At 43.3% G+C, this 50718-nt stretch overlaps 2 protein-coding genes across 3 annotated transcripts; one reads left to right on the plus strand and one right to left on the minus strand.

Moving 5' to 3' along the window:
- The first annotated feature begins 19256 nt into the window (after positions 1-19256).
- Positions 19257-40607, plus strand: ccdc80 (coiled-coil domain containing 80). 2 transcript variants are annotated; one of them, XM_020632016.3, is made up of 10 exons: positions 19257-20924; positions 21343-21540; positions 22382-22857; positions 23338-23679; positions 25409-25565; positions 29940-30076; positions 31413-31564; positions 32680-32783; positions 36468-36551; positions 37195-40607. In XM_020632016.3, exons 1-10 carry the CDS (start codon positions 20237-20239, stop codon positions 37515-37517), a joined length of 2661 nt encoding a protein of 886 aa, XP_020487672.2. In that variant the 5' UTR covers positions 19257-20236; the 3' UTR covers positions 37518-40607. The 2 variants fall into 2 exon arrangements, with proteins under 2 accessions (XP_020487672.2, XP_020487671.2); XM_020632015.3 differs by having other exon boundaries at positions 19259-20924; positions 22379-22857.
- A 477-nt stretch (positions 40608-41084) lies between these two features.
- Positions 41085-47809, minus strand: slc35a5 (solute carrier family 35 member A5). Its single transcript, XM_020631920.3, has 10 exons — positions 47672-47809; positions 46165-46321; positions 45946-46044; positions 45728-45861; positions 45310-45377; positions 44647-44835; positions 44364-44564; positions 44150-44277; positions 43728-43996; positions 41085-42261 (listed from the first exon to the last, which is right to left on the minus strand). The coding sequence occupies exons 2-10, from the start codon at positions 46289-46291 to the stop codon at positions 42193-42195; spliced, it is 1284 nt and encodes a 427-aa protein (XP_020487576.1). The 5' UTR covers positions 46292-46321; positions 47672-47809; the 3' UTR covers positions 41085-42192.
- Between the last annotated feature and the right edge of the window lie 2909 nt (positions 47810-50718).

The raw sequence follows: 50718 nt of genomic DNA on the forward strand, positions 1-50718 counted from the left end.
GCCCCTTGGGGCAGGTTTTCAAGTTTGATTGATCCTGATGTATGTAGGCCTATGTGCTCTAGGGGGGTGGGGGGAAGAAAAGGGGAAACCATTTGTAATATATGAGGTAATTTCTTTGTACATTTCTAAGTTGGCCGTCTCTCAATAGGAAGTCGGAGGGTTCGTTCCCCAGTTCCTGCAGCAACATGTCCAATGTGTTATCGTGCAAGACACTTAACCCCAAATTGCTCCCGCTGCTTCATCAGCGGCGTATGAATGCGTATGAGTGGGATTACATACTTTTGATGGTCTCTTTACACAGCAGCCTCTCCCATCAGTGTGTGAATGTGTAGGTGTGACATGCGGTGTAAAAGCACTTTGAGTGGTCAGAAGACTTGAAAATAAATATACAAGCTCAAGTCCCTTTACCGTTTATATCTCCACTGCTAGATTAAAAGGTTGACTTGACGAGAAAGTGTTGATAGTTGTATTGTATGTTGTATATCATATGAAAAACCTTTAAGTAATGAGATACGTTACATCATCATGTAAATATTAATGGACGAAGCCTGAGTGACGTCAGCCATCTGTTCCTGCAGGGGGGTCTGGAGGCTCATCGGCAGCTGCCACAGCCATGCTGGTCATGCTGTCTCGGCCTAACATTCAGTCCGTGTCCCGAACAGCACACAAGCTCAAGTCGCATTGCGCATGATCGCCCACTGCTAACCACACTGAATACATTAAATAAATCATTCTTTGCTCTGTGAATTTCAGTTCCCCCTTTCAAACAGTAGCCTATCTAGTGCTTTTGTATTGACGTTGGACAAACTGATGTGTGGTGATTTGTTAAACAAACTAACAAGATCTGTTGAGTGTTGAGAAAGGTGAGTGACAGTGCTGTATAAAGCCCCCTTCTTCCTCGTTCTTCGTCTGTCCACGCCAGTGACAGAGAGGAAAATAGAAAAGGGGCGTCGGGATAAAAACGGCGTGCCTCGAAGTGCTGCGGCAGTTAGGACACTCCAATCATCAACTTCAAACAAGCAATATATTAAGGCCGGTTATGATGCCGACGCTAGCTAGCGTTGCATGTTGTCAGGACAGGCTGTTATAAGTAGGAGTTATATGGAGTATAGTGTTTGTGACATTTTTATTGTTCTTAAACGTTTGTGTTTCTTGTGTGGACCTGTAGAATAAACCAGTAAACTACGATTAACTTATTCAACTTGATAAAATAGAAGTAGGACAAAACATTGTATAATTATATCTCAGCCTATTGTAAATCAGTAAAGGGTCATATTGAATGAATATGCTGGGGCAGCCATTTTGTTTACGTTCGAATAGAAGAAAATAATTTGACTGATGCCGTGATGTCGTGTTAATAGAATGTTGGGGAAAAAATTAAATCAAAGGCATTCCGAACTCTGGATCATCAAAGCCATTTAGAATCTTCATTCTACTATAAGTAAACACAAGGACTGACCTACTCAGTACTTAACTGGTCAAGTCTGAGACAACCACAGTTCACAGATCCAATCTGAGATTCAACATTGTTAGAAGACACTTCAGTAAGAACACAAACAGTTTACCAGCTAAGTCACTGTTTCATCTAAGAACAGTAATGGAGTACTACAGATCCCAGAGAAGGGCAGACACGATGGAGATGGGGGCTCATGAGTTTAGAAACTCAATGCCAGGAGCCAACAGCAGGGGCCACCAACAGAGCCACAACAGGCAGCATCCTGCTCAGCCAAAAGCTCAAACTTTCCACCAAAGGAGGGAGGGAGCTTCTTTGCAGCACCAGTGGCCCAAACAGGATGGACCCCATCGCCCATCGCATCAAGGACACCCACCCCAACGGCAGGTGGTTGCAGACCTCAAGAATGAAGTACAGGGACTGAACTTTCTTATCAAACAGGAGAAGGAGCTGAACAAACCAGGGTCCGACAGAGATATGCTCAGCAAGGACATCGTCCAGGAGTCGGAGGAAAGATTGAAGATAGAGCATGATGGGAGACTGGAGAGCAAAAAGGAGATCAGGATTCTCAAAGATGAACTTAAGCACATGAATTCCTCATTTTCAATACAACAGGACATGTCAAATTACTCCACCAAAACCAAGGAGGAGCTCATAGGTGTTATTGCAGCACTTAACCAAAAGCTCCAGGACACAGCCTCAAGTGACCCAAAGCTGGACCAAGACCTTAGAGCTGAAAAAGAAGCCTTGGTGAAAAGGCTTAACGACATGCAGCAAGAAACCTTTAGCAGAGACATTAAAACTGCTAACCAGACTCGGGCCTTGAAGAACCAGCTGGAGGAAATGACGAGTAGATGTCATAAGCTGTCCTTCAAACTGACTGCAAAGGAGGAGGAAAATCAGAACCTACAGAAGAAGGTGCAGGACCTCCAGAAGGAAATGGAAGAAGTCACACATCAGCATCTGGAGATAGTCGCGAGTAAGGTGATGCTGGTTGACCACCTGACTGAAGAGAATAAATCCCTGGAGCATGAGATGGAGGCCATGAAGAAAGAGGTCTTCAATAATGAAATGTTGAAAGCAGAGCAGCTGGAGAGTTTGAAGAGCAGCTGTCTTGAGCTGTCCTCCAAACTTACAGCTCAAGAGGAGACCAATCAGGCACTGCAGAACATTGTAGAGGACCTCCAAATGCAAGAGGAGGACCAAAGGATGAGGGCTGTTTGCCTTGAAAAAGAACTAGAGGACACCAGGTTTCTTCTTGTGGATACAGCAAAAAAGGGTCTGTTGAAAATTGAGGGTCTCAAAGAGGAGAAATCATCCCTGAAGCAGGACATGAAGGCCATGAAGAAAGAGGCCATGCTTAAAGGAAAGCAGTTACAAGGCTTACAGAATCAGCTGCAAGAACAGACCAGCAGGTGTCTTGGGCTGTCCTCCAACCTTACAGCACAGGAGGAAACAAACCAGACACTGCAGGAGAAGGTGGAGGACCTCAAATTACAAGAGGAGCACCAAAGGTTGAGGGCTGATGGCCTTGAGAATGAACTGGAGGTGGTCAGGCTTCAGCATGTGGAGTCAGCCAACAAAGATTTGCTGTTCTCACAGGCTCTCAAAGAGGAGAAATCATCCCTGGAGCAGGACATGAAGGCCATGCAGATAGAGGCCATGCTTAAAGGAAAGCAGTTACAGGGCTTACAGAATCAGCTGCAAGAACAGACCAGCAGGTGTCTCGAGCTGTCCTCAAAATTGACAGCAGAGGAGGAAGCCAATCAGGTGCTGGAGGAGAAAGTGGAGGTGCTTCAAAATGAAATGAGGCAACAACCGAGCGAGCAGGAAGAGATCTCTCTGTGGAGGAAGCTCAAGAAGTCCTTCACTCCAGCATCCCGCCGCAAATTCAAGCAGCAGAATAAGCAGATGCTGGACCAGATGTGACAACCTCAGCCTCTCCTCAACCCCCTCTCCATCCACGTCCCCCAACACACACAATCCCCCAACACACTGGCAGTAGCAGGCCAAGCAGTCACAGTGGAAACTGAAAGTCCTGATTGATAGAAGTCCTCTTGTTTCTATCAGTCAGGACTTTCCATGTTTCCACTGTGACTGAGTGGGTTTTTTCTCCGGGTGCTCCGGTTATTCCCACACATAAATTTGGACTTAATTAAAAGATTTGGCACAAATTTCAAATAAAAAATAAAAATTGGTACAAAATTTAATAAATTTTTGAAATAATCATTCTTTCTATATTTGGATTTCTATGACTGTTGTTTGTACTTAGAGTATAATGGTGTGAAAGAATCCAATAGTGTAACAGCTGAAAGTCTAAGTATCCAAATGTATTGTTGTTTTGAACAAAGCAAAGTACACAATGGACGATAAGGTATTTGAAGTGTTCAACACACAAACAACTAATACAAATATATTTTGTGTATTACAAAAATAGCCCCTTGGGGCAGGTTTTCAAGTTTGATTGATCCTGATGTATGTAGGCCTATGTGCTCTAGGGGGGTGGGGGGAAGAAAAGGGGAAAACATTTGTAATATAAGAGGTAATTTCTTTGTACATTTCTAAATAAAAAATTGATCACAAAGGAAAAAGAAGAGCCCCTCCCACTCACTCGAGGTGAATTCTTCTGATTAGTTCCTGCTGCATTCACACTTCAGCCCACTGAGACTTGCTGTGGAAATAATACTAGAGGTCTGGCAGTAGAAGTCAGGGAGAAGAGTGCGTTCATACATTCAGCTGCTCCTGCAAATCTCAGGATTTTTTTCAGGAGTTTTCTGCAAGTGTGAAAGCCCTTTAAGTGATATTTTCACACAGTCATTTGTCTAATTGTGTGTGAAAGCTGCACTGTCAGTGTTGAAGAGACTCTGTGGTCTTTGGATCTGTCACTGTTGCTGCTGTCTCTGTGAAATGTCAACATTAGTACAACACAGACTGTCTGCCTCTCTGCTCCACAATGAGACGGCTGAATCAAAGACACGACAAAGCCTTTCAAGCTGGGACACTTTGGAAAGCTTAGCCTGGCTCTGGTTTAAAGTATGACAGTGTTTCTCTGTGGGAGATTTAAAGCTCTGTTCTGAATTCTGTCGTCTCAATGCCATAGCGTAACTGCAGCCAGTTTCTTTGCTGTGAAGTCTGAAATGTTCTTTTTATTGAAATGAGACCAACATTAAAGATCATTTTCTAGCCTGGAAATGTGCAGCAACTGATGATGATTATTCATATTTCACATATCTGGCACGAGGATCTGATGATTACAGGCAGCAGCTGCATCGTATGACGCCTCTCAGACTTAAGGGAAAAGATTCAACCTTTAAATGTGACTACACATGTTTCAGATCAGAAATGTTTTCCATCAGCCAATTTACATAGTTCAAATGAAAAGTTGAATTCTTCCCTTCCCTGTGTTATTGATTTGGTTGTTTGCATTTCTTTGTCAGTCAGTGGAGTTGAATAATGCCAGTTGGAGACCAAAATAAAAGGTAGAAAACCATTCCTCTCCTTTGTTTTCCTCTCTTCCCTCATGAAAATGATGGACTAAGGGGAGAAAGAGCATCAGCCCGCTATGGCCCGATCATTTGCAAAGCAGGATGGCATTTAAAAGCAATTCCTTTATTAAAAGTTGGATACAGGTAGATGCAAAAAGAGAGACCGGATGTTTGGACTGGACTTTTGAGAGAGATATGATCCACATATGTTGTAGCTTAGCATATGATGAATGTCTAAACACTTGGTCATGAAGGCTGTAAGCTCTTAAGAGACGACGCGAACATGCTGTTCAACTCCAACACAGTTTGTTCTCTCTGGACATCAAGTATGTAACACAGCCAGTCCATACCAAATATCCGAAAATATATCTTCATTTAGCTGTCTTTAAGGGGCCTCTTCAATTTGTTTAATGTTCCTGTCTCCATTATGACAAGAGTTTAAATCATTCTAAACACAAACACACTAAGAAAACATGTCAGCACTCATTCCTTGGCGTATTTTATACACCACACTGTGCTCTCCTTCTTGAGTTAAAGATGTGATAATTTGCTCTTGTGGTTTAGCCGGATGATTTCATTAACTGTGCTGCAGTTTTCTTAACTTCTGACTCATGAAAACTGCTTCGGAAAAAAAGACAGGACTTATAATAAAGCAGGAAACTACAGTGTGCCATGTGCTAATAAAAAGCTTTTTAAACAGGATCCACTGTGCATTTTCGCTGTGGTCTTTGGCTGAACATTTAGTTTTGACTGACTTTTTTAAGTCTGTGTGAGCTTAGAGTGTATGTGTTTGCTCAGGTGCGCCTGCAAGTCTGTGTGTATGAGTGTGACGTCCACATTATCCAGAGTATGTCTGCAAGCCAGTCTGATCTTTTATATGATTTTTACCTAGGCTTTAGTCTTCTATTCAGTCTCCTCCAGACATCAGACCTGTTTTGATGCCCAGTGCTTGACAGAGTTTTTAGCCGCGGGGAGAGTTGGCACCGTGAGACGCCCACTGAGCCCAGAGGAGACGGCAAAGGACTCCAGCGCTGCTTAGTCAGAGTGCAAACTTTCTTAGCTGTAATCCCTCCCAAAGTAAACTTGACCACCAGATTTGTCAAGGCCTTAGTACACTGTGCACCAGACAGGATGTTAATACCTCAGTCCACATCCTTAAAGGAATTGAACATGCGCTAATGTCTACCTATGGGGGGGGATTTTCTGCACGAAAAAAGACTTGTTGAAATCATATCTCCTTGAGCAGACGTTCCAAATAATGGTTAAGAAATTACAGTTCTGTATTAAAGCAATGTATGTACATTTTTACCATCTGTGGTGTAAAGTTCAAGTGCATGCAGAGGGACGAGACTGACATAGATAGCCACAGCTGTAGCTGTGTTTCACCAGATTTTTCAGTCTTCAAAGACCTGAAAGGTGACCTGGGAGTAGCATGCTGTGAATGGGAGCGTTACTGCAGAGAGCCAGCCATCATGGAGCCACATAAACCGGAGATACTTGAGGCACAGGAGAGACGTTTGACTTTTTATCTCTGTCTGATTCTGGAATAGAGGGGGTGCACCAATATTTCATTAGCCAAAATGGTGATCACATTCTAACTTAATCCTGCTGGCTATATTTCACAAATTCTTCCTCATTTCCATCCAGTGCTTGAAACTGAATAACTAAAGCTTCTCAGAAAAAGTCACGGGTCATATATTAATCATCAGTCTCCGTCATGTCGTTTGAAGAATTCAAGTTCATTTGAGTTCTAACATTTTCTTCTCCAGACCGTTTTAAATCCCAACTTTTTAAAAACAGGACATTGATGGTCAGTTGCCCAAAGCTTGCAGTGTGTGTATGAGAGTCTGCAGGTACAGTGTGTGTGAGAGTCTGCAGGTATGTGTGTTTATGAGAGTCTGCAGGTACAGTGTGTGTATTAGAGTCTGCAGGTACAGTGTGTGTATGAGAGTCTGCAGGTACAGTGTGTGTATTAGAGTCTGCAGGTACAGTGTGTATGAGAGTCTGCAGTTACAGTGTGTGTATGAGAGTCTGCAGGTACAGTGTGTGTATGAGAGTCTGCAGTTACAGTGTGTGTATGAGAGTCTGCAGGTACAGTGTGTGTATGAGAGTCTGCAGGTACAGTGTGTGTATTAGAGTCTGCAGGTACAGTGTGTATGAGAGTCTGCAGTTACAGTGTGTGTATGAGAGTCTGCAGGTACAGTTTGTGTATGAGAGTCTGCAGGCCTTCGTCATTAGCCGACAGGGCACTTGGAGTTCTTTGAACCAGTGCAGCTCATGTAGGGAATGTTTTTCTACAGCCTGACTGAGGAATTCGCTGTTCAAACACTACAGACCTGCACACTCACAGCACCAGGGTCCCTTCACAAAGTGATTGAAAACATCAGGTTACACCTCTGTAGTTTAAAATAATGTTATTCACTCATGTTTGTTCAATTACTGCCTCTGGTGTGTACAGTGTATGAAAACAGCACACATGCCTCACACCATTTATCTCCCTGAGAGTGAGAAAACACGCGTGGACATACATATTCATGCAACATAATTTAACTGTCAAAGAGAGAGTTCTGTGTTCCTTCCATACTGTCAGTTGTTACAAGCTCCCAAAAAAGAAAGCTTTTTACTTCAGAAAACTGTCTATTAGGGCTGCACGGTGTTGCAGTAGTTAGCGCTGTTGCCTCACAGTGTGATGACAGTTGCCTCACAGTGTGATGACAGGAGCCTCTCTGTGTGGAGTTTGCATGTTCTCCCCGTGCAGGTGTGGGTTCTCTCTGGGTGCTCCGGCCTCTCCCACAGTCCAAAGACATGCTCGTTAGGTTAACTGGTGACCCTAAATTGTCTGTAGGTGTGAATGTGAGTGTGGCTGCTTGTCTGTCTCTATAAGTCAGCCCTGTGATTGACTGGTGAACAGTCCAGGGTGTAACCCCGCCTCTCGCCCAATGACAACTGGGATCGGCTCCAGCCATCTGCGAATCTGTACAGTTAAAGCAGTGTACTGGATGGATGACTGTCTATTAAATACTGAAAAATTCTGATTTCTGTTAACATAAATTGTTACACAAGAAATTGTGTATTACCAACGCTACCTTCCAAACGTCCACCATGCCTTCTTTTACAGCCTTATTCTTATTTTTGTGGTGTACGTTTCCATCAAGCAATGATCTTTTAAACATAAATTTATGTTACATCACCAGGATGAACAAGAGCAATACAAGCGATCACACACGTCGAAGACAAACCCCGTTATCTGATTACATCATCTTAACCACTTAATTGGAAGGAAAAACGTAAGCTAATAAAGTCATTAACTAACTCTTATTAGATTTTGAAAAGTTTCAGGGCTTCCTGTTGTAACTCTGACCTGCCATGATGTTTTCATTACAGCTGTTACTTAACATTTTAGGAAAACAAAATAAATTAACTTCTGCCTCGATCAGTTTGGGCCAAAGAGGGCCAGCAGCTCCAATAAATTTCAAGGTAAAGTCAGTGTTTTTGTCAGTGGAGTCTGGTGTCTTTGAAGAGAGCAACGTAACAGTTGTTTGTGGTTAAACAGAGCATCTTCTCCTTGATGGAAAAAGTGTATCCATTTCTGTAACGTTGTCAGCAGTGGTAGTTACTCAAAAAACAAAAAAAGTAATGCATTACCTAATGATTCACTGCAGAAAGTCATTAGTTACACTATTAGCATTGCATTACTCTGGCACATCACCAATTAAAACCTAACGTTAAACCTCAAATATGCCCACATCAGCACAAATACGAATTCTAATGAGGACATACACCAGATATCTCTTTTATGCACTTAAGTACAAAACAGGTGGCAATAAGCCGATTTACGTCTGCTTTTGTCGATACCTATTGTTGAAAATCAAGCCTCGGCTGCTTGGTTGGTGTCTTCATGCACTGAGCGCCAATCAGGGTTGAGTGGTTTTAAGCTACTAGCTTCGTGTTAGCATGTTGCCTTTGCAGGTACTTGGAAAGATTTGATGCAGACTTTACAGTAGTGTAGAGTTGTTTCTGTCCTGGGCACAGTTTACACTTTACCGTCACATTATCGTCCTTTGGTGAAGCAAATTGAAAGTAGTGTGCATTTCTCCAAAACTCGGAAGATGTCTTGATTTGAACCGTTCTGCCTGTTTCATTTTCCTGCACCATGAACTCGAGCTGGGGTCAGCCCTATGTTCCCACAGCCCAATGGTCCCACAGCCCTATGTTCCCACATTTCTAAGAATTTTCTCAAAATTAGGCCCTATGTTCCCACAGGGTAGGGTAAGGGTTAGAGTAAATTACCCTAACTGATACAAATTTATGAAAAAGGAAATGTGGGAACAAAGGGCCTAATTTTGGTAATAAATCGTAGAAATGTGGGAACATAGGGCTGTGGGAACATAGGCACGCTCCCTTCCCCCAAAACTGGTTGTCAGACACTCAGAATTTCATGTATTAGAAAATAAGACACCTAAAATAATAGGCATCCATCCGTTGAGGTCACAGATCGATGAGGCCAATAGCATCACATCATCTGCATAAAAGCATACATGCATTTTGAAGTGCCCAAAATGGACACTCTCTTATCCCTGGCTGAGTCTTGAGATCATGACCATAAAATTGAAAATACATCGACTACAAGAGACAAACCTGGAGCAAGTAAACAATCACCCAGCGCTTGTTTAAATTCTCTGAGGGACAATGCCAGGCTCAGTCCTCGGGGCTGAGGACTTTTCTGCCATCTCACAGTAAACATATAGCTTGTCTTACATACTGTGAGTTCGGTATTTCCCCCACAGAACTTTATTTAACAGAGACCTTGTCCTCTGACCCACGGACCTCTAAGGGAGGTCAGGGAGGTTTTTCCACTTGGTTGACCATGACCTGCACTTTCCGACATCTTCCTGAAACAGAAGCATTCATTGCTGGGATGTTTTTAAAACACCCACAGTTCAGACCAATGTGACTCTGAGATTTTTCATCTAACTTCATGATCATGCAGTTGCAGGGCTACTAAACACAGCTTTAAAAAAGTAAGTTACTTTCAAAGAATCAGAACTAAATTAAACAATATCCATCAAATTAGCCCTTAGGGATGTAACTTAGTCAAAGTTAACACAGAAAGATTTCAAGGTAATTTTCCCCAACCTCAAACAATTTTAATGTAACAGTTGGTTCATAAACAACCACATTAAACCACATGCTGTGAAGAAATTACAGTAAATCAAGAATCGTAATGCATGTCCAATGATTTGAGTGTAGGGAAGCACGTACAGATGTAAAACTGTGGAAATCCAAACTACTTATCATATTGAAAATGCTGAAAACACTAAAACATCCAAACTACGAGTAATTATTCAATCAGCTTTGCTTAGAGGGATATTTCTTCCTTGGTTATTATTATCCAAAGATTCAAGCTCAAAGGCCTGACACATTTACAGGCTTATTAAAGATGCATATCAAGCTTCATCAACCTTAAAATCCAAGACAAACATCCGCTATCCGGCCTGGATCTGATCTCAGCCTCTGGATCTCTTTACGCTGAAATGTAGCCAGAGTTCATTATCATCCTCATCTGTGCTCCATTATAAATCTGCTATTTCCTTTCACAGGCATGGGATTTCTATTTTGATATGCATTTGGATTTAGAAATGCTGTGAGTGTGTGTGTGCGTGTGTGTGTGTGTGTGTGTGTGTGTGTGTGTGTGTGTGCGTGTGTGCGTGTGTGCGTGTGTGTGTGTGTGTGTGTGTGTGTGTGTGTGTTCAAGGTTAATAGTCCCCATGCTCTCCCAACATGGAGGTCTGCAAGTCATTATCCATTCTGTGCTGCAGTATAACTAACAACAAGGCTCCTGAGTACAGGAACGGCACACATGGCTGATTTTTTAATACTGCATATATTTCATATTTGTTGCAAATGTTCTCATCATGCATATTCTCCATTTATTGTCTTTGTTTCTGTGAATATCCTCAGCTACAGTATGTGTGGTTAATTAACTAAATCTTTGTAAAGTAAGTCCATAAAGCTTTTTTCTACAGCCTTGAAGGGTTTTACAATTTACTGCATACAATTACTTTTCCTAAAATCATGATGGAGCTAAAAGTGAAGCAAATGTGGAAATAGGATGGTTTTGAATGCTAAATATTTTGAATCATTTGCATTTTTTTTAATTACTTGCAAATACAATTCTACAATTCATTTAGCAGACACTTTTATCCTAAGTGACGTGCATCAGAGAGTAAGAACAACACAAGCGAAGATCTAGAGAGGCGGAAACAACGTCAGGATGTGCAAATGATCGGACACATGGCCACAGGTGCTGACAGGAAGTGACCACAGGCAGAGCACAACATCAACAGGTGTACTGGAAAACTATAATCAGTACCTAAAATCGTCATTATCTAACAAAACCATCATTATTATTAAGGTCGTAGGTGCTCATAAAGAGCTGGATCTTTAGCTTTTCTTAAAGGTGCAAAGGGACTCTGCAGATCAAATGGAGTTTGGTAGTTCGTTCCACCACCAGGGGCCGACAGAGGAGAAGAGTCTAGTTAGAGACTTAGGGGCCTGTTGTGAAGGTTGGATCAGATGCCTTTCGAGTGCATGAGTGTGTTCGTATACCGGCAATAATGGGGAAATGCAGGGCACAATATTTTTAACTGAATGTATACTCACAACAGTTCTTCTCACCCTCTACTGTCATAAAGCTACTCCGGGTTGCCGTCTGGGATTCAAAAGAAGAAAGGGAAAAGTTGCTCCAAATTCCGGGGATGTCTAATTTTTTTATTTGATTTCTATAAGTTTCAACATATAAATCCCCATCATTTGGGGAAAAGATAATATTGGCTCTGATAAAACTTTTCAGTGGCAAATATCCAGAGGGATTTTCAGTTTTTAATGCAACAAATAAGGAATTCACAACTATGCTAATGTTTTCCAGTGTTATTGTTGGCCTTTCAGTGAACTACAACCATCAGCATACCAGGAGAAACAACTGCACATGGAATTGATTTTGAAATCAGTGTGGTCCCAGAGAGTCGTTCCTGTACTCAGGATAAATCATGCCCTTTTATTTTCCTTTGTGCTTCTTTCAGTACTAATGAAATGCAGGAATGTGCTTTGTCCTGCAGAGTTTGGGGATGCGGATCAGTGCAAGAGGCTCCACCATGATTGCATGCTGTATAACTTAAAGATTATTCTGTTCAGTGTCCACACAAGCTGTTTGGAGGTTAAAGTTAAAACTGTCACATCTAATCTGTTCATTGTAACCATAACCTGTTTGGTCCATTAAAAAGGTTCAATTGAATGTCTTGGTCCTTTTAGCTGTAGATAGTGATGGAATGTACCTCCACTTTTTCACTGCTTTGATGTTCAAATACATTGTTCTTTTGAAATCGTACTCACAAAGCAATGATGCTAAGACAACAATCTAGTTATGCTCATGTGGAATACCCGTCCCACTAAAACGGCTGTTAGAATCTATGTTGATGAGGCAGACCCAGAAGGTGAATCTGTGTCTGTTGGGAAGATTGTGGTCTGAGAATTGGAGAAGCTGACTCTTAACCCAAACACTTTACAGTTTGCCACCCCCCCCCCCCCCCCCATCCCCCCAGGTGCCTGTTGGAGGTCACAGTTTGATGAGTCCAACACCACATCATCTGCAAAGATGTAAATAGCCTGATCCCAGCTGTGCCTTGAGATCCTGTTCATGAAAATCACAAACAGTAGCAATGCCAAACCTGCAAGGGTAAAGAGCAAAGGATAAAATCTGCATTGTCCCGCCATTATCCCAGTCTCCATGATTGGCTGGAGCTCCTTACAAACCTTAGTCTCCCATTCTGGCTAAACGTATCATATTTGTTTTACCCAGACATTGTCCCCAACAGTCCCTCCAAGAAGACATTTTCATAACTTACAGCATATTTCCTGACTTCAATGCCACATCAAAACAACAAGCTAAGCTAAGCAAAGATGCTTGTAGGGTCCAGCAGCATCATATTTTGGCATATTTAGCAACTTGGAAGTGAGGATGGGCTGTTACATTTTATGATATGTATTTTCACGTTTCATTCTAAGGCATATAGTAAAAACTATGTATCTACTTGTGATAATACTGTATATTGCATCCTCTATGGATCTAAATACAAGTCAAGTCAAATCAAGTCCATTTTATTTATATAGCCCCGAATCTCAAAAAAATCCTCAGAGGCATTGATTTAATGTTTAATATATGTGAGTAAAAAATCTTTTTCTGGCCCAAACCACCTCTCGTGGATGAGTCTCAGGTTCACCCTTGAACAAGTCCTTTCTCTAACAGCTCCACAGAGCCAGCTGAACAAGAAGGATTTGAAAGCCCCACATGTTCAGGTCATTAGCTGGGAAGCCGTGGTCTGTGCAGACCCATGTGGGGATTGAGTCATGGTCTGTCCTCCTCCACCGCAGGCCCTCTATGATGTTTCAGCCCTATGAAAGGCTCCCTCTGCATGATGAATGGCCTCAGCCTCACCATGCAGTTCTCTGGGAAATCGAGTCATGGCCACGAGGTCATCGGTCCAAGTCTGGTTTACATGAGAACATAATCATCCTAATACACACCTGAAGGCATCGGTGGGTTAACATACTTAGAGGCTACTTAGCTGAGCAAACGTTACTGAAGAATCTATTCACGTGTATGAATGGAGAGGTTGTCTGCCATGTTGGTGGATGTAAACAAAGTATTTTCAGAATGGAGATACCGTACCTAAGAAGTGTAAGATATTCTTTTCTTTAGTGCAGAAGTTTTCAAGCGTTTTTAAATAATGTTTCAGTGACAAAAATGTTTGTGAACGAGATCAGACGTCAAGACTGACATACATATTTATATCTTAGGCTGTTCATATTCACTGTTCTTCTTCTTCTTTAAACCATTGAATCATTTAACAGGAATCAACAAAGGTCATAAGAGGCTCACTTAGGGTGGTTTCACACCAGGGACCTGGGCCCGGATCTGAGTATGCTTGACCCCAAAGTCTGGTTCATTTGATTAGCGTAAACACAAACGTACCGCACTCTGATACCGTGCCCGAGTCCACTTGAAGAGACGTATCGGGCACAATTCATATGTACTCGAGTACGGAAACGCGAAGGCAACCGCGCTCAAACAAGGAAGTGACCGCTCCTGTCACTTAAAAAATCATTGTATCCGCGCAGCACAGGCCCGTTTCATCCTCTGAGCTGTACGGTACATGTGGACGTAAGAAGAGGCTCATTATAGGCGTCTCAGAAGTGACAAAAACATCCACAGTTAGCAGGATTGACTCAGCCTGCGAGTGGTTGCCATGGTTGCTTCTTCCTCTTTCTGCTTTTAGGCAAATTTGCAAACCAACTATGTGCATACTGCCCCCTGCTGTATCAGACTGTGAACATACACAAGTGTACTCAGGTATGGAGCGATGTCACTAATGTGTCCAGCAGGGGGAGAGGGGAGGAGGGAGCAACTGTGCTCAGGCATGGTACAAAACAATCGTACCTAGTGTGAAAACGTCCTGATGCTCAAAATGCCAACTCCAAGCATCCCAGATTGTCACAATTTGTGTTTTTTAGTCAGGGGCTGTGGATGGAAATTAAAAAACAAAGGACTGTCAACACATTAACATTTTAACCAACACCATGGAAAAATGGCCCTCAAAATCTTTAATATGTATGTAAGGCCTTGTGACCTGGATTAGAAGTGGTGGCAGTGTACTCTGATGATGAGAAAAACGTTGATTTAGCTGATAGACGTACTGTAACATGCTTGATAAACTTTATAAAACGGCTATAAGGAAAAATCTTTTCTGTGGATGAGTTTCTGTTTCTGTGGCTGCTTTTCAACATGAGCAGCGTTTACTCTCAGGTATTTTTCCTGACTTGCAGCTCCATCTCTCTGTGTCCCTGTGTTGTACATCATAGAGTGTTCAAATGTTAAATAAATATGATAAATCAGTCCTTTTCTTTCCAGTTGGGTTTTCAATTTGGTGCTGTTTGCACAAGGTGTTCACGACGGAACAGGAGCGGACGGGGTCTCTGCTCTCAGCAAAACACTTGTGGTTGGGATTAAACTCCATGCCCAGGAGCCTTCAACACACACACACACACACACACACACACACACACACACACACACACACACACACACACACACACACACACACACACTCTCATGCACGCTCAACATACTTTCACAGCTGCTCTGTGTTTCCACATGTGAAGTCATGGTCTGCTGAAGTAGGGAAAAAAAGCAGTAGGACTTATTAAAACCGAGGACACCACCCTGAAAAGAACAATCGAGGGAGGGTGAGAAGAAAAGTGTCAGAAAGTGACGCCATGAGACGACAGATCAGGACAAAGAGAGACACAACCCCGCCTCTAAAGTCAGAGTCTGACTTGTATCTGCTTCACCATGCTAATAAGTCAAACAGTTTCTATGTTCCTGCTGAGCTCTGCTAAAAAGACGGCAATGTGCGAGTCATTAGTTTATTTCTGTCACATGTAAACACAAGCCTTTTATATCCAAACCACATCTCTTTCATGTGCTTTAACGCAGAACCTCTGTGGGTGGATACAGGAACAGAGTCTGCTCCGTGTTTGGAGACCTTGTGAGGAACACAGCAGAAACCAATTACAGTTTGATACCTCACATATAGTCTTGTTTATGTTTGTGCAAAATATTTCTTCTCTGCATGACTTTGGACACATTTTATTCCCAAGGAATTGATCTCGCTTCTAACCTCTAGATACCTTTCAGCTGCATTAAACCTGCAGACTGTGAGGTGTTGATGTGACCTGGGATTTAAGAAAGGCATGATTAGTACGATTTGTGGTCCCGCCCCTGCTCCTGTAGTCCCTTCATGTTTCCATCATTCATACTCGTCGCTGTGAGCCATAAGTCATGTGTGTTTGTAACATGTAAAGGTGACCTGATTAAACAGAAAGAGAGTTCAGAGGGCAAGGTCAGAGGTCAGAGGTCATGGGTGCGCTGTGTCAACAAAACTTCACGAGGGTCGGGATGCCACCGAGGAGCGAGACACAACAGCTTCTCGTGTTTCCATCGGGTTGGTCGGCAGGGGAAGCTGACGTGAAACACACCGACAGAAAGCTAAAAGACAAATGTACATGTGAGGTCAAAATAGTTTGGGATTCACCTCCAGGATGTGACAACAACAACGCCCACTGATGTACGATTAGGTGTGTCGCAGTGTGGCGTTCATCCCCACACTATGAACAGTTTTATTTGAAACTGAGTTTATGAGTTTTATTTGAGTTTTATTTAAGGACCATGAGGACCTTGGAGCTCTACATCATTAGAGTTCAGTCGTCAGTGAAGTTTCAGACGTGTAACACTCACTGTGAAGGCTTTGAACGCAACATGTGAAGCACAGATGGGTTAAACTGTACGGCATGTCAGAGTTTGTAAACTGATTTTAAACAGGAGGGTGGTGCAGGAAAACCAAAAATGTTCTTTCAAAAACGTTTCCTGAGCTCTTCCACCAGGTCCAGACTTCATACTGAAACCAACCTTATGTGCTATATATACAAGTATGAAAGGAAAACGACACATATATGTGCCAATGGATGTCATAAAAACTGCAGTTTTAAGAGGCTACATCATATTAAACTTCAAACAGAGACATCCCAGAGAGGTAATACTGAGGTTTTTATTCTCAAAGACTGTCCTGGATTTGTCTTGCGACCATTTTAAGTGTTTGAGTGTGTGGTTTTTTTCAAGATTTATTTTTGGGCATTTTGTGCCTTTAATGGAGAGATAGGAGAGTAGATAGAGTTGGAAATCAGGGAGAGAGAGAGAGGGGAATGACATGCGGGGAAGTTAGGGACAGGCTGGACTCGAACCAGGGCTACCCGCTTGGAGGACCACAGCCTTCATACATGGGGCGCACGCACTGCACCACTGCACCACCAGCGCCCCAAACAACTAGTCATTTTCAGTGTCTGATGGAGGGTCTGATCCGACCCTAAAAGGTTGGGCTAGAAACACTGCAGTCCAAATATCCTGTTCACTTTCAAGGCTACTGTACAGTATTATTTATTTGAGAAAGTGTCAGCACGAAGCACTGTTGCCATGGACGACCGCGGAGGTGCAGACCTTCCTCTGCATTATCGGGGAAGAGGAGGTGCAGAGGGAACTGGAAGGCGCAGTGAGGAATGAGAAGGTTTTTAAACATGTTGCTCAAAGGACGGCCACAGAGGGGTTCACGAGTCTTGAGCCTTTCTGTGCTTATCTCTGCTATTTCTATTGTGCTTGAGGGACAGTGTCCATCAAAGTAAACCTGCCAGCAGAGGAGCTGCTTGTCAACAGGCACTATAGGGGCTACGTCCACTTGTTAAATGCATCCCTCATTGTTATGATACACATTCAAAAGTCAGCTGAATATATCATATGACATTCAGACAATGGAAGGCTGCTGATGAGACACAGATCTGATGTTCAACAGGTGCCACAACTTCCATGAAGATGAAATAAGAACCCATGTCGTAAACTTCAATAAAATGAATGAACACTTGTGATCAGTTAGATGTCGGATGTCGCTGGGAGTGGGTCTGCATCAGTCGCACATGTGAACCCCACATGCTGCACATGTTTTATCCTCTGTTTGGTGTAAGCATCTGCTCTCCTCCTGCGTGATGTAGCCTTTAGGCCTCTGCTTCTCTGACTTTAGTGGTTTGTCTGAATGTTTCAGAGGTCTGTAATAAAGATCAATCCGGATGGAAGTGAAATGTTTCAGCTGGCAGACTCTGGGAGTGATTTGTACTCAGGCTGATTCAGAGTGAAGTGAACAGTCTGTGAAGTGGGCAGGGAGAGAGAACTACAGAGTAATTACAGAGTCAAATGTATAGAGACTTCTGCAGACTTTAGATGAGGATGCATGTCGAAATAAGTGCTCTTTGTGAAGGTGGAAACACAACACAGCACCAAGGACAAAGGCTGGACACTTGACACAAACATATAAGCAGGTTAAGCCGTCTTCATGCTGACTTTAGGCCTGATACGCTGAGATCACATGAGCCATCGTCTTTTTCCTGCAGCTGTTTTTATCTGCTGACATCAGGAGCAACACAGGATGCTCCAGACCCGTTATACTGCTCTCCTCATCCAAAGAAAGATCTGCAACTGTAGCCTATCTGTCTGAGGAATCTGCATGTGACCCTGATATATTTATATAACAACCTTTAACTGAGTGTATGTTGCTCTTGTAACCGTGCAAACAAACAGCTGACATCCTTTTGGTTCTGTTTGAGGCTTTTGGGACAGAACTGGTTGTATTTGAGACGAGGCACTCTTACTAAAGGTTGAAGGGGCTTGTTCACAGTGGAGAGAATTCTTGGAGACTTTTAACAGATTTATTTTTAGCCTCACTTTACCAAAAAGCTGGTAAAATCTACAAAGTGTTTCCAGATGCTTTCAGTGTTGCATCTCACTGCTGCAATGACTCACCACTGACTGACACTTGCAGATTTGTTTTGGGGGGGAGGGGGGGCTTGTCTCCAGGAGTACAGCCTCTGAGCAGTGCGTGTCCACTAACATTTAGGCTACCACTGCCTTCTTATTGCAGATTTTTTTGGGAGAGAACAAGCAAGACGTTGTTCTGAAATCCCTCATTATAATGCTTTAAAAGTTTCTCTATCCCATACTTTCCTTATGTTACTCATTTAGTTTATCATCTATAGACAGCTGTTTCCGTACGTGGGGGTCGACGTGGGAACCCTGCCCGAGACATCCTTACAAGTTTGTGAGAATCCACAAAACATCAAGAAAAATTTTAAACAAGTGATGAAACTCATCCAGATATAAGATAGAGTTATTGCATTACTTTACCTATTTTTAAGAAAGGTAGAAAATCTATCCTGTTGTATACAAACTAGAAGCTACTCATGCTGTCTTTGCACACACTGTACAGTGTTTTTTTGTATCCACAGTGAGAGTGAATGTGGCTCCAAAGTAGTGGTTAACTTTTCTTTACTTAGGATTTAATTACTGGGAATCTTTCTCAGAGCAGTCAAAGTACAGAGCCATCATAAAAGAGCAAAGACAGTCATTGTAAATATATCATTTTGGTCAAAAACATGTTAAAACAACTTCCAATTTGGCTTTTTGTCACTTAAACATCACATAGATAGACCGTATTTTAGTCAGAAATGCAAGCCAGCGCTGTGTTTCCTCTAAATCATCTATGATTCTGCGCACCAAAACATGGAGCAGCCTTTTGGGGGTAGATTGGGGGGGGGGAGTTGTCCACTTGGAGGGAATCATGCTGGACAGGGACGAGAGTTAGAGGGCGTTTCTCTGCTCGATTTAAAGGAGGAACTTGGCTATGAGTCTGATATGGTCAATTCTCTTCCTGCCCATCCGGCCAGCAGGGGGGCAAAATGATTCACTTTTCCTTAAATATTTTTGAAATGAACTTTAAGAGTCAGCTGCCGAAGATTTGGTGATTCAGTGAAACTTATCTCAGCGCTGTAGGGGCAGACACTTTGGTACACACGCTTTCTTTTTTTCTCTCAGGGAAAAGGGTGTTGCAGAGTGAACAGTCCGGGGCAGGTCGTGCCATTGCGTCGCCAAGAGTCTGGAGGTTTGTGTGGACATTTCTGGAATAGCCTTCAAAGCTGGGGTTTTTTGGCCAAGGAGAACCTGGGAGGAAGCACAGCCGCGTTTTTCTTCTGTGTGCACAATCAGCGAAGAGTTCCAGCGAGGATCACACAGAGCACATTTCTAGCATTTTCTGCGTTCTTCCTCCTTCCTGCGTCCAGGAGATCGTCACAATATTTACTGGAAATAAACAATGCCCGAGGATTAATTGGATGAATTAAGTAATTAGTGTCTTGACGTGCGTGAGAGTGTATTTTGGAGATGTGAAGTGGTCTAAACTTTTCGCCGACAGACTTTATTCATTCCTCCGGTGTTTTTGAGGAAATGTTTCAGAGTTTTTGGATGTTTGTCTAAGAGATGAGATACTCTGCTGATCTCCTGGGATCATTGGTTGCTTGAAAACGGAAGTGTTGCTGAGATGAAGTTTTGGATATAACTGTTTACGCACAACAAACTCTGCTCTTATTCGCCTGCTTTGTCAAATAAAGAGCAGACAGTGAAGTGGATTTCCTCCACAGAAGGCAGGCATGCTGAGAAACACTTAAGGTGGATGTTTGTGTGCCCACGCTGCACATCTTCATCTGGAAGTAATTGATAAACGGCCTCAAATGCACTAAAGACGCGCGTGGATCGCAGCTCCGCCACTGGATCTGTATTTTAGTTTTTATTTTCTGACATCTCGACATAATGCGTGGGGCTTTTGTGCTCAGTTTAGCTCTGATCTATCTGCTGACATGGACTGGAGAGGCGGACAAACCGAATCACCTCCATCGGTCGCAGCTGCAAAGACGCACGAGACAGGGGCGAGCCCAGCTGGGCACAGCAGACAACGGGGGCCTTGTTGGGCGTTTGCGTCCAGGGTTTGGTTCAGCTATCTCTGTGCACGCTGCCAGGGGGCAGGAGGACGTGCAAGCTGATGAAGGTACTCCAGCTTCCGTCAGGTCAGGGACTGTGCAGGGCAGGAGAGCAGGAGGTCTCGTGCCACGGAGAGGGCTGGCCGGACAGCTCGGTGTGCCAAGTCAGCCGGACATGCAGAAGGATGAGGGCGCACCAGGAGCGCGAGCCAGGGTGACCCGGATGCCCAGCGGCGCAGGGTCACCTAACCTGCTGGCCAGTTTTGCTGGAAAGAACCGCGTCCTGGTGATCTCAGCCCCTCATGAGTCAGACGGATACTACAGACTCATGATGTCTCTCCTCAAACCAGATATTTACTGTGAGCTGGCAGAAAGGCATGTTCACCAGATCGTCATTTTCCATCAAGAGGGCGAGATGGGGGGCAAGGTGAGGAGGATCACCACGGAGGGGAAGGTGATGGAGGAGCCGCTGGACACTGCTCTCATCCCCAGACTCATGAGCTTCCTCAAACTGGAGAAAGGTGAGGAAGGGGTCCAGGTCCCGAAGGAGTTGTGGCAAATCTTTTCTTAATAGTCTCCAGTAAATCTTATATCTGAATAAAGAGAATATTTCCAATTAATTTAAAGAAAAAGAGCTTGAAATTATGCAGCACCAGTGGTGGGAAACTACTGTGCAAGCTAGCTATAACTTCCGATGCTTAATAACAGCAAAGCTTTAAAGAGAAAATCACAGATTGGCCATCTTAAACGCTTAGAAAAAGCAGTTGGAAGTCATTTGTTTGAACATATAAAATCTAAATCTGATACACATCAGCAAGCGACTTATAATTGTAGTCAAGCAGCTATTCAATAAGTAGTTCCCCTTTCCCATGCCACTCACCTCATCTTCAGAATCTGAGTCAAATCTGACACAATACCTTACACTTGTTCGCCCTGCAGGTAAGTTTGGGATGGTGCTGCTGAAGAAGACCCTGCAGGTGGAGGAGAGGTACCCGTACCCTGTGAGGATGGAGGCCATGTACGAGGTGATCGACCAGTCGCCTATGAGGAGGCTGGAGAAGCTCCGGCAGAAAGGCTTCGTGCAGAAGTGCAGAGGAGCGGGTGTGGAAGGCCAGGTGGAGGAGGGCACGCTCGCAGGTGAGGAGGAGCAATTATGTTCTCTCTTTTTTATCATCATTACAGGAAGAGGAAACCAGGAGTCACACTTTTTTGTGTGTTCTTAGTTGTCATTATCTAAAAAAGAGTGCCCAAAATCAAAGGCTGTAAATTTTGGCTTCATTTCAGCAGATTTTGAGTTAAGGAGAGATTTCTAGAAAGAAACATCTTCACCTTTGCAGAGTTTAGATAATGATGAAACATTTGTCACTGAAAGTCTTTGGCGTTTAAAAGGTCACATACTAATTTGTGTTCCTAGTCTGAACTGGCAGATACATAATTTAGGGATTGCTCTGTTCGATTTTCAACTGGCTGCTGTAAAGTAAGCAGTAATAGATGCAACATTGTCCTTGGGTGCAGACGCGCACAATCAAACTATGTCACTTAGCGCCTGAGGGAGCAGTTCACCAGCAACTCCTGCATTCAGCTAGATAACATCACTCCTTTAGTTTGTCCATGTAGTGTGGTAGTTTTGAAGACAACAATGTAATGGTCATCTTCCTCTTAAATGAAGAGGTCTATTTCTGTAGGTATGCTTTCTGCAATGTTGTCAGACACTAAGAAGAAGAATCTGAGTCTGTCAGGGACAAACACCAGAACCTTTAGTGGACACACTTGGATCCATCAAGGATTATGTTGCAGCCATAAGAGACTGTTTCACTGCTGCAGGCTGAAGAAAAATGCTGGAGCAATTACAAAGTTTTTGTACCTTTTACTCAATTATTCCCCGAAATATGTCAAAAGAATTTAGAAGTAAAATGAATCCAAAGCTAATGGAGAAAATATCCACTCTGCTGTTTGTCTTCCTGTGTGTTCACAGCAGTAGATACACCAGTAGAAAGAAAACCAACAAAGAAAATCATGAGAAAGCCAACAACCACCACAGCCGCCACAACCACCACTCCGGCAACTACCACACGACCAACCACGACCCCTACCACCACCACCACCACCCCTCCAACGACCACGACCCGGCCCACCACCACAACCAGAGCAACTACAACCACGACCACCACCAGAAGAACCACCACAAAAAGACCGGCCACCACTACCACCACCACCACACTGAAACCAACCAGAGCCCAGACCACAGCCATGTGGCTCCCCGCACCAAGAACCACTGCTGATCCTCACTACTACGACCGCAGAGAGAGGGAGCGGTACCCGGCTAAAACCACCCCGGCCGGAGACAACCGCACTGACAAGGACAGCAGAGACCCACATGGGAGAAAGATGGTTCCTGCCACACATAAACCCTCAAAGATCAGACCCACCAGGAGGAAGAACGGTGGAGAGAAGGTGAGGCCAGGAAATGTAGTTTAAGTGTTGTAAAAAGTTTTATTGGTTTTTGATTTTTCCAGAAGACTTTCCAGAGGTGATTTCTCTTTGTTTCCATTTTTAATGTAGTTTTTCTTGTCTCTGCAGCATTGGAATAATTTCCCAAAAGTGTATTTCTTAACTAATTTACAAAGGACATGTATCTCTATTTGGCACCTGGTAATGGAGCTTATTTGGCTCTAGAATTGAGCATTTTAATTGAAGTGCCAACTCTGATGGATCAGAATCCTTACTGGTAATTATGACTGCCAATATGACACTGTTGCCAGAATTCTTGGTTTTACAAGAGGAGTTTATCTGCCAGAAAATGTTTATGAGACTTAGTTTGTTCAAATTCCCAAAACACAGAAAATGAACTTTCTTGTGAACTTGGGAATTAATCGCAGACTGCGTAAAGATAACTCCTCTTTTTTAATAAACAAACTATGTTCTTCTGTGCAGGTGTTGACTAACGAGTATGAGGACAAGTATGAACCCAGCAGGCCAACAGTCAGCGATCCTGGGGAGGCAGAAACCTTCACAGACATCAGTCCAACCAAGAGGGTGAAAGGCAAACACGATAAGCACGACAAGAAGAAGAAAAAGAACGACAAGGCTGCCAAGAAAGCCGAGAGGAGGGGAGGAGGAAAGGCAGGGAAGATCGGGGGAAAGAGAAATGGAAAGAAGCTGCCAAAGTACCCTGAGAAAGAGGACTACCCGAAGCCCACCAAAAAGCCGACACCCCCGCCAAAGGGATCACTGGCTTCTTTCCTGGACTACTTTGAGAACAGGAGGCGGCTGCTGGTGAGAGCATGATGAAACTCACACTCCACTACACACTCACAATCTCTCTGCATAGAGGATCTCCAGTGTCAGACTGGAGAGGGGAAATATTAGTGACAGTATCAAACTTCAGTTATCTACCAGCTCTCTGAACACATGCCAGTTTGAAGGAATAGTTGGGATTTTATGCTTATACAATTTTAAGCTAATATTTAAAAAGACAAATACAACATTATATATTTCTGTTTAGTCTGAGGCTAATGCTCGAAGGTTAGCTTAGTTTTAGAGTCAGTAGCATTTTTGTAAGAGCTTGTAAACACATCATTCAAACTGGACCCCTCCTCCTGGGCTCATCACCACCTGAAGTGCACACTCACTGCAGGACGTAGTGTGTACGTTTACTGCTTGTACCTACACTGCAAGCTAACGCATACTAGCACAAGCTGACCGCAGGGTTTTGTCACCTGCCTGTCCAACAGGAAGTAGACTAACTCCAAGTCCACGGGTAAAAGCCAACACAAAGTTCACCCTCGTTTTTTGAATAAGCCTTATCTGCTGGGCATTTTTGCCTCACTATGATTATATTTTCTCTTCTTTGCTGCTACGTCCACGTCCGTCATATTCAACGGTTTGAATAGTGTCCAATGGCTGAATTGTATCCACTTCTAAAATTACCTACGCACTGGCTTACTGAAAGGCTTTCTAATATCGCCTAGTGAAAGTAATAAACAGTCGAGTACGTTTAAAACATCAACACAGATCCAGGCTCGCGTGTAACCCGTCCCCACCCTTTATGCTAAGCTAAGCTAATTGGTGCTTGTTGTCCTTTAAATGTTCCATACACAAATGAGACTGGTGTCAATTTCCTTATCTAACAGAGACATTTTGAGACCATTTAAAATAGTGGTTCTTAACTCGTCTGGCCTCAGGACCCCAACTCGATTTTTTCCGACCAATCAGATATATTTACTGAAATATTGTGCAGTTTGGATCTCAGTCGGTACGAAAAAAGTCACTGAAGCGAGAAATGAAATTGATCGAAACAAACACACTTCACAGACTTTTTCCAAGCACACATTTGCGACCCGCTGAAAATGGTTCTGCGACCCACTTCTGGGTCCCAACCCACAAGTTGAGAACCACTGATTTGAAACACCCATATGAAACAAAACACAAAGTAACCAATCGTAGCAGTGTCAGACCAGTAACCATTGTTTGTGCAGTAAAATTAATGTTTTTTTCAGAGGTGTCTGGTTGTTTTTGAAATGCATAACAACCGTTTCTAGTAAATAAAAGTGTTCATTTATGAAAATAGGACCCAGATTTCAAGTAACAAAATTCCCCAGTAGATTATGACAACATTTTTTGCTCTTGAAATGTCATCACAGGCATGATTTTCAACTATGTGCTTTAGGCAGCTAATCCCTTTCCCCCTTTTTATTTCCTATATTCTTAAATCTTAATCCATCTGCAGTGAGATCTATCATGAAGAGACATAAACTGTGAAGCCTCTGTCCTGCAGCTTTTTGGCAGGCTGCACAGCTGTGTGTTTGCAGACTGGGTGTCTCTGTTTTGCAGCCAGCAGAGATTCTTATCATGGCAGTGATGTGGGCAGGCTGGGAAAATATGCCCCATCCTCCGCCTGCAGGTTAATGTAAACACCACCTCTGCTGCTCACCGTATATGTATATGTGTGGGATCTTCATTTCATAGGATGACACTTTAACCTTCCTCCTTCCCCTCCCTGCAGCTGATTACATCTCCCAGCGAGGAGAACAGAATGTATGCTCAGCAGAGGGATGAGTACCTGGAGTCTGTGTGTGAAATGGCCATCAGGAAAGTCTCCATCATCACCATCTTTGGCTCCTTGACCAACTCCACCATGAAAATCGATCACTACCAGCTCGGTGAGTGACTCTTCACATGCAGTGCTAGAATGTAATTTCACCTCTCTCATAGTAAGGTGGGAACACTCATGACTGTAACTGAAATAGCTGGTGCAGTATGACTGACAGCTCTCTCTCACACTCCAGTGTAAACCCTTCTACCTTCTACCTGGTTTGCCAAATGCATCCTTCTCTGCTCTGTCAGTGGTCTGTAAGGTTTTTGAGTTATGCCCGCACTCTCTCTGAATATTTGTTTATGAGAATCAAATGTGTCCTGTGATGTTTTTGCAGATTTTAATGTTGCAGTGAAGAGATCTTCTGTCCTCTCTCAAATCTGTAACAGTCACAAATCCAAAACCCGAACTCTATCGTTACATGAATGGATATTTGGTTGAGGGCACACACAGCAGGTTTTATGCAGGACAGATTTTCTTTGTCTATTTTCTTATCTTTAACCTTAAAAACTTACATATATAAGAAGATTCACCTGCACATAGATACAGCCTGAGTTTATTCTTGGTTCTTGCACATAAAGAGAGTTTAGGAGGACTGAGTTTATTGCAACATGTGTTCATGCATAAAAATAATTTATTTTGTGTCTTGCTGCACAATGATAAATGAAAACAAAAAAGAAAGCAAGATAATGGCAGGACTGCAACAATAAAGAAACCTAAAATAAAATAGAAGATGTCAAAATACTTAAAAAATGATGTAAAGAGTCGGGTCATAAATCAAACACTGAAGATTTTGGCTTTCAGCAACAATGCAAATCCAGACCGTGATCCAGAGCTCTTTGGGGTAAAGATATGCAACTTCAGCCTTGTCTCCAATAACCGATCTAATCTGTCTGAGTCGGTGCATTTATGACACTGACATTTTTATTTAGTCTGAAACTTGTTATTTAAATCTGCTATAAGTTACGCAGAACCTTTGTCAGTCTCTCCTGCCACGTCTGCCGTCCTGTCCTCGTTTTACCTTAATCACATGATGTAGAACGAGATGATTTCTGTAGCTCCAAGTTGAACTTTTCAGAAAGCACGCAGACTCTGCCAAAAACCGCAGCATTGTGTACCACTCATTGTGTGAGCAGGTGATTTAGACAGAGCTGACTTCACATTCCTGTGATCTTGGGTTCTGCTGCGCTCTGATGTTAATGAGCATGTTCTCCTCTGAAGGGTTATACTTTCATTGTATTTTTATACTCTTATGAGAGGGTGTCTGTGTGATCATACAATATGTAAGATGAGTTCAGCAGGTGTTCAGATTAAAAGGGTCTGTATCATATCTGCATCAGGGGATGAGGGGGAACCTCTGACCACTGCCAGAATACCTTCCTTTAGTGTCGTCCTAAGGGGAGCTGGATACACTTACAGGGGGAATACCTGTATTTTTCAAAGTCTCACAATAGGCAAAACACAAGTGTCCCGCCTCCCCATTTCCCTGCTGGCCTGCACTCACACTGCTCCAGGACTAACCGGGCCTCAGCACAGTCGGTTGTCAAAATAAAACCCATGCATGGCTTTACATGATCATGAAGCATGCTTAAGTTAACGTTAATTATCTCACCGATATGCGCTGATATTACTAGATTTATTCTCCAGTCAAAAAGCATTTCAATTTCAGTTTCATTGTATTATACTAGCAGTTCTATGTCACCAGCAGAGAGCGCTATATGGATTACAACAAACATCATCCCCCTCCAGAGTGTCAAGCGGTGATGCACGTACATGCACAGTTACTTTCCAGTTGAGTGACCATCTTGTCTTTGTTATAAATCTTTTCTACAAGTGTTTGATAACTGCATTTGAGGGGTCAACCAATAAATGTGTATATCTATCTCTACAGATCAAAGATCGATCTAAGAAAGATATTGGTTGATTGATCGGTATTTGTATTGGCCCCAACAAATCACATGGGCCCTAATTGTTAAAGGTTTATTTTTGTGTTTTTTAAGCCTTTATTTAGAGATAGGACAGTGGATAGAGTCAGAAATGGGGAGAGAGAGAGTGGGGAATGACATGCAGGAAAGCAGCCACGAGTTGGATTTGAATCCAGGCCGCCTGCTTGGAGGACATCGGCCTCTGTACATGGGGTTGGCGCACTAACCACTAGGCTACAGGCGCCCCGGGCCCTAATTTTTAGTGGACACACTTTCATCAGATTAATAATTATGTTGAAGCCATCACAGGTTGTTGTGTGGCCGTGAGCAACCCTGAAATAATTTCCACCTCTTGGTTGGTATGCAGGAATAGAACCCCAGATAATTCCCCTTAAAGTCATCAGACCTGCACACATGTAAAGTGATAACTACATCTTTTAAAAGTCTTCCTTTTTATTAAACTGTAAACAGACGCTTGTATAAAAAGAAAACAAAAAGCAGACTTTGTGTGAGCTCGTGTCCTTGTCGCTCACAGTCAGAGACACTTTATAGCCGTCTTTAAGTCAGGACTTGTGTGAGTGCGTGTGAACATCAGGACATTCAAACCCACTTTAAAAACCTTTATGAGTCTGTCGCTCTGCACGCCGACGGTGAGGTTTATCCTGATGGAATGCTGGAAAAAGTAGCAAAGGTCGACATCACCCGCCCACACCCACACCCACCCGCGCCTGGACTCGGTTACACTTTTGTTCCACTCACGGTCCAGAGGGTCTGTGTGTGTGTGTGTGTGTGTGTGTGTGTGTGTGTGTGTGTGTGTGTGTGTGTGTGTGTGTGTGTGTGTGTGTGTGTGTGTGTGTGTGTGTGTGTGTGTGTGTGTGTGTGTGTGTGTGTGTGTGTGTGTGTGTGTGTGTGTGTGTGTGTGTGTGTGTGTGTGTGTGTGTGTGTGTGGGTGTGGGTGTGTGTGTGTGTGTGCTGTATACAAACAAGCAGCTCTTTCAGGGAGGCCCCGCCCTCACTTCAAGCTGAACTCATAGTGTTTTTTGGCGAGCGGCGTGTAGGTGGAACATATTTTGGGTTTTGTGTGTTGTATATTTCCGTCTGCTGTCTCCAACATGTGCTGGGGGTTTTCCTGGTTTGCTCACACGCATTACACAGCACAGAGCGGGTGAACCATCCACCAAAATACACGGCTCTGTGGCCTGTGAGTCGTGCACACATGAATGGAGGTCGCTGTGATTAGAGGCTTTTCACGCTGGCCTGCAGAAACCCCAGCTGCAGTCATTTTCAGTAAAAGTGAGGTCGTCCAACCCTGCTGGTTCTGGAGACCAAACATCAGCTCTTCTTTTGATCTGTGTGTTTTTTATTCTTCTCTTCACCGTCATGTCAGACACATTTTCCAAAGCAACATTATGTTGAGCTGAACAATGTAGAAAACATCCAGTTCCTCATGTATCTGAGCCAAGCACTCTCATTGGGTAATGTGTTTATGGTTGATTGAATGGGAAAGCTTATAGGCCTAATCTCTGTTGTGAATCATTTCACATCAAGAGGTCTGACAGAGCTGAGCTGAAGTTTTTTTAAATTCAACCCTTGTATAGACTTAAAGGTAGAGTCAGCAGCGTTTTCCTAAATAATAAAATATAGACTTATACAAAAGCAATGCTGCTCAATCATCCCTTCTGGGCCTCCATACATATGTGGTAGTGACTGTGTCTGCAGAGCCCCTGTCCTCTGATTGGATTTCATGTTGTTGTTTGTTTTGGTTGACTCGGGACGTTTCTAGGCAGGGAGCTGGTGTGTTTTCCTGCAGCCAATGAAAGCATGCAGGTGACTTTAGGGATGGATACAATTCAGTGATTTTTATTTTTATTAAAGATTTATTTTTGGGCTTTTTGTGCCTTTACTGGAGAGACAGGACAGTGGACAGAGCTGGAAATCAGGGAGAAAGAGTAGGGAATGACATGTGGGAAAGGAGCCACAGGCCGGAATCGAACCCGGACCGCCCGCCCGGAAGACCACAGCCTCCATACATGGGGTGCGCACTAACCACCACGCCACCAGCCGCGGATTTGGAGTTGGTATGCTTTCTGTCTGCAGCCTGCACCAGCTTGCAGTGTACGAGCAGTAAAAGTACCGTCTACGTCCTGCAGTGGGTGTGCGCTTCTGGTAGCGATGAGACCGACAGCAGTGAGAAAATGGTTTTCTCGTATCATAACAATGGACTTCCGCCGCCTGCTGGCATGGAGCGGTATTTCCTCTCACGCATCTGCAGATCGTACGTGGTGGTTGGCCATCGGCTGTAGTCTTTGCGGTGTGTTCTGGTGCAACTTTTTTGTCCAAGATAAAAGGCGACGCCACAGTCCTTTGCCGTCTGCTTGGTGCATCAGGGACTTTCATCGTCAGCCTTTTCCTCCAAAGAACATTTAATGCTTGTTTTCCTTTGGTGATTAAATAGTGTCCGACATCAAATATAAACCGTCTCAGTTTCTCTTATCACTATTTCTCGTCCTCTCCAGAAAACGACAAGCCGATGAAGGGTCTTCGTCAGGAGGATCTGGTGAACCAGGACCTGATCACAGAGCTGAGGAAAGAGTTCAGTATGGTCTACGAGGACTTCTACATGGTCCTCACCGACACCGACATGAGGGTGAAGGTAAGGACTCACTCTCAGACTGCGACCCAATGTTAGGTGCTTGTTCCAGATTATTTTTGTCTGTTATGTTCCCTACGTATCCCAATATGCTGGGGCGGCTGTGGCTCAGTGGTGAAGCTCAGTGTCCCTCAACCAAAAGGTAGAGGGTTCAATCCCCATGTCCTGCATACAAACCAACTTCCCTTAAAATAAATGTCTTTCTGCAAGAATCTGCAGGGCAAAAATGTATGCATGCTCACAGATAAACATTCAGGGATTTTAAAAGCCTTGACATAATTTGTGACTTCCTGCATGATTCTTTCATGGACTCGTTGGGCTCAGGCGAACCTGTCCTCTTAACAGCCTCTGTACATAGGGCGTGCAAACTAACCACTAGGCCTCTGGTGCCCAGAGCTTTTCCTTTTTAATGTTTCACTCATTAACTCCCCAAATGAATCCCTTTTTTTTTCAAAGCTATTTGTGGCACTGCTGTCAGTCAGTATGTCTCCACTTTAATCTCCTCTCTCTCTTTAAAGGGGGGCTAACCTTTTCTTGTACTGCAAACATGCCGCCTTCACTAAGACACTGTTTTAATTCACCCAACATGACATTTACCCACCACCTGTATGTGTGTGTGTATGTGTGTGTGTTTGTGAGAGTACATGCCAGGGTAAATCACCCGGCTGTTTTTGGAGAGGTCCATCAAAGAGACCAGTGTTCACTCTGTGCTGACTGTGTGTGTGTGTGTGTGTGTGTGTGTGTGTGTGTGTGTGTGTGTGTGTGTGTGTGTGTGTGTGTGTGTGTGTGTGTGTGTGTGTGTGTGTGTGTGTGTGTGTGTGTGTGTGTGTGTGTGTGTGTGTGTGTGTGTGTGTGTGTGTGTGTGTGTGTGTGTGTGTGTGTGTGTGTGTGTGTGTGTGTGTGTGTGTGTGTGTGTGTGTGTGTAGAGGAGAAGGTGTGAAGAGTGAAAATGAGCTGAGCAGCCGATTCAGTAGACCCTGAGAAGGTGTGTGTGTGTCTGTGGTTCATCTCCCTACATGTGTTAGATATTCACGCTGAGATTTTCCAGCGTTTTGTAAATTAAAGTGAATTCTGTGTCATGTTAAACCGGTATGTCTTGTGCTGCTTCCCAGAAACTATTAGAAGGAATTCCTGTGATGTGGTCGAGTCTGCACCACATCGACTATCACATTTCAAACTTTGCTTCATCACTTCATTGGAAACAGTTTCTTCATTGTCTCTTGTATTTTCGTGACCTTGAGTCCCCTCCAGAACATTAGTTCTCACAGACATATCGGGGTATTAATCCTGTGGCTTAACAGAGAATTCATGTTTTTATTTATGTTGGGTTTTTTTTCAGCAATCCTACGAGGTTCCCATCGCCATGAAGGCCGTGTTCGACTACATCGACACCTTCTCGTCCCGCATCCGAGAGATGGAGCAGCAGAAGAGGGACGGGGTCGCCTGTAAGAAAGAGGACAAGCCCAGGTCCCTGGAGAACTTCCTCTCCAGGTAAAAGTTGTTTATATAGTTTAATATACACACAATATGTTTTATCAACTGCCTCCTTAAAGTCAAGGCTTTCTAGAACATCTTACTCGACTTCCATTTTGTCAGTCAAATCTCCGCACTTTTCTTTTAGGCACAGAAAGCGATGCAGGAGCATCAGCTTTGGGTTGTAAAATTTACAAACATGGTCTTAAAATGAGCTCCAGTGTGTCTAAAAGTTACGAGGTGTTTACCAGGAGACACATTTCTGCAGAGACTCCAGAGAAGTACTTTTACATGCGCAGTCAAGCGGAGCTGCAGTTATAGCTCATTCAGGTCACACACTAACCCCAACCAGCTCTGGGGAGAATCCATTTATTGACAGAAGTACATATGTCTTACTCTGCTACAGTAGTTGGGGATACGCCCCCTTTAAGCTACTTAAAGGAGCAATATGTCAAGCTGACACCTAGTGTTTAAAATGGGTACTGCAGTCTGAATTCTTAACATTGTAGAGAGCTGTCTACCCCCCGCCCCCTCCTCTCTAGAGTCGATGCTCACGCAGGTTGCCATGTGGTGGACACTGAAGCTTCAGTGTTTAGCCAGCTCTGCATCGGTCTCTGCGTTCTAACCTCTCTCCATTTTTTTAAAAGCATCTCCAATACAATATTTTTGAATCAAATTTGTATCTGAAGAGATTTTTTTGAGCAGCTTGTTGTCAGAATATTTGGTTGGTCTCATCAAGCTGTTTCTGCTTCCATGAAACATCTGTCGCTTTGCTCAATAATCTGCATTTTATCGCCTTTTTGAGCAGCATTCAGGAGTCTGCAGCAGCCTGTTTGTGTGGCTTCCTCAGATGGTAGAAATTTAATCGACCCCCGCTGCACCTCAGGGCTGAATCACTGCAATCACACGTTTCTGTGAGATGGCTAAAGCAAGAAAAAGGCTGTCTTTTGTTATCATGGGAACCACCAGCTCCAGTTCAGTGGCAGGTTTTTGACCATAATTCGTGGTTGTCACCCTCTGGCAGTAACAGTACAGGAAAATGTAGCAGCACAAACAGCTTGTCCTTGCACAGAGCTTTTGCTGCTGCACTCACGTATCACTTAAATCCAGGCTGAAGTTTTCTGTGATTGCAGGTTCCGATGGAGACGTCGCCTCTTCATCATCTCCGCCCCCAACGACGAGGAGTGGGCCTATCAGCAGCAGCTCTACTCCCTCTCCAGCCAGGCCTGCAACCTCGGTGAGCCACTCTGAATAACATTACATCTGGACTTCTGAATGGTGGTCATGATGACCATTCAGAAGTCCAGCCCGAGGTACTGAAGAAGGGTGAAGTCCGAGTGAAAAGTTTTCATTTACATATACAAATCCTCCTGGAAGTTTTTCAGGAGTTTTCTGCGAGTTTGAAAGCCCACTGACCGTGTGAATTTAGTCATAAAGTATTTTTTGGTGCCATTTTTGATTTCAGTGTGCCCTTCATCAGTGTGGTCACTGCTTTGGAGGACTCTCTCTCTCTCTCTGTGTGTGTGTGTGTATGTGTGTGTGTGTGTGCTCTCAGCTCGAGCAGCTCTGAACGCTAACTGCTCTTTTTGTGCGCCAAACTATTTCCTGTTGCTGAAGCCAGAAACAAACAAACAGGACAGAGAGTTCACTTCCCAAGCATGCCAACGGGGAAGAGAAAATGTCAAAATCTTAAATGTAGTCACTGCAGCATGAATCACCTTTTGTTAGTTCAGATTGGTAGAATAATATTAATGCTGCATGATTTACAAAGTGTTACAATTCACCTAGCAGACAATTTTATCCAAAGCGACGTACATCAGAGAGTAAGTACAACACTAATCCATTCATACACCGCCACTAAAGCAGCGGGAGCAATTCGGGGTTAAGTGTCTTGCCCAAGGACACATCGGACATGTTGCTCAGCTGGGGATCGAACCCTCGACTTTTCAGTTGAAGAGCGATGACTCTACCAACTGAGCCACAGCCGCCCCTTTTATTATTTATTTATTGATTTATTATTTCATCTGAATAGACACAAAATCTGAGGGACTTCATCTGCCCAAAATGTAAACCCTCATCTGATTTTATATCAACATCGATATGCTGTCTTTCAGTGTGATATATTGCTGGTTCTAAATGTCTAAAAAGGCACAACTAGCTTCTAAATTGCTCCAGATACTTTAGCGTGCAGCTGCCTAACAGGCTGTAAAGGCTGTTAACTTCACATTAAAATAAGCCTAACCCCAGCGTGTCCTCTAATATTGCCGATATTTTGGTTTAGTCGGTTTCTCCTCCTTGTGACGCCATCATGCAACTGCATGGACTACTCTGTAAATGAAATGGTAATTGCAGAGAAATGGCGAGAAAATTGGAGCATGTCAAGGACATTGTTGTTGGCGTAACAGTGTCTTTTGCTTTTTTATGTGAATGAAGATGTTTTTGAGAACTTATCGTGTGTGGATGGGATTTTTTTTTTTTTTTTTTGGAGGTGTTTTCGGCCTTTTTTGGAGAGATAGGACAGTGGATAGAGTTTGAAATCAGGGAAAGAGATAATGGGGAATGACTTGTGGGAAAGGAGCCACAGGTCGGATTTGAACCCGGGCCACCCGCTTGAAGGACTATAGCCTCCATGCATGGGGCACTCTAACCCTAACCCTAACCCTCCAGCGGCCTAATGGGATTATTTTTGTATTATATTATTATTATTGTGTTCTCTTCGCCCAGGTCCCTAGTGTGAGACTTTGACTCCTAAATGTTTTTTGGTTTTTTTTAAAGCCTTGATTAAAAAAAAAAACTGAACTATCCTTTAATTTCACTCCGGAATGTTTCCTCTTACAGCCTGCCAAAGTATTAGACTACTTTACAATTTATAAATCACATCAAGAAGTGGATTCAATTCAGTCTGTTTGTTTGCTGGGCAAAGAGACTGTGTGTGTGTGTGTGTGTGTGTGTGTGTGTGTGTGTGTGTGTGTGTGTGTGTGTGTGTGTGTGTGTGTGTGTGTGTGTGTGTGTGTGTGTGTGTGTGTGTGTGTGTGTGTGTGTGTGTGTGTGTGTGTGTGTGTGTGTGTGTGCAGAAGGATCCCAGATGACAGAGCTGGCAAAGAGCTGCTCTGTTCTGTCTGCAGCTAATGAGCTCCTTCCCTCCTTGACGACGGCCCTTTCAGCGAGCCTGTTTCTCAACTTTTCCACAGTTACTTAAATGTTATTGCTGTATATCTGAAACAAAGAGGCATTAATCTAAACTTTACAAATCTCAACAACCCCGATGTGTCTTGACAGATTTATGTGAGATAAATGTGAAATTTAGAGCCCTTGGTGAACTCGCACTCCTCGGCTAAACCAAATAAATCCCCTCATGTGGAGTTCCTGCTTTGTTTATAGGAAATTAAAGATTTCTGACATTTCTCTCTGGCTCTTACATCTTTCCACAAGCACTCTTTCATACATTTTTTTTGCAAGAGTCAAAGTCATAAATCTGACAAAAACATTTCCCAACGATTCTGATGGTAAAAGTTTACGATTGCTCAATCAACAAGATTCAAGAACTTCTTCTGATGCAATCTTGTTCAAGTGTTAAAAATGTCAGAATTTTTGGCTTATGCTACTGCAGGGGCTTTCAGATAGGATGAAGTGTGCGCTGCGCTCGCCGCGGGGTAGGATGCAGAGCAGGTGGGGGTCGCTGCGTGCAAATCAACAGCGTAAGTTGCTAGGTGACCGAAACGATAGTTGGGAAAGTAGCTCCTGCCACAGCACACTGTATCCGTCCACTCTTCAATAAAAAGCTCTAAAGCTCTGACCTTCCATCTGCTCAGGACGAGGAGACGAGCGGCAAAAAAAAGGAAGAGGGTGTGTGTTCATGAAATCCTCAGGGCACGACAGGATGTGGAGTTTAGGCCCGTCCAGGAGCTGCAGCTCTAAAACGACCACTCCACAATCATGACACACATTTCTGCTGCTTTTTTAAACACACCTGGTACGCACAAACCGTTCAAAATGTTACCAACCAAGAGCTCTCTTGCTGTTGTCCCCGGTAAGAAACCCCAAAAGAAATTCTGGTTCCCCGTTGCTCCAACATTAATGTACAAAGAAAAGACACAAAACTATAAGGAAAATGCATGCCAAGAGAACAACATAAAAGCTGTATAATTTTAAGTGGAGTATTAATTTTAAGTATTAAGTGGAGAAGGTTTCATTTTAAAAAATGTGCCTGAAAATCGAATGAATCAAGGTATAAAAGGTTAAGTAACAGAGTAACTTTAGCCGCCAGTTTGGTCTTTGGAGCGTCGCAATTGTGGATTTTGACCATATTTGGATGCCAAGGTGGATGTAGATTTTTTACGTTGCTATTTTGGTTTTCCCTGTTGCTGTTAAGGTGGTCTGGTGATCCCAGGTTTGCTTATAAAAAGCAGTAAGAATAGTGACATCAGTATTTATCCACACTGTTTTGCCACATGAGTCAGGGGGCTGGAGAAGGAAAGCTCGTCTTGCTTATCAGCCGGTCCAGACCAGGTCTGTGAGGACTTTCTTCCCCCCTGGTTTGTTGGTCTTGGCTGCGTTTGTACTGTTGCCTTGCCACACAGACAAAGACCTGTCCTGTTGAGTGGGCTGAAGACCTCAGAGGTCTGATCCTGGTAGTCAGCACTTGGCTCTCTCTTAAGGAGGGTGTCCTCTTGTGGGCTCTCTTGCCTCAAAGGAGACGGGTTGTTTTTGGCTGGACTCTCCAGACCACTACGATCTCCTCCCTTTTACATATAAAAAAACAAAAACAAGCCCGGGATGGTTCCAATAAAAATCAGCCAGGATGGGCAGCAGGACGGTGCTGAATAAAAGAACAGTTGGTCTGCACGATGTATTTCAAATCTGTCTCTCTTTGTAAGATATCTGCTTCTCCCTGATGTCGTTGTTGTTTCCATGGTTACAGGTCTGAGGCACATCGCCATTCTGAAGCTGGCCGGCACAGAGTTACTGGATATGGGTGGAGTCCTGGAACTGTATCCTATCAATGGTGAGAAGCTTTTCCTCTGTCGAACGTCGAATACACACATGCTACATATATATAAATGAACGCCCTTAAAATCATGTTTTTAGTGAACGCCAAGACCACAAACACGAAGGGCATTTATCGTGCACGCTTCATTTAAGTAGAAATATCTTCTACATGTTGAATCGGCCGAAAAAAAAAAAAAGGCAGACGGGGGTCGACGGGTAGCGATGGAGCTGGACACACCGCAAAAACTAGAGCGATGATCTCCTTGGTGTTTCAGGGCCTTAACAGGCAAATCCTCAACACTGTACACCCTTACAGCTGCACCAACACTCAGGCTGCCCTTAAACTCAAAAAGCAAATGTGTTGTATTTTTTTTCACTTCACATAACCTGCAAGATGTTGCTCAAGGGATCTCCTAATCAAATGTGGCATTAAACTTCCTGGGAATAAGGAAAAAAATGACTCCAGCTTTAGCAGTAAAAACTGGAGCTGTAACCAGGGGACTGAACTTGTTGACATCTCTGCTTTTGGCATTAAAAGGCTCAGCATGTGGAGATGAAAAATGTCAAGCAAACAATTCTGTTCACTTGGGGCTGCCCTAAATACTTTCCTATAATTCCTATAATAATTCCTGACCTGGATATCTGCTCCATCCATTCAGGGAGCGCTACTGTGGAGCGTGAGGGACTGTCGGGCATGCTGGTGAAGGACATGAGGAACTACTTCCAGATCAGCCCGGAGTACTTCTCCATGCTGCTGGTGGGGAAAGACGGCAACGTGAAGTCCTGGTACCCGTCGCCCATGTGGTCCATGGCGATCATCTACGACCTGGTGGACTCGATGCAGCTGCGGCGACAGGAGATGGCCATCCAGCAGTCACTGGGTATGCGCTGCCCTGAGGACGAGTACGGCGGCTACGGCTACCATCAGCACGGATACGAACACGGTTATCAGGACGGATACCACCAAGGCTACGGCTACTAACTCCCCAGCGTGCATCGCAGCTTGTGTGTGGTGTCTTAACTTCTTTTAAATCTTTCCAGTTGGCTCGGACAAATTGAGGTCCTTGAATGTTTTGTAGCACTTAATGAAAGCCTCCGAACGGTTGCTTTCACCTTTACAGCTCTTTCATTTCAGTTTATATCGCTGCGAGTGAAGACACTTTGTCAAGAGGCTTTAATCAGAGAACTGTTAGTGTAGGATTGTGTAGATGAGCCTGGAGGTTCAGGGATTTATTGTCCAAAGTTTGTAATTTAGATTTTCTAGTTTGGTCATTTCCTACAGAGGGTATTTCTGCCACCAAGTTAAAACCAATGGGATCATTATCAAGTGAGAACAGGATATTTTGATGCAATTATGACATACAAACTTAAGGTAGAGTCAGTAGCATTTTTTTTTACCTTACCGTCACTGCAGGACGGAGTGTGTACGTTTACAGCTTGTACCTACACTGCAAGCTACCGCATGCTAGCACAAGCTAACCGCCGGTGTTTGGCATCTACCTGTCCAACAGGAAGCAGGCCAGCTCCACATCTGTGGGTGAAAACCAACACAAGGTTCACCCTCGTTTTGGTTGGAACGAGCTCTGTCCACTTGGTGTTACAGTTGACAATAATTACCTATATTTTGTTTTCTGTGCTGTTAAATGTCCGTTATATTCTCGTCAAATCGCTAAATTGTTCCACTCCGAAACTTACCTGCTGCGCTGTCATTGGCTAGAGGAAACACACCAGCTCCCTGCCTGGAAACGTCCGGAGTCAACCAAAACATGAAAATCAGCCACCATCACAGATGTATGGAGGCCCAGAAGGGACGATGGAGCAGCTTTACTTTAGGAGAAGTCTATATTTGATTATTTTAGGAAAAAGCTACTGACTCCATCTTTAAATGAACAGTACCTTTTTGTATGAGAAACATTTCATGTTATACTTAAAAGATTTTATGATGTTTTACAATGATGTGTTATGTGATTTTATTCATGTCCTAACAAGATAAATAGTTCTAATCAGTGAATCGACGTCTTATTTATGAAGCAGCAAACATAACTGACGTTTTCTCAAAAGCTGCACCAAAAGAGCCGGCTGAACGGGGACGCACTGATGCATCGCTTGAACATGAGTATCACCTGATCACGGCCACATCTGCCCATCAGCAAATAATGTGACATGCACCACTGTCACTTTCCGGTGTGTGTTTGTTGTGCTGCATTGAATGCCACCAGCCTGGAACACCTACCTGCTGATTCAGAGGAGAGGTCTTTTTTTAATGGGCACAAGTCACCTGTTGGCAGTGTGGGCGTCTGACAGCGTCTCTGAGGAAGATCACCGACATGTTTCTGTGACATTTCAAGCGGAGGGACTGCTAACAACAATTTAAATTAATCAAATCTTAAAGCTCAGGGCGCCAGTGGCCTAGTGGTTAGTGCATGCGCCCCATGTACGGAGGCTATGTACGCCCTCCAAGCAGGTGACCCAGGTTCAACATGTGGCTCCTTTCCTGCAATGATATTCCCCACTCTCTCTCTGTCCCTGATTTCCGACTCTATCTACCGAACCTGACATGTCCTATCTCTAAAATAAAATCATAAAAAGCCTAAAAATAAACCTTTAAGAAAAAACAGACACAAAAAATTAGGAAAAAGAACTGGGGGAATAAACATTGGTTACACCTTAAATTAAGGTCACAATATTCACCATATACTAGCTGCTTATTAGCATGCTAACTAGTAGCATACCGGCTGCTTATCAGTCATTTTAAGCGCTTTTTAGCACCTTAATCTACATGACCATAATCTATAGATAATGTCATTAACTAAGAGTTTACTCTTCCTAATTACTGCTGATTGATAGTAAGAATAGGAAGTTGTTGAACATGAATCATGACCTTATAATGGCCAAACTAAGCAAAGAATTTTAAGATAATAAATAATCCGCTTAATGACTCATAATTACCTGGTGGCCTAGTGGTTCGGGTTCGGTTTTGGGTTCGATTCCCAGTCAGGGAACAGCTGATTAGCATGCTAATAAGCAGCTTGTGTAAGCGGTTGTGTTTTTCTGCTGGACTATGGAGGGTGTGTGTCTGTCTCGGATGTTTATGATATTTATTATCATACCAATTAAATACATTTTTAGCACAAGTGATCGTATAGTGGAATTTTACATTGTCTTTGATGACCAAATAAGAGCATTTTCAATTTTTATCTGTATATAAACATACCAAAATCATTTTATCACCTAACCATCAATGAATTGCATTTTATAGCTTTTTACAACTAACACAAACAACATGAATTTACAGTTCACTTTTTATGTAAAACTAATTTAACCGTGCCTACCTGGTGTATAATACAAAAGCACACAATCAGCGTTGATATGCAACTGCAAGGACTCACATCTGTATAACACAAAAACACGCACACAAGAGCATTAACCTTCAGCTCAGGAGAGATTCCTTTGCTGAGGTATGTACGGTGGCCATCTAGGAGCCCTATTGTTGCACTATTAGACCACCAGGCGGCAACAAAGTAACATAAATATGACAGACACATCAATTTTGTAGAAATTCATAAGAGGTTCATTCTAACTCTGTTACACTAGTTTATGGTGAATATCCATCCATCCATCCATCCATTTTCTTTACCGCTTTTTCCCGTTCGGGGTCGCGTTGGGCTGGAGCCGATCCCAGCTGTCATGGGGCGAGAGGCGGGGGTTACACCCTGGAGTGTCTCGTCTAAACCAAACTGTTACATCATTAAACAAAATCATGTTCTGACTTTACTGTTATAGGATATGTTTGTATGTCCTAATGATGTGAAAATGTCTTGTAGTAACATCTAATTTTATAACAACACCTCTGCATGTGGTGATGTGATTGTGAACCGTTTCTTTTTCAGGTGTGGCAGCGATACACTTTTTTTTAACTTCCCTTCAAGGTCGAAAAACATGTTTGTATTTATTTGACATCTGTTGCATCTGCAGGTTTTTATCTCTCCATTTTTGTAAAGTTTCTGTTGCTATCCATTGTTCTTATTTATACTCTGTTGTGCTTTATGATAAATAAACCTGTTTACTACCACTCTTGGGTTGCTTCCGGTGCAGAACTTATAAGAGATATAAGATACATTATTAAGAATCAAAGTCAAAGTAACTGCAGTGTAAAAAATCTGTGAAGCTACATCTCCTCCTAGTGGTCCAATGAGATGTTAGGGGAAATCCTCTGCTGGTTGAACACAGCTCCACTGTGTAAGAAGTGTTGTAGTCAAAACCAGACTAACCGAGACCAAAACATACCCGAGATCAGAGTGCTCGGAGACCAAGAAGACCAAGGCAGCGCGAGACCATTGCAAGACAATAAGACATTTAGGGTTTGAGACCGAGTCAAGACCAAGACATTTAGGGAAGCTTTCAATTCCGAGACAAGACCTTCAAAAAGCGGACTTGAGACCAAGATCGATTTGAAGTACTACAACACTAGTATGAAGTTACACATGTTAATTTGTCATAATAAAATATACAAACAAGGCTTTGAATAACATCAAGACAAATTAAAAAGCAGTTTTTATTTGCAGTTTATTTGCAGAATCTCAAGCAGTCAAAGGTCGGACTTTATGGCACATACAGGAATTTTCATAGAATAAGACTTACGGGAACTTCACAGTTTGAAAACATCAAACAGGAATGTGTAAAGCAGACGCACTAACTTCACTCTGTGCTCTTGGTTGTTGTACGTGTTCACGGTTTGAGCTGCAGAATAGAAAGCCCTCTAGTCTCTGAGTGTGTAAACATATAATTTACAGCCACCACGGCCATGTCTGGAAGCTTCAGTTTGTGCTTTTCTGTGATGCTAAAATGTTTCCCTCATGGTTTCAGTATAGACCGAATATTGCATTTACACTGCACACATATTGTTATACAATCATACGACTGTCGACGTGAGGATGCTGCTCGTACAACCACCTGCAAGCAGCCAAATACCTGCACACACGGCAGGAATCATCAAACTAAAATCAATAAAAGAATCTGCCTCATGATCCCAAACAGCAAATACAGTGTTCCTTCCACTTAATTAGGGAGTATTTTTAAACCATGGCCCTATTAAACATGGTTTGGGGTCTAACCGACTTTTAGGATCAGGGTCTGGAACTGCTCCAGTCGGTTGACTTAGATGGCGGCTGCAGAACAGGCTATAATGGCAGCAATGGTCAGTCTTTCCACTCAAAGTTCCTGTTTTATATTCACTGACTGACTCAGATTGTTATTCTAAGTGTCTGACAGCGTTACAGAAAGGATCCCTGCAGCGATCCCTTTTTGTTACAAAGGGAAGATGATATTTTAACCTTGAACAGCTGTTACATCACTCTCAAAAAAAAACAAAAAAACACCCAAAATATGTAAACATAGGGCCGAGGTTAAAAAGTACAGGTGTTCCCCTTTAATTAAAGCACTTATACAAAGACAGGCACATTTCAAAATATACACAACAGCCTTAATACTCACAAGAGTTCATCACACACTTGATCCACAGGATTCACTGTTTCCCTGCTGACAGTCGGTCAACGCTCGGACACCAAACCCCTGCACGCCCTCTGCGTTCAGGAGCGTCAGTCCACAGAGCAGCTTCATGACAATCCTCTGTCCCGAATGTGAGCGCTAACTCAGCACTACAAAGACTCCTCGTCTGACTCACTGTCTGTGTTCGTCTTGGTCAGCAGCTCCAGCTCCTCGCCGTCCTGCAACACAATAAAACATCGAGAAGAGATCAATTAAGAATCAGAAAAGCAAGCAGCTGTGATATCAGTCTATTCTTCTTCTACAGCAACAAAGATCTTTAGAGACATATGCAGAGTTTTGTCCTGCCTACCCGAGGTCACTTCAACTTGTGACTGCAGGATGTCTGCACAATCTGTCAATGAGGTTAGGCAAGTTTTTTTAAGTTATGTTCTTGCTCATATGTTTTCTATTTAAGATCTTATTAAACGGGATTATGCATAAAACAATCTTATGTAGCCATATCACGGTCACACACAGACACAATATGTTTTACACCCAAATTAATGCAACATTATGGTGCCCTGAACAATTGTGCAAAACAGAGACGTCTTCGCTTTCAGCTGTAAAACAAATTAAGTCCCCGTGTCCACCTGGCGTTTTTTCCGGGCAGTAAAGTGCTGGCTGTGCGCTCAGGAGTATCTGCATGAAGCGTTTGTGCTCTGAGAAGAAAAGCGCCGACAACAGGCGCTGCATGACCGACACTGCTCCGTTACTTTTTACTGCATGTTTTTTTAATTTGAGATCGTTTATTTCCCGATCCGACGCAAGCTGTAGGAGGCTAAACTACGGGGAATATCTTACATTTGGAAAAGATCGTTGCTAATGTCAACAGCGCCTTTCTGAAAAGTTGAACACTTTTCAACTTGAGCGCTCGGAGCGGACTCACAAAGAAAAGACGCCGGGTGCTGCACTTTTTCTCCAGGCGTACGCTTTCTGCTGCAAAGGCCCTCTACTCATACTTAATAGGACGCCACTTGAGAAATGTTTGGAAGTCAAAGAAAAGAGAAAGTCGAGCCTGAGTGATGACAACCAGAATCAACAGGAGGATCTGATCTGATCAGGGGGAGGTTTTAGGGAGGTCAGAGGTCAGAAACATAAACGAGAGGCTATCTCTTGAGCATCACCAAAACCTTCAAGTCTTCTAATGCTAAACAAAAAAAGTCCCCTCAGAGTCCCGCAGAGTCCAGAACAGCGTCCTCATAAGGCCTCACTGACATCTGTTCTGTTTAAAAGCTTCCTCTTTCACAATCCAATAGACTTCATCGACTTAATGAAATCATGTGAGCTTAGTCTCCAGAGTGAGTCTGAATGCAGAGATTCTGTTTCCTCCTGCATGGAAGAAATCACATTATAGAGACACGAGGGCCAAGTTTTCCTAGAGTATGTGTGTGGGTGTGTGAGTGAAGGGAGGAGGGGGCTTTACATCGGGGTTAGCTGAGGAGAGGACCGTGACTACAGAAGGTCTGTGTGTGTGTGTGTGTGTGTGTGTGTGTGTGTGTGTGTGTGTGTGTGTGTGTGTGTGTGTGTGTGTGTGTGTGTGTGTGTGTGTGTGTGTGTGTGTGTGTGTGTGTGTGTGTGTGTGTGTGTGTGTGTGTGTGTGTGTGTGTGTGTGTGTGTGTGTGTGTGTGTGCAATCTGATCCGTACCCCTCTGGACCTCTCGAAAACCTCTCCGTTGACGACCCGCAGCTTCTCTTGCTGCAGGCTGTACTCCAGGTCTTTTGGCCGGCTGGCGTTGTAGATGAAGATGGCCAGCAGGACCATGGGAGCCTGGAGGAAGAAGTCCAGCGAGGGCCGGAAGTCGAACAGCAAGAGGGAGAGGGCGGTGACCAGGACGGTGGTGATCTGTCCTGTCAGGACGTGGAACATGTTGTCTCTGAATTTCAGGATGAAGGCCACAGATAAACCCAGGGCCGCTGCGGACAGACGAGGAGAGATGGCAAAAAAAAACATTTCTATAGGAGGCATCAGATCAGCAAAAAAAACCCAAATACGATCGGTTTAAAAGATGCAAACGAAACAGAAAATTGATCTTTCAGGTATGAGGGACTTAATTCTTATTGGCTCACCGGTGACCAGCACCAGACCCAGTGAGTAGACGTTGTGTCCGTGTAGGAGGCCACAGTGGACAGTGAGTCCGCGTGCTTCACTGCCGAACCCGAGGGTCATAGCGTTAAACACAACGCCGAAGGCATACCTGCAGAACCACAGAGCACAGGACCGGGGTTAGGATGAAGCGTTGTTTCCTCTACCTCATTGTCGTCATCACCAGACGCTCCTCACAGTTTACTGTTCTGGATGAAGATGCTCTCGGTGAGCTGGTCTCCTTCTTTCAGGATCTTCTCGTTGTAGATGTTGGCCATGGCGGAGACGAAGCACTGGAGGACGAGCAGGATGTGACCCACACCCAGGGAGCGAAGCTTCCCCACAACGCGGTCCCTCCAGGCCTGACCGGGCAGGGACGACACCCACGATCCGCTCGCACTGTGAAAACAAGCAACCAATCAGAACTTCGCACAACATGAAGGACTGAATCATTTCTGCATCCATCGCAGTGTCACATGACCTGCTGTTCCTCATCTGCTCCAGCAGCTGTGTGTAGAGCAGGCAGGAGTTCGACGGGGTGGAGAGCGGGTTAGAGTGGAGACCGGGCACGCCGATGGCATTTTGGCTGCCTCCCGATCCCGTCGTCAAGGAAACAATGGACAGGAAGAGGACGACTAAGGCCGCCCACTGAACCCAGGACAGACGCCGCCTGAAGGAAAAAGTGATGGACGAGATGTTTTTAGTTTAAGTCGTGTTAGTTTGTGTCAACTTTGATTCACCGTCGATGGAATAGGGCGCCAGTGGCCTAGTGGTAAGTTCACGTGCCCAATGTACAGAGGCTGTAGTCCTTGAAGGGGGTGGCACGGTTTAAATCCGACCTTTGGATCCTTTCTCATTCCTCTCTCTCTCTCTCCACCCCCCCTATCTCTCTCTCTCTTTTTCTCGCTCTCCCCCTCTCTCTCCCCCTCTCTCTCTCCCTCTCTCTCTCCCTCTCTCTCCCTCTCTCTCCCTCTCTCTCCCTCTCTCTCCCTCTCTCTCTCTACTGTCCTGTCCCTCAGATGTTTAGGAAACTATTGCTTTGAGTATTTGTTTCAGATTATCTTAACAAGTCAAACAAACACACACACTATCTCACTGTACAGAACACAGTGGTACGATCAGAGTTGTGCGATGAGTCACTTACTTGAGAACGATTCTGAAGAGAACAGCTGTGATCAGGATGACAAAGTTGGAGAACAACACTGCCATGACCTGGGAACGAGAGGAACCACAGCTGGGTTAGAGATAAAGAGCAGAACGATAACAGAACATGAGAAGAGCAGGGAGTCTTTAGTCGGGACGTTTAGTAAAAGTAGGTTTGATAGGAGAGGGCACAATCTACATTTGGATTTTGACTGAGACTTTTCACAGAGACTTAACAATCAGGTTCATATTCGAGGTGATCAGGTCAGCGATCGCTTTTAAATCCCTTCAACAGAATTTGGTATGGGTATTAAATCATTTGGATTTATGCAACAAAAGAAGCCCTACTGTAAAACTAAAACAAAACATTCACATCTCGTAATGATGACGAAATATGAAATATTGAGGCGTTCACTGACAGGCTGCAGGTAGGTCATCACATAGAAGACGATGAGGTTGTCGAGGAAGTAGAGGAACGCAGGGACGGACCACTTCAGAGAATTTAGGAACGATCGACTAGAGGACCAGCCGAGCTCTCTGCAGGATCGCCCCTCTGAAGAGAAACAGAGAATGAAACTAGTTCAACACACACACACAAGAACACACATGCTGAGATGTCAGCGACTTCTGTCTTTACCTCGGACTATGACCCTGAGTGACATCAGCAGGCAGAAGAGCAGTTTGAGCAGCTCAGCGAGCAGATTGACCGACGCAGGGAGGAAGTCATACTTGCTGTCTGCAGATCGACGACAAACCAAAAAAGACACGCTCAACAATTTTATAATTAGTGTCCTGATTTAAAGATCTTAGAACATCTCGTCATCTGCCTGAAATAAAGAAATAAATCCATAGTCACCAGCGTTTGCAGAGAATTTGAGCAGCAGGATACGACTGGTCCCCAGGGTGACGAAGCCCAGGCCGAGGGCCAGCGTGTAGGCCAAGGAGCGCGAGCACAGCCTGGGGGAGGGCGTGCAGTACGACATGGCTACGACTGGAAGTCGAAGCAGCCAAACCTGATTTGACACAAAAACAGAGTTAGGATCAGACTTTGTGCTCAGTATACAGGTCATCATGAGATTACTTTACAGAATCTGTAACACAAAGGGAAATGGATAAACCGGTTTGCCTCAGTACAGAAACATTACAGCACATGAAATGCAAGTTATTTATTTTCTACTGTTTTAGAGAAGTTAATTTCCACAATAACCACAAAAGAGTTCATCAGATATGAACTCTTTCATCAGGAAACGTATCCAAGCTTTAATAGTTGAGCATATTTAAAGTAGAGACCAAGTCAGTGAACTATGAGGGCAAAAAAACAAAATAATCGTTCATGAATCGTAATCGAGGTCAAATGTTCAATTAATCGTGATGTTGATTTAAGGTCATATTGCCCAGCCCTAGCTTCACCCTGACCCGGATGACTGAGGACCTGCACAGACACCGTCGAGGGCAGAAACAGGTCAAATAAATGACAAGAACATCTATTTGAAAACACAGTTTGTAGTTGTTGACTGGACATGTTTTTAATCATGGGTGAAAATATCACAGCTACAAAAGTCCTAGACCCTTTAATATTAGGTCATTCCTTGTTTTCAGGAAGTCTTTTACTAAATGCAAGAATATCCCATGAAACAAGAAAAACATTAGACTTCTGCAAAACTTCACAGAGTGTAAAAACATTTTCTGCAGGAATTTAATGTTTTTCTTTTGCAGCGGGTGAAATGTTTTTTTAATGCTTCATTGTTACGTCTTTATGTATTTGCATTTCATGAAATATTTTTTGCATGTTGTAAAATGTTTTCTGGCAGTCCTGAAACAGTTGTGCAGTTGACCTTCCGGGCCACCGTACAAACAAGTGTCCAAGCTAAATTGGACGACAGTGAGTGAAAAAGGCGAAGTTTTCGTGCTTTTGTTTTGTTTATAAAAATGTGATTATTTTCCAACTTTTAAATTAATTACCTTTTTAGTTGGACTGTCGGTCGAACAAAAAATGACTTAACAAGACGAACGAATCTGTTTCTTACTAATTTCTGACATTTAATGGACCCAACCACTGATCAAAACCTTAAATATCTTTGAGATATCGTTTGACATTATGTTAGCTTCCTTTACAGTTAAATTCGTAATGAAAGAGCACAAAAGATGAACTGAAATTAGGGACGTCGGATAATTTTCATCAGCAGGAGAATCTGAAGTAAACAAACAACAGAGCTAAATTAGCATCTTTGTTCCTGATTCAAAAACCGTCATATTTCTACATATATTCACCCTTCCTTTTATAAATCACGCTTCTTCTGTTTAATTTAAAACACAGTGATACTCATAAGATGCACAGAAAGCAGTTTAAAAGAGTCACTTACTTGTGGTTATCCTTTCTACAAAGGAATCTCTGAAGCATTTTTGTTTTCAATACACTCTTCCTGTTCCTAGATTTCTATGCGCATGCGTACTGGCACAGGTGCCGCGATGACGTCCTCGTACGCGCACGCACACCCGGACTTTCGATTGTCCCGGATTTGCATAATGAAACTCTCCTTTTTCTGGTATTGCTCTTTTAGTCAGACTCTCTGAACTGATCTAAATCTGGTTTTGAATCAAAAACGTAAATGTTCAACTAAAATTCACACTTGTTCGTTCTTTTTGATGACGAAATAGCCTTCCCCAAATTAAATTAAATTAGGCTAATTACCGGTAATAAGTAGCCTAATCTTGTTCCAACATTTAAAGGTGCCAAGACTTATTGTCTTCATGTCCCTCTTTAAATCCTACATGGAAACATTACATTATTGCACACGTTCAAAACCAAAGCTTTTTCTGATTGTATTTTTTTTTCTTAAATTGTAGGCTACATATTTTAATTTATTTAGCTACTTTATTGTGACGCCCAGGGGTGGAGCAGCAATTTTAAAAGTGCGGCTGTTCTTAGGTAGTTAATTAGCAGGATTACTGCTGAATGTTTCTAACTTTACCGCACTTCAACTGTAAACGAACAGCTCTGATTGGCTGAATTATCACTCAATTAATCTAACTTGACCAATCGGTTTTCATCAATGACTCCCCCGGTAAAAAGTACGGGGGATGAAAATACGTTTCAGTAAAACTGTGAGTGTCGCAACATCACCCACATCACCCCCGGGTGCAATGTGCCTGGTGAAGCCAGCACAAAGTTCAGATACATTGATTTAGTATCTACAGCGTTGTGTAATACAGCAACGACAACAATAACATTATTAATTATGATTTTTTTTTTTTTTTTTTTAAGAAATCGGAATCAGTATCATATCGGAACAGAAAAAAAGGATTGGTGGATCGAGCATCTCTCATTTATAAAATTGATTTGCATTAGCCGTATTAAACAACTGCTTACAAAACATGCTGTCTCCACATCCTGTGCAGCTGTTCTATGAAAAGGTGACAACACCTACAGACACCGGACGAGACCACGCCCAGATACCAAGGATGACTTCCACCTATCAAGCTCTGACAGCAAATGCATGGGTGGAAATACCTTTTAATGCATCAATAGTAATATTTTTAAAGGTCGAGTGCTGTTCAAGTGTTTTAAAAAAACAAATAAATGCTCCAAATGAAAATAAATTCTGTATGAGTCTGATAAACATTAGAGGGAGGACAGTGCAGGGAAGATGTGCCAGCTCTTCTTGGTACCATGAGGAGTCTCTCGGCTGTTTTTTGGATGAACTGCAGGTGTCAGAAAACCGACTCCTACATGACGAAGAATTGCGATAATCAGGACGAGGAATGCTAAATAGATGTTTATGGATGCCAAGGACTTGTCCAGGAGATACAGCACATTTCAAATGATCTCCCCCTTTAAGGAAGTTTTCACATTTAATTGCCACACAGATGATTACAGGGATCAAGAAGATAAAAGTTAAATAATGTCAGAGTGAAAGCAAACCATCTGGTTCATCTGAGTCAAAAAAGCCAAATTAAATCTTGTGTGATTTGATATTTAAAGACATAAAAGCAGAAAAGTCTTAAAAAAAAGTTAAAAACATATTGTTGGGATTGCATAACTGAATTAAGCAATCATTTAAAAATGAAAACTTGAGCGCATGTGAAGTTGTTTTTCTTCTTTGGGCAAGTGTGCATTTCTTATCCTTTAAAGGGGTCATATTATGCTTTTTCTGGTTTTATATGCTCTTTAATGTGTTTTCCAAGTGTCCTGTGCATGTTTAGGCACATCTATGTGCAAAAATTCAAAGTCTTCTCCACGTCCTCCTGTTAGCTGTAGCATTAGCTGCATGTAACGCTCGGTTCTAGCCCCCCTCAAATTTTTTTTTGCCAGTGTGACGTCTTGTCAGTGTGAGATCACTGATCTAAGCCCATTGGCTCGTTGTGGCAAGCCCTGCAGCTCATGTTGCACGCCCATTAACTTCTGTAGCACGCCCACGATATGCCGTAGCCTGTGGTAGCACAGTAGTGCTAAGGTGCTAATGTTTTTGCTCCACTCAGAGCCAAAGTGGCTGTATTCCCAATATGGTAAAAGGGGCGGGACATTTCCGAGAACCGTGCTGAGCGACTGACCAATTACGGCAGAGCTGACAGGCTGACCAATCAGATCAGACATGGCACACGCGGGGACTCTGAACTTGGGCACTTCAGAGCCTTAGAGAGAGAGTCAGAAGCGAGCTGGTGCATGGAGCGGCAGAACATGAAAACAGACACTTTTCACAAACTTCAGCTATTGTGAACATACTTTAGTGGGTACATAGATTAAATATACGAACCCCAAAAAGGGCATAATATGACTACTTTAAATCACAGAGGGGTGTCCTGATATTGGAATTTTTTTTATTTGTTTTGAATTTTAATAGCCTACTTTTTTAATCTCTGAGGGAAAGTCTGCTTCTGCACTCTGTTATTGAGAGACATGCTTTTCACACTGACACCTCTCCAACTACCAGACCAACTTCCACATTGTGATCTGCAGTGGGACTTGAACTAGTGACTCTCTGGTTCCTAACCCAAGTCCCTACAGACTGAGCTACTGCCACCTTCATACTTCAACACCATACAAGTAGCCTATTGGCTTATAGATAAAATCAGACATGTTTAATACCACAGGTCTCTAGTCGTCTGGTCTTATGCAAGTTTTGTTGTTTCATGATGTGACCATTGACAACAGCCGATAGATGCGGTCTCGCTAGTACCAAAGCTGCAAACTAGTAAACAAGGTGGGGAAGCGAAGGGACGTGCAGTTCTCCTGGACTGATGGAGAGGAGAAGAAAAACAGGTGGACAGAAATTACTGTGGCCCTTTAAATCCCTGAAGTCCCCAGTTGGTAGGGTTGCAAATTACAGCCGTTTTTCTCAACCGTTAGTTCTAGTTGGTAGAATTGTTAACAGATTGTAGGTTTATACGTTTTTAATTTGTTAAATTCGAT

The sequence above is a fragment of the Labrus bergylta genome, chromosome 13, assembly GCF_963930695.1.
Source record: "Labrus bergylta chromosome 13, fLabBer1.1, whole genome shotgun sequence".
Lineage (NCBI taxonomy): Eukaryota > Metazoa > Chordata > Actinopteri > Labriformes > Labridae > Labrus > Labrus bergylta.

What these genes read in the sequence shown, in the direction of transcription:
- ccdc80 (XM_020632015.3), top strand. Translation starts at nt 20,237, where the DNA reads ATGCGTGGGGCTTTTGTGCTCAGTTTAGCTCTGATCTATCTGCTGACA. An exon ending in ACACCGACATGAGGGTGAAG is followed by an intron (nt 30,077 to 31,412) that starts GTAAGGACTCAC and finishes GTTTTTTTTCAG; the next exon opens with CAATCCTACGAGGTTCCCAT. An exon ending in CTGGAGAACTTCCTCTCCAG is followed by an intron (nt 31,565 to 32,679) that starts GTAAAAGTTGTT and finishes CTGTGATTGCAG; the next exon opens with GTTCCGATGGAGACGTCGCC.
- slc35a5 (XM_020631920.3), bottom strand. Translation starts at nt 46,291, where the DNA reads ATGTCGTACTGCACGCCCTCCCCCAGGCTGTGCTCGCGCTCCTTGGCC. An exon ending in ACTCAGGGTCATAGTCCGAG is followed by an intron (nt 45,862 to 45,945) that starts GTAAAGACAGAA and finishes GTTTCTCTTCAG; the next exon opens with AGGGGCGATCCTGCAGAGAG. An exon ending in GGGTCTGGTGCTGGTCACCG is followed by an intron (nt 43,997 to 44,149) that starts GTGAGCCAATAA and finishes GTCTGTCCGCAG; the next exon opens with CGGCCCTGGGTTTATCTGTG.